This window comes from Eschscholzia californica, unplaced genomic scaffold, assembly GCF_041429995.1.
Source record: "Eschscholzia californica isolate CP2 unplaced genomic scaffold, dmEscCali1.0.p SCAF_2, whole genome shotgun sequence".
NCBI classification, from domain to species: domain Eukaryota; kingdom Viridiplantae; phylum Streptophyta; class Magnoliopsida; order Ranunculales; family Papaveraceae; genus Eschscholzia; species Eschscholzia californica.
The window spans coordinates 28,455,547-28,516,494 of record NW_028238309.1 but is presented as its reverse complement, the minus strand read 5'-3'; the positions used below and the strand labels follow the sequence as shown (position 1 = coordinate 28,516,494).

General features: G+C 36.3%; 3 protein-coding genes and 1 long non-coding RNA gene across 6 annotated transcripts; 2 read left to right on the top strand and 2 right to left on the bottom strand.

The window, feature by feature from the left end:
• Positions 1 to 24,050: 24,050 nt before the first annotated feature.
• Positions 24,051 to 28,754, bottom strand: LOC147557261 (uncharacterized). The gene is made up of 5 exons (XR_015235133.1): positions 28,618 to 28,754; positions 25,563 to 25,676; positions 25,196 to 25,482; positions 25,039 to 25,119; positions 24,051 to 24,308 (listed from the first exon to the last, which is right to left on the bottom strand). It is a non-coding gene; the product is annotated as an uncharacterized LOC147557261 (long non-coding RNA).
• A 3,498-nt stretch (positions 28,755 to 32,252) lies between these two features.
• LOC147557260 (heat stress transcription factor A-4c-like) lies at positions 32,253 to 34,987 on the top strand. Of its 3 annotated transcripts, XM_086658212.1 has the most exons (4): positions 32,255 to 32,365; positions 32,529 to 32,736; positions 32,869 to 33,412; positions 33,509 to 34,987. In XM_086658212.1, the coding sequence occupies exons 3-4, from the start codon at positions 33,194 to 33,196 to the stop codon at positions 34,652 to 34,654; spliced, it is 1,365 nt and encodes a 454-aa protein (XP_086514338.1). In that variant the 5' UTR covers positions 32,255 to 32,365; positions 32,529 to 32,736; positions 32,869 to 33,193; the 3' UTR covers positions 34,655 to 34,987. The 3 variants fall into 3 exon arrangements, with proteins under 3 accessions (XP_086514337.1, XP_086514338.1, XP_086514339.1); XM_086658211.1 differs by having other exon boundaries at positions 32,253 to 32,736; XM_086658213.1 differs by having other exon boundaries at positions 32,294 to 32,365; positions 32,529 to 33,412.
• Positions 34,988 to 50,507: 15,520 nt separating this feature from the next.
• LOC147557259 (demethylepipodophyllotoxin synthase-like) lies at positions 50,508 to 52,799 on the top strand. Its single transcript, XM_086658210.1, has 3 exons — positions 50,508 to 50,574; positions 50,609 to 51,845; positions 51,931 to 52,799. Exons 2-3 carry the CDS (start codon positions 50,793 to 50,795, stop codon positions 52,552 to 52,554), a joined length of 1,677 nt encoding a protein of 558 aa, XP_086514336.1. The 5' UTR covers positions 50,508 to 50,574; positions 50,609 to 50,792; the 3' UTR covers positions 52,555 to 52,799.
• A 142-nt stretch (positions 52,800 to 52,941) lies between these two features.
• On the bottom strand, positions 52,942 to 55,454 carry LOC147557258 (B3 domain-containing protein Os11g0197600-like). The gene is made up of 5 exons (XM_086663818.1): positions 55,257 to 55,454; positions 54,103 to 54,730; positions 53,788 to 53,942; positions 53,285 to 53,567; positions 52,942 to 53,185 (listed from the first exon to the last, which is right to left on the bottom strand). The coding sequence occupies exons 1-5, from the start codon at positions 55,359 to 55,361 to the stop codon at positions 53,157 to 53,159; spliced, it is 1,200 nt and encodes a 399-aa protein (XP_086519944.1). The 5' UTR covers positions 55,362 to 55,454; the 3' UTR covers positions 52,942 to 53,156.
• Between the last annotated feature and the right edge of the window lie 5,494 nt (positions 55,455 to 60,948).

Here is a 60,948-nt window from a genome sequence, read left to right as displayed (position 1 = left end):
CTGATCATTTGGCGAACATGAGGCCCAACTGGTTTTCCCTTTTTAAGGCGCATGTCCATAATTACTTTAGAGGTTCCAAACCTCTCCAATCTCGACTGTTTTTGGAACATTTCCCGAAGTTGTTGCATCATGTCCATGTCTATGAACTGCTCTTGCAAAGTCGGTTCCATGGTTGCTAGCATTAAGCAAGTTACAGGCTTTGCCTTTTTCCGCACACTCCTTTCTTCATCTATCTCTTCTTTAGTCGAAGTATCATCCAATACAGGAATTGGACTTTCTAGTACATGTTGCTTGCCTTCCATCCTGAGAACTATTCCCAGGTTCCTCTCCCAGTCGAGGAATTTGTGCTCATTCAGCTTCTCCTTGTCGAGAAGTTAGCGAAAGTTGAAAATATCTTTTGTCATCTTTAAACTACATAAAACAAATGGCAAAGTTTTAAAACTCGTTATCATTTTGAAAAACTTAGTTTTCCCATATTATTCAATAAAAATCGTCCCCGATTAAATAAGTGATTCCAAGATCCAGTTCTTCGGAGTAAAGCGGACGAAGCCCCTACCCTTTGACTCCGTCGTTCCGGGTGAGTGAACTACTTCACTGATCATACCTTATGACTCTTGGTTGATAGATTTCATTAATGAATGACTAATCTATCCTTTTGCCTCGAGTATCCAAGACTCTCTTGCTGATCTCGTTGAGTAGAACCATTTAGACGTGTAGGCCTCTTCTATAGACCTACCCGCATTGTCCCAAGGTAGAGGAGGTACTCTACGAAGGCCGACCCACCTTCCTCGAACAAGGGCGCAACGAGTGTCTTAATCTGGATAGGTGATTACTCAAGATTATGTTTTGGGGACTTTTACGCAAGTCTGGCTTTTGTTATAGTGAACTATTTAGCCTAACCAACATCCACGACATAAAGCGTAAATAAGTAAGTAAATGCGCGCGAGAAAATAAATCAAGCAGACATGGATCCTAGTATGGCCCCTAACCTAAAAGATCTAATCTCCTTTGGTTTGCTTCTTGTTTCGCCTTTTGGTTCGTCTAGATCTCCATCTTTGAACCTCCATTCATTTCTCTCACTCGCCTTTGGATTCCTTCCTTGAGTTTCTTCAACGGACTCATAGAGCCTAAACTCTAATTACAAGACTTTAATGATTCGCAGATCGTATAAACTTGAAATTAAAATTAATTACAAATATGCACCCATCCGTGCTTAAAAACAAGAATATAGAAACAAATATATGGCAATACTAGTTTCCTGCATTCACATCACATGCATTCATATAATATATTAAGGCTAAGAATTATATATGCATGATTATCTTGGGAGACACTTTTGTCGACATCAAATGTCACATTAGGGACCTCAAGTCTAAATTCGAAGAGTTCGACTAATGGTGCGTTCCGGTTTTATCTTTTATGATTTCTAAAATCAACTTCAAGAAAAACTCCGTTTCGGGTTTTGAAAGCCCGGGTCAGTTTCGGAAAAAATATTTGTTCGATTCTTATTGATTTCATAAATCAATTTAAAGAGAAATTCGTTTTGGCCTTTTGCATGGCCCGGATTAATTTTGGAATTATTTGGTTGGAATCGGAAGAAAATTTGGTAAAAACTCTCACTCGAATGATGGTCCCTTTTCGTAGTCCGAAAAACTTCGAAAAAGCCCGGGATAAGTCCTAGACAAGTCCCGGGCCAAGCCCACAAAAGGGCTCGGACAAAGTCCGGACATAGCACGGCCCATAGGGCCGGCATGTTCTGGTCGAGGCCTATCAAGGCCTGGTCTCGTCCTGGCCGAAGCCAGGATACTAGTCCATGTACTAGACGCGTCTTAGACGCGTCGGGTGCTGGACCGGACCAGCATTAGGTGTCTCGGACCTAGTCCGAGATACCCAGAACCTCCCAGACGCGTCTGGTCAAGAGCTCTGGACGCATCCTAGACGCGTCCAGGAAGCTACCAGTGCAGCTTCTGGTCGCGTCCCAGATGCGTCTTAAGACGCGTCCAGATGCTTCCATCGCAGCTGGTGGTCGCGTCCTAGACGCGACCTGGACGCGTCTCCAAGACGCCTTCCGGCTGCTCTGGACGTGTCCTAGACGCGTCCAGTAGCAATCTGGTTGCAGCAGCTGGACGCGTCTCAGCAGCTGCTCTGGACGCGTCCAGCAGCTTCTGTCCGGCCAGGAAGCTTCCGGTCCGGACACTAGGGTTTCCAAAACCCTAGTTTCCAAATATTTTTTTTTTTTTTTTTGCAAATCTCTATATGCTAATTTCTAAATTTTAAACTATTTCTAAATTTTGAAAACCCTTTTAGAACACTTCTAAAATTTCTCAAAACTTTTAGAAACTTTTAAAATTTCCAAACTTTGTTTTTTGGGAGTTTCTTAAAACTCAAAAACAATTCTTTTTAGAATACTTCTAAAATTCCAAATTTTTTGTTTTTTGGGAGTTTCCTAAAACTCAAAAACAATTCTTTTAATCAATCAATTTTGGATCAAAATTCTAGGTTTTTGAAACTTTTTCAAGAAAAATTTTGAAAACCAATTCAAAATCAATGAAATTCAATGTTTGAAACACTTTCAATCATCAATTTTGATTTTTAATTTGAAAAACTAGTTGAATCATATTCATTGTAATCAAATTATGAGTTTGAAGTACTTTTAAAACACTTTTTAAATACTTTTATAAACTCAATCTATCAAACTATCAAGCATATCAAATATCAATTAGTTCGATTCTTAGCAAAAACTAGTTAATTGCAAGAGGCTCTAACGCCACTGAAGGGAATTATACCCTTATACTAGTGTTTATAACGGATAACGACATCTAATGTCTAACACTAGTATCCTCAAGATCATCATGCAAAACTAGTAATTAACTAATAGGAAGATAGTAGATTACCTTAATCGTTATTTCCCTCCAGCTAGTTGAATAGATTAAAGAAGACCAAGAGCTTCAAACGTAGCTCCTCTACTTGGGACACCGAACGGTGTATTTAATCTCCCTCCTTGAAAGTTCGCTAGCACTCCAATGGTGGTTTGATAATAAGAAGACCTTCTTCTTGCTCGACTAGAAGATAGCTTGGGAATCAACTCACATTCTCCTCTCTACTTGATGTGGTAGAGTAAGAAAGCTTAGAGAGAAATTCCACACCTTATTCTCTGCCCTAAGAGTGTTTATATAGAACCCTAATGAGAATACACCTCCTCAAAGGTTTCCTAAAACACCCTTTTGAATAAGATTTAGGGAAATAGTCGAAAATAGCAATTAATGATATTTTCTAAATTCCCTAAGGAGGATGTATCCAAACACCACAAAATTCTGCGTGCATACTACAGGATATGTCAGAAACTCACCCTCAAAACTTCAGCCCAATCCAATACCCGGAAGTACCCGAACCGGCTAGGCCCAAAACCCTTATTTCGGGCCTTTTTGCTATCTTTTGCCCAAATTCTATTTAGGCCTGTGAGATATGTTTATGGGACATTCCCGATGTTATATCATTCTCCCACTAGTCATATCATCCGATTCGATACCCATTCTTATGTGTAACCCGATGTAGGATCCGAATGAAGTTAGCCGCGAATTACTTCGTAATTCGACGATCGTAGTTGGTTTCTAGCTAAACACTACGACCCCTAAATCAATCGGACTTGATGATCTTCTTCATCAATAGTCCTAGCCAACGTATTATTCGCATTGTCATCTTGGTCGAAGGACATCTCCTTCAACTCCTTCACACACAACTATCATGCATGTTTCTGTCATAGCCGTTTTTAACCATAAACGTGTCAAAACGCTTATACCACTGCGTAGGAGACTGTTTCAGTCCATACAAAGACTTCTTCAGCAAACAGACCTAGTCTTCTTTCCCCGAGAATTTCAAACCCCTCTGGCTGACACATATAGATTTGTTCCTCCAGCTCTCCATGTAAGAACGCAGTCTTAACATCAAGCTGCTCCAATTCCATAACATACAAAGCAACCATAGCAAGTATCACTCTAATAGAGCTATGTTTAACAACAAGGGAAAATACCTCATTAAAGTCTATCCCTTCTCGCTGTGTAAACCCCTTGGCTACTAACCGTGTTTTGTAACGTGCATCTTCCACCCCAGGGATTCCTTCCTTCTTCTTCAAAACCCATTCGCTACCAACAATCTTCTAACCCTTAGGCAGCTCGGCTAATTCCCTGACCTGATTCTTCCGAAGAGACTCAATCTCTTCATTCATGGCAAGAGACCACTACCGTGAATCATCGCTCCTCATAGCTTCTTCGTAGGTGCATGGTTCACCTCCATCTATGATTTCTCCCACACTAAGTGCAAATGCAACCATATCGGCCATCCCATACCTTTCCGGTGCCCGGATGTCTCTCCTTCCCTGTTCCTCGCAACACTGTACTGAACCAGCTCTGGTTCAGCTTCCTCAACTTGCTCATCTACCTGAGGCCGAACCTCTTCCGGAATGTCTATCTCAAACTCCACCTGCTCTCCATGATCTTCTTGTTCCACCTGTTTACCAACACCCTCCCGAGTTTTGATCGGTCATGAAAATGTCTCATCTGAGTCATTTAATTTAGCCGAGTTAGTCCATTTTGAGTCTTTATTATAATAAAATGGTTGGTTTTCCTGATTAGGTGTCTTTTGCAGAGTTAGGTGTGAAAAACGGTTAAAAACGAGGAAAAGATGCATGAAGGGTATTTTGGTCATTTGGAGTCAAGGACATTCTGGTAATTTGGCCAAGATCAGTGCGTGGTTGAAAATTAAAGGTCGAGACGAGTCCGTAGGAGAAAACGAAAGTCAAATCGGAGTCCGGACGAAGGAATTAGCCAAAGTCAAAGTTAGGTCAAATGTTGTTGACCAAGTGGGACACTTTCGGTAGACGTTCTGGCATGCGGTATTGCGCTGGACACGTGGCGCACTCTAGAGGCTGGTATATCCAATTCCTGTTATGGCGTTGTGCAGCGAAATGGATGTTATACGCATGATCCAGTGTAGCGCGTCGCAACTTGCCTCCGTGGTCCCGCTCCTACGTTCTAATCTTGACCGTATCCTTCCGCGCTCACGAGATCGTGCGGCTGCTGACCGTTCCGTCATTTATCTGTTTCCGTGTTGCCCGAAGTTTCGTATTAAGGTAGTCCCGGACGCGTGTTCACTTCCCGGTCGTCCAGATCCCGCGTTCTCCCGATCCGACGGATGTTGTTTGCTGCAGCACTAGTTTTCATTAGCCGCGGAGCGTGCTATCATCCGAATCCTTACCAGCAAACCCTAGCCGCCGGGTCACTTGATCTATTTTAGGGTTTTGCACAACTTAACCCCTATAATTCCAAAAGTGACCATCTCTTTTTCACCTACTACCATTTAACCCAACTAAAACCCTAACCCAACTCTATAAATAAATCTCTTGCTCCTCCATTAAAACCTAGACTTCAACAACCCTCTCAAAAGGCTTCCTTCTCTAATTTCTAAGCCACTTCTCCTTCTATCTTCTAACCCTAAACCCATCTTCTTCTACTTTCTCTACCACCTTCATCTCTTCTTTCTAATTTATTTCTACTTCTAATTTCTTCATCTAAACTTCTAATTTCTCCATAACTTCTTCTCTAAAATCACTTGTTCTTCTTCTATTTCTCTTCTAAATTTCTCTTCTTTCATCTTCTAAAAAAGCTATTATTTGGAGTTTTGGGTATTATTCTTGGAAATATTTGGAGCTAATATTGGACATCAACATGGAGGCACAAGGAGCTATGTATCTAAATCTCATTTGGTGATTTCTTTTCATTATCTTTTGTAATTCCATTTACTTTAGAACTTCAATGAATATTACTTTAGATTTCATGAGTAGCTAATCTTGTACCTAGGGTGTAGAGGAAACCCATACTTGGGCTTATTTTGAAATATGTTATTGATTAATGAATCCTTGTATTGAGCTTCAATGTCTATTAATTGTTATTTCATATAGATCTTATAATCTTGTCTTTATTCATGCTTCATAGTGAGATATTTCATGCTTTTGTTAAGTTATTAGATGGGATATGCTTATTAGATGATGAATGATTATTAAGGAATATAACTTTTATGTGATAATCAATTAAAATATAAATGATTTTAAAATGTGTTATTAAAATATCTTCCGGAATCTAAATAGTTTATTATGTTAGATTTTGAGTTATATATGAAAAAAGGAATTTGTTAATTGAATGCATGTTTTAGATAGTCCATTTATGTGGTGGAATCAAGAACCCTAGATTTCTTTCCCATCTTGATTTCATTATTCTTTAGTCTTTTCTTGTTTTCTTTTAAAAATAGTTTTCACAAAATCAAACCAAAATTAGTGAATGGAGGGTTAATTTAAGATTTAGATAAAGTTACTTGTCCCTTGGAACGATTTCCCGATTTACAAACTTTACTATAACTTGATCCCGTGCACTTGCGGGAATAGACCCATTTTAGGCCTATCAAGTTTTTGGCGCCGCTGCCGGGGATAAGTTTAATTTTATTTTCAATCTTGAATTGGTTTTTATTTTTATTTTTGTCTCTTTTGAGTACTTTGACTTGCTTTTCTTTTCTTTGTGTAGATTCACAAAGGAGCCAAAGGGAGGGAGCATCAAGGAAGAGGACATCAAAGAAGACCTTTTTAGATTTTAGTTATTTTAGTACTTTATTTTAATTTGGTGAGAGAGTGTTATAACTTTTTTTTTTGTATTTCTTTATTTTTTTTGTTTTGTATTAAGGATTTTATTGTTTTGACCCTAAATTGGAGGGCTTTTAATTTTGTAACTGAAACTAAGAAGCCTCGGGTCCGCACACTTGCGGGAAGAGTGGCCCGGGTCGTCTACAAAGGTCGTCGCCCGTCTTGAACGGAAGGTAACTTCTAGATCACCCACAAATCTCCTGTAAGAGGGTACTTGTGATGTTTTTGCTTGCCTAATTGATTGTCGAACTGTTAGTTTAATTATCATATTAGTAAGGGCATTAACCCATTACAAGATAGGAGTCGGATTTCATCAACGGTCTCTTGCCCATCTAGGCAACAACATTGCGCGATCCCAAGCCTCACTTAAAATTAAAAATTGATTTAGACATTGGCCAAAGGGTAACGAGCTTATAGGACCTTCTTGACAAATCTCGAATTTGATTAGTATTTGGAGTTTTCCCAGGAAGAGGAAACGATCCAAGCGCACAATTTTTGATCGTTGTACTGTGACGGAGTAACTCCTTATAAGAATCATAGTCAAGCTTTGGTAAGAAATAGAAGCTGTCTAGATCTACTTTTAGGTGAAAAAGACCACCCAGTCGTCTAGATTGTGTCTAGGTTGCTTGGGTGAGTCGGCTTGCTTGTGTGTGTGTTTTTCTTAGGATCTTCGTAGTTTCGTTAGTCTTAAAAAAAATGGAAAGATTCTTCTATGAGGACGAATTGGAAGAGAGACGGAAGGAACAATCATTGTTAAGAACACAAGAGATACTTTTACGGAGCATGTCTAGACTTGAGGCGACTAACTCTACTCTAGATAATTTTGACCAGTCTCGTAATGATAGTCATAACATTGATAACTATTAGGATTATCATCAACCTCAACAAGGTTGCGATCCTCAGTTACAAAATACCGATAATTATCAATGTTTAACAATCAAAATTATTTTGAAAATCCGAGGGATAATGTCTATGGTGATAATTATAGGGAGTATTGTCAACCTCAAGGAGGTTATGAGTCACACTATGCACATGTCAATAGTTCATCCTACAGTCAATATAATGAAGAGTTTTATGATCCAAACATGTCCCAACCACCTCAATGGGATAACATTCAAACTAATGACTCTTCACCATCTTCATTAGACGAACTCTATAGTCTTCTTGTGAGGACTAATATAGAGCTTGAGCAGAAAGGTCAGGAGCTACGAGCTGAAAGATTAGCTCTAAGTGAAAGAATTGGTGAAAATCTAGAATTGTCCCTCAATAAAAAACCCAACATCATAGATGATGAGTCCTTTGATAATATGGAGTACAATACACAATATCATGAGTCTTATGATGATGAGGATGGTAGTATAAATGAGGTGAATACTTTGTTTGATCCTACTCCATTTTTAGTTTCTGAGCATAGTATTTTGCCAACCGTAGAGTCGCTGCTATCATCATATGAGTCCTTTGTTGAGGAAATTCTTGAACCACGTACCTTCAGAGAAACCAAAAGCTGAGTCTGTTTTGTCACCCGAGTCTAAACCTTTTACTCATCTTATCCATGATAATCTTTTAGATCAAACTAGATGTCTTATTAATGATGAAGCAGATGAACTTTGGCTAGTTGAAATGTCCAAAGAGAGTGATGACTCACTCGACTTAGGTGAATTTCTAAACACAAATGAGATCATAATGAAAGATAGTTTAGATAGTTTGTCTGAGTCTTTACCGGAGGAGATTAGACCCAACTTGGAGGTAATTTCAATACAACAAGGCAATGAGGCTATTTTAGAACCTCCGAGTTTGAGTGTTGATCTAGGTGAGTCAAACCTCTTAAATAGTTATGCACCATGTCCCTCGGAAGTCCAAGTAACCTCGTGTCAATCACTTGTGCATTCTACCATAGTCTCTCAATCCATTTGTCATGTCTATGAGGATCCATTTTATCCAATGTCTGTTAACTCTAGTTTATCCTTGAACTTAATGATTGTTGCTTCATCTAAGTTTGGGGATAACTCATTCACATTGGAAGTCTCACTTAAACTGCCATATCATTCCATGGACGTGAGACTGAACCTTCCTGGATACTTCATCTTTTGGGTTGACCCTCAAATCTTCCGATTACTATTGTATGGGGAGTCATCAACCCTTAATCCAGTAGGTTTACAGTAATTTTTCTTTGTTTTTTTCATCGTCTAGCTGAAGACGATAAATTTAGCGCTTCTTGGGAGGCAACCCATGCTTCTGATATAGGACAGTAGAGTCTGGTAATATCTTTCCTCTCATCTTTTTATTTTGGGCATAGTCTTCAGAACATTGGGGACAATGTTCGGTTTAAGTTTGGGGTTAGGGAAGAACTTTTGCTAAGTCCTTCATTTCGAAAATTCAAGAGGATTCAAAATTTTTAAATTTTGGACCGAAATTGTGAGTCTAATGGTTGTTTTTGGCTTGTTAATAGTTATAGGGTCGAGTTGATCGTACTATCCGGTTGTTAAAAGTTTCTTCATGAATTTCGAGTCTTGAGGTCGTCTGTGTGCTAGCCATATGTGAGTATTATGAAAGTGAAGGGTAGACGGTTCTGAGAGAACTAGATTAATCATTAGTGAAGACTTAACCCATGTGAGATTTCTGAGCCTTTCTATTACCTTTGAGTGTACTCTTCTGCACTGACTCTGAGTAGAGTGAAGAGCTACTCAACCTCGTAATTTTATAAAAAGAGCTCATTTGATCTTGTGTGCTCAACTTCCATAGCCACTAGGAGTGACATCAGGATAGCGAATAAACCTTACTCTTGTAGTCCATGAAACCCGATAATAGTGTCAACTTTAGGAAGACGGATACTCCACCATCCATTCATCATATGACTCCCGAGAATGAAGGCATGAAAAGTAAAGAAAGAAGAATGTGAAAGCAAAGTGCGAAAGAAGGAAAAGTTGATTGTTGAGAATACTAGTGTTGGTATTGCATTGTCTGTATTCAAAAAAAAAATGACCGAAAAAGAAAAGTGAAGAGAAAAATCTCTGAAAAAGAAAGTTTGTGTAAGAAAGTTCATGTGAACTTTAGTTTGTTGTGTAAAATAAGTGTTCGAAGCAAAAAGCTAAGTATGGAAGTTGCTTGAAGTTCTCTAACATTGAAGGCGTCGACATTCTCGAGATCTCATCACCATCCATCCCATCACTTGTATCCGTTGACCTTTAGGAAGCATTATTAGTGGGTAGAGTGGGTGAGAAGGGTAAGTGAGCTTTCTCATTCCATTTAGTGGTTATATTCCTATTCGTAGATCATTCGTTCTAAATTGTTGTCCTTACCCTTTTTATGTGTCGAGTTCAAGTTTAGTGATCATACTCGCACATACGAGCGAACCTTTTCCGAGTGATTTCATCTTTTAGAGTGTATGTCTGTGAGGCCAAAGTCAAGGTGAAATGTATTAAGATAGGGATCAAGGCTTTGTTTGTTCGGAACTGAAGTGATTCTCATTGTGGCTAGTCACGTACACTTTGAGTCTAGATTATTAGTGAAGAGATTTTTAATGTCTGTATAGTGTTGTTAACTTTGACTGATTCCTATAAGCTTGCCAAAATTTTCTAGGAGATAAACATTTTTGGTCCATCTTAGTTGACTTTGAGTGCTTTTGGACTCTTTTGTATTTTTGAAATGTTTTTGAATTTTTTGGGTATATTCTCTGGAAACCCTCACGAGACCACACTCGTCCACTAGGGCAACCCCGGGTTTAAAGGCTTGTTGCATCTGCTAAATAAAACCGGGATTCCTCCGAAAGTGAGTTAGGTTTTTCTTTTATTTTGTTTTGCTCGAAGACTAGCAAAATCTAAGTTTGGGGATGTTTGATCGGTCATGAAAATGTCCCATCTGAGTCGTTTAATTTAGCCGAGTTAGTCCGTTTCGAGTCTTTATTATAATAAAATGGTTGGTTTTCTTGCCTCCGTGGTCCCGCTCCTACGTTCTAATCTTGACCGTATCCTTCCGCGCTCACGAGATCGTGCGGCTGCTGACCGTTCCGTCATTTATCTATTTCCGTGTTGCCCGAAGCTTCGTATTAAGGTAGTCCCAGACGCGTGTCCACTTCCCGGCCGTCCAGATCTCGCGTTCTCCCGATCCGACGGATGCTGTATGCTGCCGCACTCGTTTTCATTAGCCGCGGAGCGTGCTATCATCCGAATCCTTATCAGCAAACCCTAGCCGCCGGGTCACTTGATCTATTTTAGGGTTTTGCACAACTTAACCCCTATAATTCCAAAAGTGACCCTCTCTTTTTCACCTACTACCATTTAACCCAACAAAAACCCTAACCCAACTCTATAAATAAATCTCTTGCTCCTCCATTAAAACCTAGACTTCAACAACCCTCTCAAAAGGCTTCCTTCTCTAATTTCTAAGCCACTTCTCCTTCTATCTTCTAACCCTAAACCCATCTTCTTCTACTTTCTCTACCACCTTCATCTCTTCTTTCTAATTTCTTTCTACTTCTAATTTCTTCATCTAAACTTCTAATTTCTCCATAACTTCTTCTCTAAAATCACTTCTTCTATTTCTCTTCTAAATTTCTCTTCTTTCATCTTCTAAAAAGGCTATTATTTAGAGTTTTGAGTAATATTCTTGGAAATATTTGGAGCTAATATTGGACATCAACATGGAGGCACAAGGAGCTATGGATCTAAATCTCATTTGGTGATTTCTTTTCATTATCTTTTGTAATACCATTTACTTTAGAATTTCAATGAATATTACTTTAGATTTCATGAGTAGCTAATCTTGTACCTAGGGTGTAGAGGAAACCCATACTTGGGCTTATTTTGAAATATGTTATTGATTAATGAATCCTTGTATTGAGCTTCAATGTCTATTAATTGTTATTTCATATAGATCTTTTAATCTTGTCTTTATTCATGCTTCATAGTGAGATACTTCATGCTTTTGTTAAGTTATTAGATGGGATATGCTTATTAGATGATGAATGATTATTAAGGAATATAACTTTTATGTGATAATCAATTAAAATATAAATGATTTTGAAATGTGTTATTAAAATATCTTCCGGAATCTAAATAGTTTATTATGTTAGATTTTGAGTTATATATGAAAAAAGGAATTTGTTAATTGAATGCATGTTTTAGATAGTCCATTTATGTGGTGGAATCAAGAACCCTAGATTTCTTTCCCATCTTGATTTCATTATTCTTTAGTCTTTTCTTGTTTTCTTTTAAAAATAGTTTTCACAAAATCAAACCAAAATTAATGAATGGAGGGTTAATTTAAGATTTAGATAAAGTTACTTGTCCCTTGGAACGATTTCCCGATTTACAAACTTTACTATAACTTGATCCCGTGCACTTGCGGGAATAGACCCATTTTAGGCCTATCAAGTATCTACATGCGTTACCTTCTGACTTACCATGGCTAACTCATCAAAAGTAACATCTCTACTTATGAGAAACTTCTTCGACTTCCCATCCGGATTCCACAATCGATAACCCTTAACTCCAGACCCATACCCAAGAAATACACATTTCTTAGCCCCCGGATCAAGTTTACCTTCCTTAAATGTGCATAAGACGAACAACCAAATATCCTCAAGTTCTCATAATTTCCAGGATAACCAGACCACACCTCATTAAGAGTTTTACACTCAATAGATGTACAGGGTGAAATATTTACCAGATACGCTGCCGTGCTCACTGCTTCAGCCCAGAACACCTCCGGCAGCCCTGCATTTGAAAGCATACAACGAGCTCGTTCCAATAAAGTTATGTTCATACGTTCCGCCACCTCATTCTGCTGTGGGGTCTTTCTGACCGTATGGTGTCTCACTATCCCTTCGTCTACACAGAACCTATTAAACTCGTTTCCGCAAAATTCCATGCCATTGTCAGTCCTCAAGCGTTTGTTCGATTTTCCTGTCTGCTTCTCGATCAAGGTCTTCCACTGCTTGAACTTGACGAATGAGGCATCTTTGCGTTTCAGTATGTAGACCCATACATTTTCCTGGAAAAATCATCTATCAAGGTTAACATGTATCTACCCCCACTATGTGAGCTGACCCGAGAGGGGCCCCAAAGATCTGAATGGATGTAATCCAGAGTTCCTTTGGTATTATGAACCGTTATACTGAACTTTACCCGACATTGGTTCCCGAAGACGCAATGTTCACAGAATTCCAGTTTTCCAACCTTCTGCCCACAGAGTAAACCCTGCTTGCTCAGTATAGCCATCCCCCTTTCACTCATATGCCCTAACCGCATATGCCATAGCTTGGTAGTCTCAACTTCCTTGTCTGATGATGACACCGCTACAGATCTAGTAACTGTGTTACCCTGTAGCACATATAGACCATTCCTTTTCAACCCCTTCATAACTGTAAGACTCCCCTTAGAAATCCGAAGAACACCACCTTCACCAACATATTTGCAACCATTATCATCAAGAGTTCCCAAAGAGATTAGATTCCTCTTCAAATCTTGAACATGTCTGATGTCTGTTATAGTCCTCACAACACCATCGTGCATCTTGATCTGAATTGCACCAATTCCAACCACCTTACAAGAAGCGTCGTTTCCCATTAACACCTTACCGCCATTAATGACTGTGTAAGTGGAAAACCATTCCTTATGAGGACATACATCGAATGTACAACCAGTATCCAAAATCCTCCTATCTTCAGCGAAGCAGGCATTGATCGCCAGAACCATAGCTTCATCACATTCTTCAATGATTGCCAAGACACTACCATCATCTTCTTCGATGACTGTTGCCTCTGCTGGCTTCTTCCTAAGCTCAGGACAATTCCTTTTGAAGGGCCCCTCCTTCTTACAATTAAAGCATTTGTACTTCTTTGGTTTCGATTTAGACCGAGAACGGCCCTTCCCATCGGCCACATGCTGCAACCTTCCCCTTACCACCAAACCATCACCTGAGCTGCTTTCTTCCATTGACCTCCGTCTCAACTCCTTCGAGTTCAATGCTGCTTTAACATCCTCAAAGGTTGTAGTTGTTTTTCCGGACATAAAAGAATCAACAAAGCTTTCATATGATGGAGGCAGGGATGCAAGCAATAGTACTGCCTTATCTTCTTCTTCGAATTTGACATCTATGTTTGCCAAATCTAAGAATACTCGGTTGATTTCATCCATATGGTCTTTCAACGATTCCTCTTCTAACATCTGTAAACTAAATAATTTCTTCTTTAGATTCAAACGATTAGTTAGAGATTTCGTCATATACCTTGTCTCCATCTTACTCCATAACCCATCGGCTGTAGTTTCCGTCGCTACTTCCCGCAAGACCTCATTGCTCAAACAGAGTAGAATCTGACCATGAGCTCTCTCCATGAGACTCCTTCTCTTCTTATAAAAGTGATTCAGCGAGTGCAGCCTTCCCATTCAACATCTTCAGCAGACCATGTTGAACTAATACTGCTCGCATCTTAATCTTCCAAAGATTAAAATCGTTACTTCCATCGAGCTTCTCTATCTCGTATTTCGCCATCACGGAAACCTCAAAACCAGAGCTCTGATACTAGTTTATTATGCCCAATCCGGGTTAATGTGAACAATTCGAGTAATCCAAGACAAGCAATAGGAATAGTAAAGAACAATCAAGAACAGAACACAGAGATTTACGTGGTTCGGTTGGTGAGACCTACTCTACGGCGACAACAACGCGATGATTTCTTTCCACTATGATAAGCAAACAAGTTTACACAAGAGATTCGTGAGATTGTGTCTTACTGATATCTCCTTAGGGTTTAGTTTATATAGCCACTAAACCCTAATCCCACCACCTCACCGATTCTCTCTTTACAACAGACATTATACACGAATAAACACTAATCACCAACATAAGCCTAGCTTCGCATTCCAGCTCTGTCTCGGAGTCCATCTTTGCCTCAGAGCACTGCTTTGCATACCAGCTCTGTCTCAGCAATCAGCTCCGTTAATGGGTCCAAGCTTCGGTAGGTTGTTCCGGGTTCGATATCAATCCATATTCGAGTCACTTCTAACAGACGTGGAGAGAGAGTGAAGAATAGTTTTGGGAAATTTTATTAGTGAACTGATTTGGGAAACTTTAGGAAATTGCGGACACGAAAAGTTTTCGCGAGTTTGGATTTTTTTTTTTTTTTTGCGAGAATTGTTTTCCATCCAATGACGAAATTTCATTTTCCAACGCCGTTAGTAGTAGTAATAGACGACGGTTTTTCAACCCGTCGTTAATACCTTGACGCCAACTTCTCTCCTTCTTTCTTTTTTTCCTGCAATTCCTTCGTAAAATAAGGTTCGAGCCGACGACTTTGTGCCAAACCGTTAGTACAAAAGGACAGTATAGACGGTTTCCTACAAACCGTCGGGAAGTAGACACATTGCCTACAGTTGGTACTATTCCGTCGCTAATACCATATTTTTTTGTAGTGACATAAAAAAATATAGAGTTTCTTTCCGATGGTAAATTGAATTTAGAGTTTTTACTTGAATATGTAAAATGCTAAACCAAATACATGGTTTTACTATAATATAAAAAAACCCTACATTAGAGAAATAGATAGAAAAGTTTTTATCCAAAAATAAATTAGAGACTAGATTAAATAGAGCTAAAGCTTTATGGGTTTGCTGGCGTTGGTGAAGTGGGGATTTAGAGAATGAGATAGATGGAATTTCTTTCAGGCAAGAGGGTTTTATCGGATAATTTGTTAGAATTTCTCTCGGTCAAGATGCTATAAAAACTTCAGTTTACCACAATGTGAGAAACTTCTAATTAGTGAATAAATTTCAAGAAACTGAAGATGTAATTTTTTTCTTCCAATTTGGGTGTTTTTTTAACTTGATGATAAGTTAGGAAGTAATAGATAAAATAGAGGTTAGATCTGTAAATTACTCCTAGTGGACTAATTTTCTATTTCAAATCATGTTTGGGCTCTAACGAGGAGGGATAGTCAGTAATGACTTTGGTTGACATACAAAAGTCTCTGAATGTCCACAACATTTTTAATCACAGACATTTCAAAATGTGTGAATGTCGAGGGCATTCAATCATGGACACTTTAAAGTCCGTGAATGCCCGAGGCATTCAATCACGGACATTTCAAAGTCCTTGAAAGTCAGAGGCATTCGTAAATCCATGGAATTTGATGGATTTAGACTTTCATTGACGTTTTGGTGGATTCTAATGTAAAATTAGAGTCAAAATAGTCAACCAAAAATTGAGTGAAATTCATTGACATTTTGATGGATTTTTTTAAGAACAAAAATAATGAAAATGATATTTAACATCAATAATGATAATAATGAAAACGAAGATGAATTTATGGGCTTTCATTCCCCATATGATGGCCTTAAGGGTTGTTATATGGTCTTTAGGGTCCACGATGTCTTTGAGATGGTAGTTATTTAGCTTATTCAAACTCATGATGTATCAATATCATGTAATGATGTAATGACTCTTTGATATGGTAGTTGTTCGCTGATCGATGACTTGGAATGACCTTTGATATAAGTCGGTGATTTGGGGAAATAAGAAATTTTCTAGGGTAGAAATATTTTAAGGAAAAATTTGAATTGTGACTAATTTTCTAGGGTACAAAATTTTAAATGGAAACAACACATTTCTTGTTCTTTCCCATCTCATACCACCACCACTACCAAATTCGGCCACCACACATAAAACCGACCACTTACCACCACTATTTTTCCTCACTTTTTTCTTCTTCTCTCCGTCCACCACCATGTACCCTTCTCTCTTTGTTCCTCATCCTCCCCTTGGCAGGAAAACCATTCATGAACCGTTGTTTCATCACAATCTATTTAAATATCACTCACCCATCTCCCACCTTATCTTCTCATTCTCCTCTCTTCAGTCAGTCCTCATCTTTCTCTCTCATGTTCAAAATTAAGAAGTTTATGTCACAATAAGACAAGTAATAAGACCAATATCCAAATCAACTCAATATATTTCATTTAATTAGCTCCAATCAACAAACATTCAAATAAATCAACAAAAAACTTAGTTCTTCAATAACAAACTAACTTTGATATTGGTACTTACCTTGAATACAAGGCCACAAGCATCTTCAACCCAATCTCTTCTCTAAACCACAACTCTTCAAACACTAACTTGTTTCTCTCACTAGAAACTCTTTTTGCATAAGAACCAAATGCCCTAAAATCTAATAATACTACATTTCCGCTGCGTCCTACGGACGCGACAGATCTCTCTTGGCTTCGTCGGTAAATCATTTTATGTATGTGAAGGAAGAGCATTTAAAAAATCACTAACAGTAAAGATTTGATAAAAAAAATGGGAGATCGATATGTTTAGGGAGATCTCTTTTGTTTTTTTTTTTTGAATAAAATTTTTTTGTTGTTGAGAGAGAGAAATCATGGTGTAGAGAAATAATTTGAAGAGAAAATGAGAGAATTTCAATTTTAAGTTAAATAGTTAGGCGGTTGAGAGAGAAATTAGGAAGATATGGGAGAGTGGGTTCTCCCACGATGTTCTACTATAACATTGAGAAAATTGGTAGTTTATGTAATCCGTGGAAGAAAAAAAATAGGGAGAGAAATATGTGGGTAATAGTTATTCTAACCTATTTTGGTTGATTTACATAGATACCCTTCTTTTTTTAATCTATTTACATAAAAAGATTTTATATCATTCGCCAGATGTGTTCCCAACCATATCTCTGAAATAAAATGGACGGTCAGACTTATCCTCTAGATAACCGAGTGAGCTGTTTTAACATAATAGATTTCTTGAACCCTCTCTTTGTTTTCTACCATTTACTTAGTTTAATAATGTGCCCAAGCCCAATTTGGTTTAAAGGCCAATTTTCAACATCCCCCCTTAAACCAAATTTTCGCAACTCTTCATATCTAACATCCACTTCAATCCTTCAAAGATATTATACTTCAAAAGTTGTTCATCAAAATTTTCTTGTTCAAGCACACCATTCAAGATTTTCGACTTGACATCAAATTGACAACTTTTCCATGAATATTTACCTGTTATATATATCCATATTTTCATATGAACAAAAAGAATAATTACCTTACTAAAATCAATGTCGACTCTTTGCTGGTAAGTTTTATCTACAAGTTTTGATTTGTACTTTAGGACTTCACAACTTGCATTCTTCTTTACTTTGTATGCACAATTTACACCAATAGGCTTGTACCTCTTTGTTAACTTCGTCAACCCATATGCATCATTCTTTCCAATTGTATTAATTTCTTCATCCATTGAGTTTTTTCATTTTTTTCTCCTTGAATGACTTCTTCATGACTAATAGGATCACACTCCATAAAAAAACAACATAAGTTACTTCTTCTTCATTATCAATAACTTCATAAATCTCTCTCAAGCTTCTTGTTTTCATTGGTCTTTCACTAGAACTTCCTTCCGACGATGAGGATGATGGAGATGAAGATGATGGTGATGATGATGCTCTACACATTGGTGTGTGTGGCTCTCTTTGAATTTCTTTTGGCGTTTCTTCTTGTTTTTCACCTTCAAGCTCAAGTTCAACTTGAATAGTTTCTTCTCCTTTCCACTCTCATGTCATTTCTTCTTCAAATACAACATCTCTACTAAGGAGAACTTTATTGGTAGTTGGACTAAATAATTTGTAACACTTTGTTTGCTCACTATAACCAAGGAAGATGATCCTTAACAAAAAAAAAATAATAATAACCAAGGAAGATGCATTTTTCACCTTTGGCATCAAGTTTTGTTCTTCTTGCTTCCGGTACCTTTGCAGAAGCAGTACAATCAAATACTTTTAGATGAGCTACACTTGGCTGGTAATAGCCCCATGTTTCTTTCGGTGTCTTCTTATAAACACTTTTAGTCGGACATCTATTTAACAAATATATAGCACACGCAACGGCTTCTCCTCAAAATTTTCTAGGTAACATTTTTTCTTTCAATATGTTTCGTGCCATATTTAATATGGTGCGTTTTTTTCTCTCGGCTACTCCATTTAGTTGTGGTGTGTATGATGGCTAAGTTCGTGATAAATTCCATGTTCTTTATAAAACATATCAAAGTATCTTGAAGTAAATTCCAACCTCTATCCGATCTTAGTTTTTTTATCACATACCCACTTTGTTTCTCAACCAGATTCTTGAATTCCTTAAACACTTCAAATACTTCGGATTTGTTTTTCAAGAAGAATACCCATGTTTTTCTACTATAATCATCAATAAAAGTGAGAAAGTAATTGTTACCTCCATTTGTCATTGGCTTCAATGGACCACAAACATCGGTATGCACAAGCTCCAAAGGATTGTGAGCTCTCCACCTTCCTTCATTAGAAAAAGTTGTTCTATGATGCTTCCTAAAGATACATCATTCACACACTTTATTTAGGTGATTAATATATGGTAAACCCCTTACCATTTCTTGGTTGCCAAAGCTTTCATTCCATCAAAGTTTAAATGCCCAAGTCTTAAATGCCACAACCAAGATTTATCTTTCACAATAGATTTTAAGCATTTTGCATCACCATGTTGAATGTTTAAAGGAAATAATCTTTTGCCATCTTCACTTTAGCAATTAGAGTTCCACTTCTATCTCTTAATGTAAGATCAAGATCTTTCAATCTTATATCATAGCCTTTTTCTAAAAGTTGCCCCAAACTCAAACTGTCATTTTTCGTTGCGCGAGCATAATAAACATCGGTGATATAGTTATGTTTTCTATTTTTAGTTGAATGAGGATATTACTTTTCCCTAGCAGCGGTATCTTTGAGGAGTCACCAAACTTTACACACCTTTCACACTTTCATTCACTTCAACAAATAATTCTCTTTTTGCACAAATATGATTACTTGCACCGGTGTCGATATACCAAGTGTTTGTTTGTGATTCATCAAGTCCATCACAAGAAAAAAGCAATGTGGGATCTACATTGATTTCTACATCATTATAAACAAGATTTGCATCTTCACGTACCTCATTTTTTTTGTTATACCAACATTCATTACTATGATGTCCAAGTTTGTGACAATTATAACATTCAATATCCCTTTTATCTCTACCTTGCCTTTTCTAAGGTCTAGTAAAGTTTCTTCTTCCTCTTGGTTCATTTGTTCTTCCTCTATTAAAAGGATTTCTTCCTCTTGGTTTCCAAAGCCACTTCTACTTATATCATAACCTCTACCATAATCCTCATAGTCTTTTTCTCTTTGGGGTGAATATTGTTTTTCTTCTAACATGACTTTTGCTTAAAGTAATTGATCCATCGAATGATTTGAAGAGCTTGAAACATTTCTATCCACTCGTTGTTGGATTTGTAATGTTCCTATCAATTCATCCACCGTCATAGATTCCAAGTCTTTTGACTCTTCAATAACAATAACCACATTCAAACTTACGTGTCAAATAGCGTAAAATCTTCTCCATCACCCTAACATCATCACTTTTTTCACCACAACTTTTCATTTCGTTAACATTAGACAGTATTCTTGAAATATAATCGGAGACAACACTACAAAAAAAGGGATATTAGGGACAGCCAAAAATCGTCCCAAATATGTCAAAACCGTCCCCAATAGATTATTACGGACATATTTTGTCTGTCCTTGTAAGTGGCGTCCCAAATACTATTTGGGACGGTTGTACCGACGGATGCCTTTTGTCCCCAATATTATTTTCGGGACAGTTTATTTTTGTCCCTATATCAACGATTATTAGAGACAACTATTAACTGTCCCTAAAACTTTGGTAGGTATTTCCTCCCATTCGCATTCGGGGCAATTAATATGTGTCCCAAAAAATTTGGCGGGAAATAATGTCTGTCCCTACAAATTTTGCAGGAATTTCACTTTTTTGGTTTTGGGACTATTAATAGGCGTCCCTGTAAGACCAGTGTTGATATTCTATTTCATGTATCTAATACAGTTAGTACCCGTCACTACAAATTTGGCAGCCTATCAATAATTAGTGGCACATAAGAGAAAATTTTCCTTAAGACAATTTAAAAAACACAAATTTACATAAACAATTTTAGAGAAGTCCCCCGACAGAATTCACAACCCACGGAAAAAAGTTCAACAAAATAAGATAATAGACTAATAACTCTTCCACAGGAAGATAAATTTCTATTAAACATAAGCTACTCTAACTTCATCAACCCATATTTTTTTTTATATTGTAGGTGAAAACATAGAAACACCATTAGCATATCATCATCTCAGCAAAGCTCCATCCTATTTCCTGCGTCATAGACACAAAAAACAGAAGACAACGAAAGATATTAGTTTATTACCTTTTTCAAAATTCAGGGTATGACAAATATAAAAACATGTCAAAATCTCTATAAATCTTAGTGCAAAATATTCACACAAAATCCTCTGGAAAGCTATAGCTTCATAATTAACTCGTGGTTCCTGCTCTAGTAGTCTAACGAATGTATCATTACAGATCTTTGTGTTGCATTTGGAAGAGAGTATCACCAATCCATTCTTGATCAACAGGAAGCTGGTCTCTACACAACACAATAGCTCTTATTATATCAACTACTTAGACCCGGATAACAAGTAATTTAGCTGATGGATCGTGCGTTTGTTTAAAACTGGACCCTTTAAATCACTCGTTTAGAAACAGGGATAGCAAGTAGCTATTGCGACGCAGCAGCAGCTGCGCTGCAACCCCATGACCTGCTGCAACAGAGCAACATCTACTTTTAGAGTCTCAAAGTGTCTTAGTATGGAAATATATATTAGAGAAGAATAAATAATAATTCTCACTTCAATGGCGTGTTTTGCGAAGTTCTTTGATCAACCAGTTATGGTCCCTACCCAATCGAATTTTGTTGCGCCTCTTCCTTTCCTGTAAGTAGTTTGGCCATCTACAGTGAAAAGGATTAAGGATTCAAATAAAAAATTAAGAAAAGATGAAGTTAGATATCCAATAAGCATCAAGACAACAGTATAAAATAAAAGTATAACAATCACCAAGGAATACGTAACTTCAATGAAATTGGGTGAAAAATACTGATCTCTATTTACTATGATTACTTAGGTTCATTAATTGCACTATTGCAGTAGAAACAGTGAGAAAGTAGAAATGGATTCAATGATGGGATAAGGTGGTGTATAAATGTTACTCCAGAATATCGTCTCTAGTGTCAGAAATTATATGTACTGATTAACATAAAAGTTACAACCTGCTTCTAGCTAACATGCTTAAATTCAAGCTCTAGATGTTTTTTTTTTCATATATGTAATAAGAATGGAGATTTGAATTGGCTTGACTGTGAGTAATTCTGAACAAAAGAGATTTAGTAATCTTTACAACAACGGACCTCAATGTATTAATGTCATATACTCTTAATTAATTAATATAACGAAGAAGAAGAAGAACAACAAACCGGTCGTGGTTTTGCCGCAATTATCCTACTCCGAGAACAATCAGAGTTATATAAACTCTCAAACTTATATTTGCAGCCAAATCGAGTTATATAAACTCTTAATTTGAAGAAGAAGAAGAAGAAGAAGACTGTGAAGAAAACAACAAACCTGGTAACAACCGAGTTATATAATCTCAGAAACTGAATAGGTTTGCTGCAAAATCAAATTAAGTTTTCAGGTTATAAACTCTTAATTGCTAATTCGATGGTGATTTTTTTTTGCATATATCAGCAGGCTAAAGGAGTCAAAACCCAATAAGAGCACAAAGACTTTTACAAAAAAAAATCAGACTAACCTATCTAAACAAACACTAAGTTTCCAGAAAACTAAAGCATAAGCTCTAAACCAACCCAGTTTACATAGGCCAAACAACATTACTACCCACGGCAAGAGTATAAAAAATAACATGAAAAACACATAGCTCATGTATTACTCTAATTCTAGAGACCCCAACTTTATCATCATCTATTAATTTCCGCAATTCCATAATGAATTTATGTGGCACCAATTCTTCAACTCCACTAGTTGGTTATGTTCTAACCAAGTTGTCAGCTCTTCAACTCCACTAGCTGGTCATTTTCAAACCAAATAGTCAGTAGCCTTATTGATCTCTTTATATACATGAATGATGATAACATAAGAACCATAAGCTGCTTTATGAACTTGAATAAAAACAAAAAATTCCATAGTGGTGCAGCCTCAAGGTTAATCAATAAGTCACTAACCTACTTTGAAGCAATGGCAATTATAACTTGTGTGATGATAATCTTATGAGCAAGTAAAGTCCTAATTCCACACCTTGCACTTAAAGATACAAAACAACAAATATCCATCTATAAACATAAACCCTAATTTTATCAACAGCCAACCATGTCCAACAATCACCACGGTTCTTGGAAAGTCCCAAAGATCGAAATACAACATATATATATATATATATATATATATATATATATATATATATATATATATGATATCAACTTAATCTGATCAAGAAAATGATTTTGTCAAAGAAAACAAACAAATAGTTTTAACTTGGTAGTGAAATAGAAATTTATGTCATAAACACTTAGTTGCTTAACTTGAAGAAGAAGATGAATATGAAGAAGAACAGCAACCTGGCTGTGGTTTTGAAGAAAAGTTGGAATCATTGAAGAATCTGAGTTTGTTAAATAATGAAGTTGCGACGATTTTCTGCAGAACCTAACTAGGGTTTCGTGTTACTCCAAAAATTCTTGATTGATTTATTTGAAGAAGAAGAAGCGGACGAAGAAGAAAAACATACCTTGCAAACCGCACCATGATGCCGCCAGAAAAACCTAGAAGTAGAAGATAAAGAAAGAACCCCAAGGGAAAAATCGAACAAGAGGAAGACATCAAACCCTAACCTTAACGAGTAGAAGAAGAAGCCACTAGTTCTCTGTCGTGCTAGAGGGGAGAGGGGAAAAGAGGAGAGAAAAAAGGAGAAAGAGAAGGAAAATTAAAGGGGCAATTACTGAAACCCCCACCTTTTCATAATCACTACAAAAAAACAGCCTATTTGGGACGGTCAAAAGTCGTCCCTAAAGGATTAAAATCCGTCCCTAATATTCATGAGGGACGGTTCTGTGTATGTAGTTACTACTGGCGTACAGATAATATTAGGGACGAATCAAGGACGGTTTTTGTCCGTCCCAATTAATTTTTAGGGTCGGTTTTAAGGCGTCCTAATTGTTTATTAAGGACATCTCTTAGGGATAGATTTGGCTTGTCACTAAATTTATTGGGACAGACGTGGCTCGTCGCTATAGGACAAAGAATATTTGGGACGGTTGGAAAACCGTCACTAATATTTTTTGAAAAATTGAAACCAGCTACGCATTTTTTATTGGTCCAGCCAGTTCTGCCTATTACTATTCCCTCTACGTGGAAACAAATCACTTCATAGTTCATCCATTCGACATAAATTCTAAAATAGAATAAAAAAAACCTGCATTTTATTGAAATAAAATCAATCAAACATCGAACAGTGTTCGAACTAACATTTAACTTCCTAATACACTAAAGAGAATAGTTCTTTCAATACTCAAGTTTTCATTTGTCTAATGATAATACTACTTAGCAAACTATATAGCTATATACCAAAACTAGATCCATAGTCGTCTCCCCCTTAAAATCTTCGTATCCAAATGACATTCTCTGACATTCTCTTTACAAAGCAGCTTCATTCACGCACTGAAACAAAACACATAGTAACTAAAAATCAATGAAAGATTATCATGAACATTTGTGTAACATACTACTAATACATTCAACATCAAAGTCAAACAAGTAATTAGAGTCTTAAAGAATATAATAGAACCTAACATGTAAGCACCTGACCAACACAAGTATATATTACAAGAATTCAAACAACAATAATGGAAATCGATGAAGTACTAGTTATCAGGTCTAAGTCAACAAAACCAATACATTATAGAGAAGAATGTGCAATAACTCTCTAATGAGCATTCGATGTATAAGATAACAAACATTTGGTAACTCAACTTTACTACACCTGCTGACTTATGCAAAACAAAAAAAAAAAAACTTTACTACAATGATAAACTATACAAAATAGTAAGAGGTTTTGGTGAATAAGGTAAAAAAGTACAACATAAGAAAGAAAAGAGAAATATGTCGTCTTTATCATTCTAGCTCTAAGTTCAACTTCTTATTCAGTGACACTTGTGGACAATCATACACAATGATGTAGAAACCAGCTATAAATACATTCATGAAACTTGTTCAAGATCATACGCAATAACACTAAAGAGATACACACTAATATGTCTCTTACAACTCTAATTTGCTAGATGGGGCTTACTATTTTCTTCTCGTTACATACTTCATCGAACACAATGAAGTACTAGTTCATCAAGTCTAACTCAACAAGAAATCAATATGTTATGGGAACGAAGATCACCTCATATCAATCACATTGGGTGGTGGAATTTGGACTAGTAGGAGAACTTCCAAATGAAATGTTAGGTGAAGAAGTGTGCACCTGCGAAAGACATGAAATTTTACTATGGCATCTTGTAACACTAAATTCAATGAAATTAATTTTTTTAAGATAATACCTCTTGGTTGGCAAATCGCTTGAAATAAGCTTTCATCTCTGCAACTTCATTATCCATTTGCTCGACTTTCCTCTTCAAATTCAAAACCTCTTCGTTGTTCTCATGGGATTTAGTTTTTGGAGATTCTCCCCAAATTGTTTTAGGAGTTCCTTTTCTATAACAACGAACAAAGCCTCTTCTTTCAGGTCCCATGACCTTAGCAAATATGGAATCTGGTCCATCATTGTGTATTTGTGTATAGGTAATCCGTCTTGCTCAGCTTTATTGACCAAGTCCTTTATTTCGTCCTTAAAATATTTGAAGTTTAAATTAGTGTGAAAAGATGTTTGCATGCAAAAGAAATAACATTACTTAACATCATGATTACCATCTTCTGAGCTGCTTCAGGTGTCTTGTCTTTCTTTGGGCGAGTCTTGAAGAACATTTCCACCTGTGATGCAGGTGCACCTACGGGTGCATCTCTTTCGAGATCTTGTTCAATCTAAAACAAAAAAACATGAGAATCACTAGATTTATTGGTGAAGAAACAAAAGAACTACAAAATTAACAGAACTAAAATAAATATTACAACACGAATCAATAATCAGAAACTATTAACAGCTAATAAAGTTGTTAATGTTGAACCTTAACGAAGTAACAAATCCCAACAGAATTTTTACGATGATAAAACCTTTCCGATCCATATACCAACTAAAAACCAAGACTCCTTTATTAGGCGTGGATATTATGGAGGTCATGCTAATATCTATAAGTCTTATGGTGAGAATCTTTACTATTATGATGTGAACTCATTATATCCTTATATTATGAAATCCTATCCTATGCCATGTAGAATCCCAGTCTGGTAGAATAATTAGGAGAGCGTTGAATTGGATAGTTTGTTTGGCTTTATTGAGGCTTATGTAGTATGTCCTACCAATATATCACATCCATTCTTGCTTATAAGCAAAAAATGGTACTTTAGTCTTTCCTACTGGTAATTTCATAGGTGTCTTTTATAGCGAAGAGTTGAAGTTTGCACGTTCTTTAGGTTACCAGATAATTCCTCTTAGGGGTTATTTGTTTGAGAAAAAATCCAGTTCTTTCGAAAGCTTTATCTCAAACCTCTATGAAAGCAAACTAGAAGCTAGGAAAGAAGGTGATGATGCTATGATATTTATATATAAAATTCTCATGAATTTACTCTACGGTCGATTTGGAATGAATCCTGAAAGTATATTAACAGAAATCTGCAATCAAGAGAGATATAATGAATTGGTTATGATGGTCAATATAAAAGAAACGAGTCGGGTTTTCCAAGATTACTTTATGATCAGTTACATTACCAATACTGGCCATGTTGACACCACTGACTGGAAAGCTCCTAGAATGTCGGCAGTTCAATTGGCTGCAACTATAACAGCTTGTGCACGTATTCATATCTATCCATACATTTTCAGCCCAGACTGTTACTACATTGATACTGGCTGGGTAGTTCTGGGAAGTCCTCTACATGACAATCTAATCTCTTCCATTGAATTAGGTAAGTTTAAACTCGAATGCCATGTACAAAAAGGAATCTTCTTAGCACCTAAGAGTTATATCTTGGAAACACAAAATGAAGGAAATATTATTAAATACAAAGGTCCAGCTAAAGATTAAATCACAAAAGAATGATTTCCAAAGATATTGGCAGATCTATCTATCACTAATACGAAACCCACTAATGCTAACTTCAGAATCAATTGGAAAAAACTCAATATTGTGAATAAGGAATATATCCTCAAACTTAGAATGTCTATGACTCAAATAATACCTGGATAGAAACACGACCAATAGATGTAATAGATTTAAGAACTCAAGATGCAACTAGGGGTGTACTCGAGTCGAGCCGAGCCGAGTAGTAAGATGTTCAAGCTCGGTTCGTGTATTTGACTGTCAAGCTCAAGCTCGAGCTCGGGCTCGTTCGAGTAATTGTCCACTTGTTCAAGCTCGGTTCGTATAAGTTTGAAAGAGCTCGAGCTCGCATTGTTTTAAGCTCGTTTATCAAAATACTTCAAATTAAAACTTTCTAAATCATCAAAATACTTCAATGATCATTTGTCACATACAATAATAATGATTAATTATTCATATTCCGATAATTTTTTAATAGTTGATATTTCATGTACAAGTTTCAATACTAATATGTAATTATGTACTATACTATTATAAGAGTATGTTAAACGAGTTGTTCACGAGTAGCTCGTGATACACTAAAGAATGTTCAAGCTCGGCTCGTTTATGTAAACGAGCTTGATTTTGAGCTCGTGTTAAGCTCGGGCTCGTTAATATTCGAGTCGAGCACGAGCAATAGTCGAGCCGAGCTCGAACAGCTCGTTAAGAGCTCGGCTCGTGTACACCCCTAGATGCAACCACTATTTTTAAATATGAACTAATGAAAGATAAAAATAATATTATTTCTTCAAAAATTGGAAGAAGAAGGAAGTCCGTCAACTACAGAAGGTCAGCCAACTAATGATGGTAAAAAAACTACTACTCAGCAACCAACTCTTTACAATAACAAACCTAAGAAGAAGAAGAGGAAGAAGAAGAAGAAGAAAAAGAAAAAGGCTAAGGATAAAAAGAAGAAGCCAAACGATAATTACACTAGACCTAAACCTGATGAATAAGAACAAGATAAGGTGGAGAGGTCCCTGCCTAATAGACAAAGGTTGAAGAACAAATATCTAATGTATCTTTGGAAAACCCTAAAGAAATAAGGTTTTCAATTTTTTATACACGGCCAAGTTAGTTAGCGCCTATTCGACTCGGGTCCAGCCAGCAAATAGAAGGTCTGACCTTTAATCGATCGGCTTGATTCGGCCTAGTGAGTAATCGGCACCTAGAAGCTGTCCAACCATTGATATTTAAAGCTAAGGTTCAAATTGTAGATTAACCTTTCTAGTAAATCCCAAACATTCAAATATTTGCACCATTCTACCGCTTAGGATGGTCGAAAGAATATTCAAACCACGTTAAGTTTTACGGATAATAATCCTAGTAAATTCTACTCTATTTTCTTCCAGAAATTCAAAAACTTGTAGACTTAAAACTGCTTTTAGTTCACAAAGTGGCAAATCAGAAAATCTCAGATCCTCATTCTAATGAGGGAAGTTAACAGGGAGCAAAAAGAATTAAATGTAGGAAATTAAGATCATATAAAGACCTAAAATCACTATATAACTATTAAATTCATCAATGCAAAACCATAATCCCCAAATCAAAGATAACAAGAACACCAATAAGTGAAACAATAAATCAAATGATTATTTGTGTGAAATTATCTAAACCACATCACAAAATTCATCAATTTCAATCCCAAATCTAAATTTCATCACTGTTCTTTGAAACCCACATGAAAATCGAAAAAAAAAGAATAGTAGAGAGAGAAACCCACTAACCTTTCACCAATCTGAGCAGAAGAAGGATATGCTGCTATCCTTCACTCTCATTCTCTCTCTTACACTCCCGTTCTCTATCTTTCACTCTATTTCTATCTCTTTCGCTCTATTTCTATCTCTTTCTTTCACCCTCTTTCACTCTCGTTCTCTGTCTTCCACCCTCGTTCTCTGTCTTCCACCCTCGTTCTCTCTCCCTGTCTTGCTTTCCCTCTCTAACTGGTGTTAGGGTTTTGGACGTGGGAAAGAGTGTGGGTCACAATCTTACTTTTGGCGAAAAATTTGGCGCAAAATTAAGTTCCCGCATTGTCTAGCGTGATTAATCCATTTTTTCCTTAATATACAATACATATTAGGGACTAACAATCCTAAAAAGTCCCTATTGCAGGCTTACTAGGGACATACGTAAGAAAACGCGTGTCCCTGATAGACCTTTTTTTTGTAGTGAATGCGGATTACTGAAACCCCCACCTTTCATTTATAATTACAAAAACCCCCACCTTTTTTAAAATTCTGTTAGATTTAACTTTATACTTTTAAGTATTACTTTGTTACCCCTCTTACTAAAACCCCCACCTTTTCATAATAAACTTACTAATTTGTGAATGTTCCTTTCTTCATGGATCATCCATCTTTTTGCCTTCTCAACTGTTCTTTCCCTCCATCTATAAAAAAATATCACTAGACAGAGAGACACAATCCTCTAAATACATGGAGAACAGAAATTACTTGAAGAAGGATGGGTCTTGTAAGAAAAGTGAATTGTGAACTTTATCCAATTACATAATCCTCTAAATATATAAATCAACACAATCAAACCCAACAATGGTTTCCTTTCTCTAATGGGCAATATACAAAAATTTGACAGGCAACAGTAAAAACAAACAAACTCACTGATGTAAATTATCCTCATCACCCAAATAATTCAAACTAACTAGTAGTAGTATGCATCTTGTAGAGAAAGAGAGGGAATCCTGCTCATCAACTAGTCATAGACAAATAAATACTTGAGGTTGATAGCATTACCTAGGCGATCTCCTCTCAACGTCACTGAGCAACGGATATTCTTATAAAACTTGGGCTTAACCAACCGAAAAGTTTTACGACTAACACCAACGCTTGATTCGAAGGTCTTCAAACGACGATTTAAAGGTAGGGTTTGGGGAACGAATCAATCAAACCCTAACAATCAGAAACCCTAACAATTAACATAACCCAAACTAAAAATTAAACCATAAAACTAAACTCTAGAGAGAGAGAGAACCTTCGGTTTCAGTAATGGAGCTGCTCGCTTTTCGTTTGCTAGGTGGGAGGTGCTCTGTACCGGGAGAGAGAGAGAGGGAACCTTCAATGGATTATAAGAGAGAAATAGAGAGAGAGAACCTTCGGTGAGAGCTGCTCGATATGGTGTAATGGTGGTTTTCCCGTGCTTGTGGGAGAAGATAGAGTTGGTTATTTGCCCCCACGTGTTTTCTCGAAGGCGCCCAGATTTTTGCATTCATAAAGGGTGGGCTTGTTTAACTAATGGGCATTTCAGTAATTTGCATTATGAAAAGGTGAGGGTTTCGTAATTGCCCCAAAATTAAGAGGGAAGTTTTTTTAGATCTCAAAAGAAAAGAGGGAAGTTTTTTACTTTTGATAATAATAAGAGAGAAGTTGTGCGCCATTTTATTTGGCCGAAATTTTGCGCCATTTTCCAATTGTCCCTACTGCATATTTATCAGGGACGAATAGTAAAAAATTGTCCCTATAGTAAACATACTAGGGACAGACGTAAAATTGTGTGTCCCTATTGGCCGCTTTTTCTGTAGTGCAAGTTATCCTTCAATCATACTCAACCTTTCAAATTCACCACGCAAAATTTGAGGACGAGCCTTCACAACTTTCTCAACTCCTCTACAAGAATTCTTGAGAACATTCCAAGCCTCTTTCGATGATTTTACTTCGGACACTTTTTCAAATGTAAAACTATCAATCCCTTGATATATACGAAACAAAGCTTTTTAATCATTCTTTCTTGAATCTTTAAGAACACCTTTTTGCATGTCATTCATAATATCCTCTTCTTCTAAAGTTGGCTCTACATAACCATTTTGAACAATATCCCATAAATCTTGAGATCCCAACAATATACTCATTTGGATAGATCAATGTCCATAATTTTCTTTTGTTAACCTAGGTATTTGGGATTGCACCATATTTGTCATTTTTTTTTCAAGATCCCCAATTTTTTTACACGCCCTAGATTCTCAAAGTCTACTCTTGAATAATCCTTTACTTTTACTTCATCTTTCATGTTTTCCTAATTCATCGTTTTAAACAAGTAACATTTCAGTGGCTCATTCGTAGAATTTACCAGGTCTTCATTTATGGCATCCATCATCATTAACTGATTCGTTCTTCTCGGATGTTTTCACTCTTCAGGAAACGGAAACTCTTATGAAACAACTTCAAAAATCTTTCTTCTCTAGAAACAATTGTTCTGAAACCCTAGCTGATACAAAAAATAATTCTTCCACTTCCAATGACTTACTTATTCAGGAAGATCAAATCACTAAATAACTTCAAACGAAGAAATTCAACAAAAAATATAGGAGTATAAAATAAATAAATCAAAAGACTACTATTCACTTATCCAGATAAGTAGATTACAACAACTAAATCAAAAGAGAGGAGTAACATAAAAGAAAATTCTCTAAAGACATAGATGACAATTAATGTAAACCAAAACAAAAAATATAAATACCAAAGAAAACAAAAATACAAATAATGAAGATTGAAGAAAAATTTCTACATTTTTTTTTCTCTACTTCACAGATCCTTTTGTGTTTCTTGTAACCATTTGTTCACTAAATTGAAGTTGACCGAGAGATATAAAGCAGATGAAGGATATAACCGAAAATGGTGAAATTTTTTAAAAAAGATAGTAAAACTTTGTTAGGATAAAAAATATATATAGCAGTAAGTCATATTCACTTCAAAGCGGTTAGAAAAGATTTTCTCCCACTAATCTCTTAATCCATGATCTTCTTCAGAGCGGTTACAAAAGATTTTCGATCTTCTTTAGAGCCGTTACAAAAGATTTTCTCCCCACTAATCTCTTAATCCCACGATCTCACGATCTTCTAAAAGAAGAAATATCAACCAACTTATAAATAGGGAGAGAAATACGTGGGTAAAGAGAAATAAGTGGGTAGTAGTTATTGTAGGGATATTTTAACCAACTTTAGTTTTTATATCATCCGTCGTATGTGTTCCCAATCAAATCTCTAAAATAAAAGGGAGGGTCCGACTTATACCCTGGATAACTGACTGAGCTGTTTTAATATAATATACATCATATTGGATATTCTTTTGTTGCAAAATATTACGCTTTCATTCGTATAAAATCCTTGTACATGAAAGTACATACAATGTCAATCCATTGACCCAACCATTTTGGGCTCTAAATCCATCCAAGTGTGACAAGTTGAAGTATGTCTACACCCTTTTCCGAAAAATGAGTAGATAGATTCTTTGTCATCTTTAAGTGTCCCACTACAAAATAAGTAACCAATCAGAAAGTGAGTAATTATCACTGTTGGTGTGCCAAACATTTCTCACAGCTACAAATTCCGACCCTCACATATGATTCGTTCAAATGTTTTTACGTGGTAAAGAAGGTAGTTGGCTTACAAACATGAAAATACATGCCGATACAGCGTAATACGTCTTCGAATCGAAGGAATTCAAAGCCACGGACAAAAAGTTAGCTTTCTCTCTCTTAACTTTTTCTTCACGAAAAGATCATAATCTTCAAACTACAGTAATGTTTGGAGTTCACGTTTTTTGAAAGTTCACGACTGAATAATCACTTCCTTTGCTTCAATTACACACCCTAGAATTCTCATTCTAATTTGTTTTCCTTTTCGAAGACGATCGGAACTCAAACGCGAGGGATAAAATCACTGGGCAGAGAGAGAGAGAGAAGAAGAAGAAGATTCTGGATAGTTTGACTCAATTCGAAATTTTCATCTTAATTGTTGATTTTTCTTTTCGGGAATTCGTGTTTCCTGGTGGATTAGTTTTGATTTAAGCTTGGAAAGATAGCTAAGTGTATTGAAATTTGCTGTATTAAATTAGGTAAGTAAATAGGAAATCTACTATTTCTTTACTTTTTGATGGATAAATTCTTCTTTTGCTCAATTTTTGAGTTTATTGAATTTCTTATCTAAGAAAACATTGAATTTTGTTTCCCTTTATTTGTTTTTTTAGGTTTCTAGATCAGGAACTGTACAATAAGAGGACTAGTTATTTAGGGTTTTCAATTATTTGGTGATTAGGTTAGCTTAGATAGTAGATCCGAGATTTTGGCCAAATATATGGAGTCAAATAGGTGATTAGGTTGGCTTCAAACAAGAATTTGGGAGTAAAAATGATTACTGGTAATTAATTTTAGGGTTTTAGGCCCTATTCAATTGAATTTGAAGTGGAGGTAAGAAATCAAAATTGGGTCTAAACTTGGATTTGAGGAAATTGGTGGAGATTGAAGATGGTCGTTGTTGGGTTGGATTTTGGAGGTTGAATTTAGGTTTTGTTTATGATGGAAGGATCTCCGGGAGGGTCTAATTCTCCACCTCCCTTTCTTACTAAAACATATGAAATGGTTGATGATCCTGCAACTGATTCAATTGTCTCTTGGAGTACCACAAATTCTAGCTTCATTGTTCGGAATCCACCAGAGTTTTCAAAGGATTTGCTGCCTAAATACTTCAAGCATAACAATTTTTCGAGTTTCATTAGGCAGCTTAATACTTATGTAAGTTAATTGAACCTCGTGTTGTGTAATTAATACATCATACTTGTATATTTATCGATTCCGTGTTCTTTTAATTACCTTGTATTATTTAATCAGGGCTTCAGGAAAGTTGATCCTGATCAGTGGGAATTTGCGAATGAGGAATTTATAAGAGGCCAGAAGCACCTTTTAAAGAACATCCATAGACGGAAGCCAATTCATAGTCATTCGCTACATAATCAACACATACAAGGAAGTTCTAGTGGAGGATTAACTGAATTAGAGAAACAGGAGTTTGAGGATGAAGTTGAGAAATTGAAACATGACAAAAATTTGCTTATGCTTGAGCTTCAAAAGCATACACTTGAGAAGCAAGAAATCAAAACGCAAATGCAATTTTTAGAGACACGGTTTTATAAAATGGAAGAGCGACAACGGGAAGTTACGGGTTTCTTGTCTCGTGTTATGGGAAAACCCGAGTTTGTCTCCAATCTAGTTCAACTATCCGAAAAGAATAACAAAAAGCGAAGGTTGTTCAAACAAGATTACTTCCTAGATGAAACTTGCCATGAAGAGAATCCAGTTGTTTTATTCAAGCCAATTACTAGAGAGGAGTCTGATGGTATCTCATTACCAACACCAAACATGGTGCCATTTGAGAAGTTGGAATCATCCCTAAAGTCTTGGGAGAATTTTCTATTTAGGGTGTGCCATGCTTCTGGTGAAGAAATGTCTAATTTTGGAGTTCCTTTGCAATCAACTTCTCTTTTGTCTTCTGAAATGAACACATCATCTGGAGAGCCAGATATGAATATACTACCACAATCCCCAGTGTTGCATCTTGGTTCATCTTGTTCGAGAGATATCCATTCCTCTCCTGAATTGACTGAATCTACATGTCTCGCGGAAAGCCCAGTTATTTCTTCAATCCAACTTTCCGTAGATGTCCAACTGAAATCTTCTGGTATTGATGTGAATTCTAAACCTGCTGGTTCTCTTGAGATCGAGACCTCTAATGAACCAGTAGTTGAAGCAAAGTCTGGACAACCAGCTCGTGTCAATGATGTTTTCTGGGAGCAGTTCTTAACTGAGACTCCTGGTTCATCTGATACAGCAGAAGTTCAGTCAGAAAGAAGAGATACTGTTGAACGAAAAGATGTTAAGTCTGTTGATCGAGGTAAATATTGGTGGAATGTGAACAGGGACAATGTAGATAACCTTACTGAACAGATGGGCCAACTTACTCAAGCTGAAAGAACTTAATGCCGGTATATTCTTTTGTTTCAACGGTTTAGAGGTAAAGTTGGTCTTACTTTATAGTATATCTGCTTTTTTAAACTTATTATTTTGTGGTGCTCTTGCATAAACTTCTTTCGGTATGTGATATTCACTCTTGTTGTATATTCATGCTAATCAGGTGTTGTTTAGAGAGATTTTTTTTTCGTTAATTCAAATTTTGGGTTTTGAATTATTATAGTGTTGATGATGACCCAATATTGAGGTTTGATTGGGTTCTGATGTTTCGACAGATTTTCTTTGTTAATACGAATATTGAGTTTTGAATTAGTATAGTCAATAGTGTTATTGATTACCCAATTATTGCTATGTATAATGGATTCTTGCTTGTAGGAATCTTGCTTAGAATGGACTGTTGTTGTGTCTCCATATACACCATGTTTAAAAATGCGGTATCCTGTAAGGTTTATTTTAACTTCGAAGCTTACACATCTACAGGCAAACAAATTTACAAGCATTGATTAAGTTTATGCGACTAAACAAGTAACATGGATACTTTATGTTTGTTAAACACTTGCGACTGTATATTATTGTAGCGAAGTGAAAAGACTGTTATGTTATCTTTCTGTATGATTGTGGTAGATTTTATTCTTCTAAAAAGAATTAGTTTACGCTTATAAGAATCGAGGTACGCCTCAAGGTTACAGTTTGCGTTTTTGAAGTAAAACGCGTTTTGAGGCGGAAAATCATTTTCTAAACATTGCATATACATTATAACTCCTTCTTTTAGTTTTCTAGTATTCTTTTCTCTAAATAGGTTGTCGTGCTTTTCAGTAAAAAATACGTAAAATTGTCAACCACAAAGTTGCAGGCCTAGTTGAACGAAGAGCGTATACAACACACTCATCCACTCCCCGATTTTCTAGAATATTTCCATGAGAATTAAATTTATATGTTTCCAAATACTGTGTATATAAATGATATGTTCAAATTGTCCTCCAAATCATGTTTTTTGTCCTATTTCGAATTTAATGATTTAGGAATCTTGTAATTCTGATTCATTTGGGAAGATTTCAATTATATGACTCATGGTCGGTGTTTGGGGACGTATTAGACTGTATAGGAAGACGCCTTAAGCATTTTCACAATTCTATCCATGACTTTACGATGTTCTGTTTTTTTTGTTTATACACATTTATCAGCTGCACCAGTAATTTACTAGTTGAGACTTGCTTAAGGGTTGGTCTAGAGTTTCTTATGGTTCTTTTGGTTCTGTGCTAAAACCAGTATCAAGTAGTCTATGGTAGCACTATATGAAGTCTTTTTCTTTTTTCCCTGATTAGATACGTCAATTTTATATTGTTGAGGTTTATTGGTTGAACGAGTTAGGATTAAAGTTGAGCATCTTGACTTGTCATGTCAGTATGTCACTTGGGGTTAAGAGCAATTATGATCAAAACCGTCGATGGAATAAATCTCGATGTTATTAGGGTTGGCCACAGGCTGTGTAATCTTAAACAATCCATCTGTTAGCTAACCAAATTTAGGACAGGGTAAAACATTCAACTCCAACGCGATCCTGTCACCTAACCTAACCTACAGCTTGTGTACGTTGTGCCCTAAATAATGGTCGATTTCTTTATTTAGTGACTGCATCTTTAGGATCCTGGTGAGTGGTGTCGTGGTATTTCTGTTTAACATAGGGAAGTATTTTGGATGCTTTATATGGTATGTACTTGGAAAATCTTCTTTACAGTTTCACCCAATGCTACAGTTTCTGATGCTGCTAAAGGAGAGGACGGCTGTATTAGCTTGGGCCTGAATGTATATAAGCACCCGGCTTTTCTAACAAATACCTTTTGACCCTTGTACATGACCCATTCAAACGTCAAATAATAGATTAGGGCTGTTCATATACCACATCAGAGATTTTTCCTTGCATGAAAATCGTGTCAGAAAGAAATAGATAGAAGAAAACACTTAAAATCTGGATGCTTATAGTCAAACTAATAAGTTGCCTGCATATAGCATAAAGGTCGGTGCTCTTAGTAGCACCATGCTGTTTTTTTACGATAGTACAGAAAACTGAAGAAGTCACAAGTCAAAGTCCACTCTTGATTTACAAGAAATAAACAATCTCCATCTTTGGGTCGAATTTCTTTCTCTTTAGGATTTTCACTCTCGATAGACGGTTGTGAAAGATTTAGTTTTGGCCGAGGAAAACCATATACCTCCTTGTTTATTTATAATAAAAGAATATTACAATGGATAGAAACGAGTAACTTAAACATAGAAACAATCCTAATTCTAATATATTGTATTTTGGAAATATATATGAGAATATTTTGGTTGATTTGCATTTTGGGTATGAATATTGATTGGAGTTCCACTTTTACCCTTATTATCCTCTCGCAAATTGAACGGAGGATCAAACCGAATGTTGAATTTGGGAAATAACTTCAGGATAAGAAGCTTAATGAGATAATTCTTCGACATATGCTTCATTAAGGCAATAATGGATTGGTTGTTAAGAAGTTTTCGTTTGGTGTAGATAACGCAAATAACAAAGTAATTTAGGATTGTTGTAACGAGCAAATATGACATAATCACAGCGGATTCAGATGTCATTAAAAGGTTGCACTTAGTTTGCATAACCACTCTAGGTTCGGATGCCCATGGCAACAGGATTGCGCTTAGTGAACATATTCACGATGAATTCAGAGGTTCATGGCAATAAAAAGATCAGCGTCAAAACTATGGTGAGAATCGATGGCAAAGAAGATTTCCCAACTCAGAAGAAAAAGAATAATTGCTACTCCTGCCAAAATCACCCCTTTTACGATTCTTTTGTGATACCGATTTTCCACCAACACATGATTAACTTAAATAATAAACCATTAACATGAATCGAGTAACACTATGAAGATCATCATGATTATCTTTCCTTAAAGAGAAATGATATAAGAGGCGAAAGTTGGAAACCTACGGTAGACCTACGCTTATATGGCATTGCCACGTAGCCTCTTATCCTCGTTAGCCTCTGATTTCAGATATTTTGTGTTTGGCCCAAGGAAACACCGTGTTTCTATTCCAGTCCCTACGTTTATTTCTGATCTAGACCGTTAAATTAAATTAACGATCCAGATCAAAACACACATCCAAACCTCTAAAACCAGATTGAAGCCTCTCTTCTCTCTCTCTATCACTCCCAAACCGAGAGCTTCTTCCCCAAAATATCAATCCCTCTTCCTCCATTTTTGTATAAACTAGATCTCAAATCGAATTAGGGTTTGTGACTCTAGGTTTTTGGGTGAAGAATCTACAACTTTGGAAACAAAATTTATGGTGTGTTTGGTTGCAGGATTCCTAAGTAGGATTCCTATCAAAAGTGGAATTTGGTAGGAATCATGAATCCTTGGTCTGTTTGGCTACCAAGAATCCTAGGACTCTTGAATTCTAAGGATTCCTAATTCCAAAATTTGTATTGGACCAAAATCCCACCCCACCCCCTAGGATTTGCTAGGATTTTGGATTAATGAACCTAAATTTCAAACTTAATATCAACAAAAAAATATTTCCTTCTACAAAATCATTATTTTTTTCAAAACCATTATTCTTTTCAAAAATCATATTTTTTCTTAAGGCGTTTAAAAATACTCAAATAATAATAAATCATAGGATTCTTAGTTGCCAAACAAGCCACAAGATATTACTTGGATTCATGAATCCGTTGAATCATGAATCCCAAGGAATCATGAATACGCGGATTTATGATTCCGCCATCCAAACACACCATTAAGCTCTTTCTATGAGAAAAATCTACAACTTTGAGAATTATGATTCATCTCTCTATTCCAAAACCACGACTTTACCAAAACTAAGAAATTCATATGTAAGCCATTGATTCTCACACTTGATCCCTATAAAATGCTAAACCCCAAAACAAATTTTCTTGGTTCAGGGTTTTCTGGTCCAAGAGTGGTTCAGGTATTCTTGTCCAAGAGTTGAAAATTTTATTACTTGTAATTCCTCAAAAGCTTCATGGGTGAAATCAACCACCAAGGATCTTACAATTTGATTTCAACAGGATATTAATTTATAATACTCCATGTAAGTCTTTCCTGATCATGGAGTTCATGATTCAATCATCTAAAATTCTTTATTAAAGTTTTGAGGGATGAACAAAGATCGTAGGAGACGGCCAATACATTAAACAGTGGAAGAACTAGGGTTTGATCATTCGGGAATGCACGTTTTGGTCTGGGCCGTTGATGTGGTTCAACGGTCCAGATCAGAAACAAAGAGAAGGACTGAAGTAAAAACAAGGTATTCCCGTGAACCAGAAAGCAAACGTTTAAATCTGGCACCCACCATGTGCCACCTCGGATTGTTAATGCACGTGTCACACCACATCAGCGTAGGTCTATGATAGGTTCCCAAATTTCGCCTCTTATATCATTTCTCTTCCTTAATTAAGTTAGGCCAGCGCTTTGGGGAAAGCTAAATAGTTTTCGGAGTGTGAAGACTTGGTCAAAAATTGGTCAATTTTGTTTGACAATTTTCCGGCCGGCGACCATGAAAAAAAAAAAAAAATTTTTTTTTTCACTCTCTCAATCTCTTTAGAAACTCCGGCGAAGGGGTTTCCCTTCACCGGAGTTTCTGGAGAGAGAGAGAGAGTGAAATTTTTTTTTTTTTCATGGTCGCCGGCCGAAAAATTTTGCGGTCGGCGACCTAATCGGAGAAGACAAAGAGGTGAGGTGGAGAGAGAGTGAGGTGAGGTGGAGTGTTTTCTTTTTATTTCCCCTTAAAATTTATTTCCCCAGAAAATTCTACATATTCCCTTTAAAATTTCACACCCCGGAAACTATTTAGCTTTCCCCAAAGCGCTGGCCATAAGTTAGGATGTTTTACTAGCAATAATCCTCTTATAATGATCATCCAAAATGCGATTTGTTGAACCAAATATAATGAGAACACTAAAAAGAATTGAGAATATTGACCTAAATTACTTGAAACTGATATAGAAACAGAAAAAGAAAAAGAAAAAAACTATTTCGACAAATAATAGTCATTGAAGCGGCTATTGACGCCGGTTAAGCGGAAGCGAAATAGGATCAAACCATACTCGTTTGAGTTTCTAGACTCTGATACAATGAAAGATTTAAGTTCTGGTTGAGGAAAACCATGTTTATTTATAATAGAAGAATATTATAATGGATGGAAACAAAGAACATAAATATATAATTCTAATTCCAATGTATTGTATCTTGAAGATATATATGAGAATATTTCGCTTGATTTGAATTTTTCGTATGAATATTTGACTGGAATCCACGTTTACCCTTATTAGGTTGATTCCTACTTAGGTTTGGGTAGGTCTACTTCTGTTGTAGCCTTTTTTATAACTTTAATAATATATATGCATATATATATAATCTATATATATGTGTGCGATCTCAATATTCTCATATGCTCAGGTGTGTTAATACTCATCGAGTATGTCAAGGCAAGTTGCAGGTGAGATTTTTTTTTTTTTTAGCTATTGATAAATTGATCATGATTTCATTCAAAACTCTTTATTTTTTGTCACCGGTTCATGATCAATTTATCAATAACTAAAAAAAACAATGTTTGCGCTTTGTAATATAGATATGTATAGAATTGTCCCTACCAGTTAGCAACTCCTTTGTCACATTGATGAGAAGTATGATGTTTAGGTCTGAACTGACAAATAACTTTCAGAATGAAAGATCAAAAACTAATAAATATTTATAGGTAACAATCATCAAATTCACATAATTTTTTTTTCATGCTTCTAGACAACGAACAATAAAACTATTACAATATAAACTCAAAGTAACGAGTGAATCATTACTGAAATTTTTTACCCGTCATAATAGCTTAACCCTAAAAGTTATCTCGTTTTATCTAAAGAAGACTCAAATCATACAAATCAGAGAACTCTTATGTTTCTTGTAATTGTTTATTTTTTTTTCTCACTCAGCACCAACAATGCATCTGTGATTCTTAGCAATGAACATATATTTTGAGAGGGATCCACGATGAAGAATACGAGTTTATGCTTTGAAGAAATCAAATGTAAAGAAAGATAAACTTTAATAATATATATAGTTAACATTTAGAGTCACCTCACCCTTCGTCGTCATCTTTTTCGCACTCAAACCAATGAAGAACGAAAGGAGTTTTACTGAATAATTTGCCTACTAAAACTACTAACATAGAGATTGTAATCCTCTACATTGAAGAAAAACCTAACATAAATTGAAGGTAATAAAGGAATATGTATTGCATTAAAACTATTATTAAACATCAAAAATTATTTTGCATCATAACAAAAAGCAAAATTATGCAAGTACGAGGAAATACAAAATCTAGATAAATTGAGGTTTTTCATCGAACAAATGGAACTCACAATACATGATGTTTTTAATGTTTCACAATAGTGTGTGAAAGTTATAATTCTTTATTTGAAATGTCTTTTATTTGGCAAAGTATGCCTTCAGTACATATTTGGATGTGCCAACGTAAGTTTAAAAAGATTAACTGGTTTTAGGCAAAAATTACAGAAAGGTACTTCATTCTCGAGTTCAAACTCTTAATCCACTAAATTACTGTTCAATTTTCCTTTAGCTGTTCATTTGACTCCATCTCAGGGTTATTGTTTTTGCTTTTTAAGCCATGTGTAACTAGTCTTCAGTTAATAGTTTTGTCAATCTTTCATCTCACGCTTTATTCTTTATTCAGCTGGTACGCAAAGTAAGATGGTTTATGGTTTATCTATCGATCGGGTGTCATGTTAGAAGCACTATCCATAAATTTCAAGTTTGGTTTCCGTGTCGGTGTACTAAATAACTCATTCAGCAAGTAATGTGGCACGGGCTATAACTAGTTATTACATAATGCAAATGTTGTTGTTTGGGGAGTTTCCTTTTTACCTTACCTATTAAAGACAAAGCACTTATTTAATTATTATGAACATTTCCCTAGACAATGGTCATTAACCAAAACGTAGTTGCTAATATAATTTAGAGTTAATTCCTATATGGCCCCCTACTTTGTGACCAACTTCCTTTATGGCCCCCTTTTTTTCGTAAATTCAAATATGGCCCCCTATTTTCATGGAAATGTCCTAACTACCCTTCCTTTAAATCTTTTTTCAAAATAAAATAAAAAAAACAAACATAATTCCACCTCACTTCCCTCTCCACCACTTATCTCTCTCCACCTCACCTCTCTTCCCAAATCATCTTTCTCTCTCTCCAACTCACCTTTTTTCTCTCTCCACCTCACCTCTCTCTCTCTCCACCTCACTCTATCTTCTCCGATGAAGGTCGCCGGCCGGAAAATTTTCCGGCCGGCGACCTTCATCGGAGAAGATAGAGTGAGGTGGAGAGAGAGAGAGGTGAGTTGTAGAGAGAGAAAGATGATTTGGGAAGAGAGGTGAGGTGGAGAGAGATAAGTGGTGGAGAGGGAAGTGAGGTGGAATTATGTTTGTTTTTTTTATTTTATTTTGAAAAAAGATTTAAAGGAAGGGTAGTTAGGACATTTCCATGAAAATAGGGGGCCATATTTGAATTTACGAAAAAAAAAAGGGGCCATAAAGGAAGCTGGTCACAAAGTAGGGGGCTATATAGGAATTAACTCTATAATTTAATTAGTAGATGTTCCTTGTGTTGGAATGACTTCCAATCAGCTAATCATCTATTCATTCTTCTTGCATTATCTGTGGATAGTTGTCTCGATCCCTTCAATCTTTTTACTACTTCTAGCTCGAACCATGACATCTTTACTAGTCTCATCACTAACAAGTAGAAATTTAAGATTTTTTTCAAGTTACTGTAACAAGGGACAATACCAATATCCACAACGTCGGACGGAATTCAGTCAACAGTGGTCTTCTATTAAACATATGTGAACCATTTTAAAAAAAATAAAAAAAAAGAATAACAGAATAAAAAGTAAGTTTGTTTTCTATTTTGTTTTAATCTTTTCTAGCATAAGAAATGACCTTTTTTTTTATATTTCTTCTTATAACTTTCTCCAATTTTTAAAATTTATTGTTCTCCGTAGTTGGTGGGCTACTAAACCCTAGAGGAAGTTCCGGCAGACAAAACACTTCCCTCCGCCAGAAGAGATAGAGAGAAAGAAAAGTAACGGGAAAGGAAGAGTTGGAGAAAGAAGAAATATGAGAAGGTGAAAGGAGGGGCGAAAACAAACTCGACCAAATTAAATTGTCATAAATCAAATCTATTTGAACAATGAACATATCTTTATTTTCTCAAAGGTTTTTTTTTTTTTTGGAGGAGTAAGAATGGGGTTTGGGAAATATATAAGATTATCTTTTTTTTTTTTTTTGTTGAAATAATCTATTAGATTATCAAATCAATCAGAGTGGGATCAACAAATAAATATCACAACCATAGCCATTGTTAAACACATGGGGATCATTTTCTTCTTTTTCTTCATTTAAGTCCCACCGTATTTAAATAATCCTTGTAACTGCGCCACTCCAAAAAGGCCTCTTTAAAGTGTCTTCATAACAAAATGCCCCTAAAACTAACATATCTTACACCGATTGGTTTCTCTTGGGTGTTAAATCTCACATTGATTCTCCAAAACTATTGGTTTTTTCACAACTTTAAGTTATTCTTACAAAATTAAATTAGGGTTATTTCCCAAATGGCCCCCAACTTTGTGACCAGCTTCCTGCCTGACCCCCTACTTTAGCAATAATTCCCGTATGGCCCCCTTTTTCCCGTTATCTTTAACATTTCGTTACTCTCTCTCCTCCATCTCATTTTCTCTCTCTGCCACATCATCTTAGCAAGACACATCATCATCTTCTCCGTCAGGGTCGCAGGCCGGCCAAATTTCCGGCCGGTGACCTTCAAATTTTTTTCTCTCTCTTCTCTCTCTCTAAAAAAAAAATTATTTTTTTTTAAATTCTCTCCTCTCTCTCTCTCTCTAAACTCCGGCGAAGGGGTTTCCCTTCGCCGGAGTTTAGAGAGAGAGATGAGAGAATTTTTAAAAAATTTTTTTTTGAGAGAGAGAGAGAGAAAAAAAATTTTGAAGGTCGCCGGCCGGAAATTTGGCCGGCCGGCGAACCTGACGGAGAAGATGATGATGTGTCGTGCTAAGATGATGTGGCAGAGAGAGAAAATGAGATGGAGGAGAGAGAGTAACGGAATGTTAAATTTAACGGAAAAAGGGGGCCATACGGGAATTATTGGTAAAGTAGGGGGCCAGGCAGGAAGCTGGTCACAAAGTTGGGGGCCATTTGGGAAATAACCCATTAAATTAACTCATGGTGTGTTTGGTTGCAGGATTCCTATCAAAAGTGAGATTTGGTAGGAATCATGAATCCTTGGTCTGTTGGCTACCAAGAATCCTAAGACTCTTTGATCCTAAGGATTAGGTATTCCAAAATTTGTTGACCAAAATCCCACCCTACCCTAAGATTTGCTAAGATTTTGGCTTAATAAATCTAAATTTCAAACTTAAAATCAATAAAAAAAATATTTCCTTCTACAAAATAATTATTTTAAATTTCAAAAATATTTTTTCCCCCAAAAATCATTTTTTCTTCAAAAAATTGCTTTTTTCCAAAAATGTGATTTTTCCGACAACTATTTTTTCCCCCAAAAATCGGTTCTCCCCAAATAAGTATTTTTTCGAATATCCAATTTTTTTTTCCAGAAAACAGATTTTCCTCCAAATCCGTTTTTCTTATTGAAAAATTATATTTTTTTATCGAAAATATTTTTCCGAAAACTGAAATTTTATAAAAACTTTTATGCTTGATAGAGACCGTGTTTTTCGCAAAAGAAAAACCGGTGCTCGAAAAAAAAGGTTTCCGGGAAAAAAAAAATTCGTGAATAAATACTTTAATATATAATAACTCATAGAAGCTGCCAAACATACCAAAAAATATTACTTAGATTCATGATTCCGTCATCCAAACACACCATCAATTAGTTTTATCAAACATAATATCTAACAAACATAAATTGACGACAAGTGATTAGGTTTTCTGATGTGGTACCATTCCTGGGGTGGTTAAATAATATGACAACCGCATACTTGAAAAGGATATGAAGGACAATGGAAAATTCCTAAACAATTTGTTGGAGGAAATGTTGGAAGAACACAAAAGGAAGAGAAGATCATAAGTGAACAAGAGAAAAAATATGGTGGTTATGTGGGAGCAAGATTTCATGGATGTAATGATATCCAAACTTAAAGATCCAAAGCTTCTATCCTATTATGACGCTGATACTATCAACAAGTCTACTTGCCTGGTACCTACAATATTCATCCCTCAATTTCAGTGATATTATTAGTACTCCATAGTAATATATTATATATATGTATATCTATAATTTATTTGTATATATGCGGACTCTAATTTTGAGTGGGAGCGAGACAACGATGACTAGTATAGTTTGGGCTTTATCATTACTACTCAATCATCCACACGTGTTAAAAAAAGCGCAAGATGATTTTGATACCCATGTCGGTCGAGAAAGACATGTAAACGAATCTGATATAAAAAATCTGGTATGCCTCCAAGCTATAGTTAAGGAAGAATTGAGACTATACCCACCGGCTCCATTATCAATCCACGCACATCAATAGAAGATTGTGTCGTATCAGGATATCATGTACCTACATGGACCTGTCTTTTCATAAATATGTGGAAGATTCAACGTAACCCGGAAGTATGTCATGAACCATTAGAGTTTAGACCCGAGAGATTTTTCACAACCCACAAGGACTTGGATATTGGAGGTCTACATTATGACCTCCATGCACCCTTCTGGGTCGGGTAGAAGAGCATGTCATGGTGCTAACTTTGCCCTTCAACTGGTGCACTTAACTTAAGCCTAGCTTCTCTGTGACTCTGTCACATGGGTTCGAAATTAAAAATCCGTCGGATGAACCCATCAGTATGACTGGGAGTCCGAAGAGTAAATAACTTGAACAATATGATACTGTGCCAACTATCCCAAGGTGTTCTTCTGACTGTGTGCTTTAATCCAAAATAATTGGATTCCAGACCTTGTCCACTAATGTCCAGTGCTCCTAGTTTAGCTTCTTGGATGTTGTCGCTTACATTTTTGTGAATGATATTCACTAATTTTTCTGTTTTCCAAACAATATGAACGGATTCATTTCGTATTAATTAAAATTAATTTGGACACGCTTCTTACGGATTAAGCTTATACCCTTGTGGAGCTATCTTCGACGAGGTTTGGGTTGGCAATCTCCCAAAGTTGTAGCCTTTGAACTGTCTACTTCGTTGGTTATGGCCTTCATTAGTTGGCAGCTCTTCTCCGCGTGTCAGAGACGTTCTGTGTGAGAAAGTTAAGATCGTTGACGATAGTAACTCATCTGAATTCATTCATTGCTTGTGCCTGCCTCAATCCTATATTATGCCTAAAGGCAAACCCATTTGGGATCTGCCTAACTAGAATATTGCTAGAGTCTCTTAACATGGTACATGCCATATTCATTTAGTGGGCTTGGGCTGGTAACTGACATGGACCCAGTCGGGTGTGAGAGATAGATTGCACTTTGCAGGCACCCAGTCTGGCCCCATTAATTCTCACACCTAAACCCCATATGATCATTAAAAAAAAGAGTTACGTACATTATTGCCGTGATATATTTGAAAAAAGAAAGTATCACTTAAGACAAAGAAGTTACTACTAGTCATGACAACTTAGAGGATGGCCCGAAACTACAACACGCCGACAATCTAACACGAAGAGTCATAATACATTACGATCGAGATATGGTATCTTACTACTAAATCACCAGAGTCAATGGGTTTCCTGTTAATCAAATCTTGGTTGCAAGTTTATCTTCTCTTTCGTATATTTTTATTCTTGTTCTTTTAGTTTCTCATTTTAGTTTAGTTGATAATTTCATTATGTGTTGAAGTGTTTGAATTGAAATATTGAAATATTGAATCATCTGTGAGAAATTTAACAAAGTCAAATAAGAAGGCTACATCAATAGAGGTAGTGAGTTTTTAACTTTTGATGAAAATGAAGTCAGGGATGTTACATGTCCTGAAAATCTTGTCGCCAGATGGATGGCGTGACATGCTCATTTTCCACTCCGGAAAGCCAAGACATCTTTCCTAGGGGTGTATTCGAGTCGAGCTTGACTCGATTATTGTTCGTGCTCGACTTGAAGATTAACGAGTACGAGCTTAACACGAGCCCAAATCATGCTCGTTTATGTAAACGAGTCGAGCTTGATCATTTTTTTAGTGTATCCCGCTCGTGAACAACTCGTTTAACATAATATTTGTAATAGTGTAGTACATAATTACGTATTAGACTCTTAGTATTAAAACTTGTACATGGAATATCAACTATTAATCATTATTATTGTATGTGACAAATGATCATTGAAATATTTTGAAAATTTAGGAAATTGTTTTAATTTGAAGTATTTGATAAACGAGCTTAAAACATGCGAGTTCGAGTTCTTTCACACATATACGAGTCGAGTTCGAGAAAGTAGACAATTACTCGACCGAATTCGAACTCGAGCAAACATACAAAGACACTAACCGAGCTTGAACATCTTACTATTCGCATCAGCTCGACTCGAGTACACCCTTAATCTTTCGAGCCATTGTTGGACAAAATTCCTTTAAGTTTTCACAATGAGCTTCAAATTTTTAACCCGTTCGGAATGTATGTCAATAAGTCAGTCCAACAAGAAAGCTAACATTGAGCTAAAAAGTAAAGTGCTTACCATGGTTGGTTGACATAACTGTTGTAGAAGTTTGATTTGTAACGAATTTTTCACTAAAATAAAAAGTACGTGCTCCCGTGAAATGGGGAAACAAATTAGCCTTATTTTATTTTGGCCCCTTAGAAATTATCAACTTTCAATATGGTCTTTTCTATTATTGTTTTTACAGTCAATTTTAACAATTAACTTTTCGTTTCTAATTTTACTCTTCTTTTTTAAATTATTGGTGTCGTCCCATCTCCCATCTTTGTCGGGAATAATAGGTTGTCGGTGCTAGCTGCCAATAAATATCTGGCTATCTTCAGAAAATTAAAAGAGTCTGCATCTGTTTTTTTTTCTCTCTTTATCGACAAAGACCACCACTGTCAGCTTCCACCATCATTGTTTTTTCTTTGTTCTCTTTCTCATTCTCTCTTTTATCTTCTCTCTATCAACCGCCTACTTCCTTCGAAAGGGAGTTTTACTTCGCTTGAGTCCTCCTAAATCTGAGATCCAGAACCGGTATCCCATAACACACTTCCAAATCCAAAGAAACGAAAGAGAGAGAGAAAAAAAAACTGAAGGTTGTGGTCTATGTCAGGGATATTCTTTGATGGTTGTTGGTATATTGGTGGTCGATCGTTGACGCTCGGGACATTTTCCGGCAAAGAAGGGAGAAAAGATAGGGACGCCATTACTTTCGAAATGAACGTAAAAATACAAATAAAAATCAAACTGTTAAAGTTGACTTACAATTTAAAGAGATACCATAATGAAAGATGGTCATTTTTAAAGAGGTATTTTGGTGAATTAATCATTTTAGAGGACCAAAATAGAAATAACTCAAAATAGTTACAAAAATTTCAACAGGAGGTAACGTAAAACAATATATGTAATTTGTTTTATTATAAGTATGATATTTTATTATATAATTGACGAAAACGATTATAGTAGAAGAAAAAGAAATTATTGTACCCCATGATTATGACAACCATATAGCAAGGAAGATTGTTTGAGAAAGAAAAAAAAAGATTGGCACAACAATTGGTGATGGTAGCAAAAGCCTAAAGTTCAACCCATTGGCTTGGTTTCTTTGGATGAACCTCCACTTTGTTTGATTTCCAACACTGGCAACTCCTTTTCTTGAAAGTGGTTGTATGCACATTCAAATAAGAGTGATTCGATTGAAATTAAATACGTTTCATTATTTGACATAAACATCAAATGATGAAATACATATGTTTAAATATGTCTATTATTACATATAGCAAGGAAGATTGTTTGAGAAAGAAAAAAAAAGATTGGCACAACAATTGGTGATGGTAGCAAAAGCCTAAAGTTCAACCCATTGGCTTGGTTTCTTTGGATGAACCTCCACTTTGTTTGATTTCCAACATTGGCAACTCCTTCTCTTACCTTGATTATTTTAATTCCAAAAATAAGACACGGGTTTAAGCCGAATGTATGTTCATACTTAAAAAACTGGCGTTTAATCTTTTTTTTAACCTGAAACTGGATCTATTAATCTTAATATGTGTCGTTTCACGTGTTTTATGTAATAATAGACATATTTAAACATATGTGTTTCATCATTTGATGTTTATGTCAAATAATGAAACGTATTTAATTTCAATCGAATCACTCTTATTTGAATGTGCATACAACCACTTTCAAGAAAAAAATGTCAAAATTGCCCAATTTTATCACAGATTAGGATGTTGTTACGTGTACTTAGTGTTGCTTATCAGGTCGGGCGGGCCCAATATCGGAATACATGGGATACCAGAGCCCTTAGTTTAACCCGCTTCCCTTGGACAGGAACTTATGGAGAAAGAAAGAGAAGGAGAGAGATAGAAAAAAGAGAGAGAAAGAGATAGAGGTCGCCAAACCAGAGTCGTCCGGCTGCATAAGAAAGGATGCGTTCGAAAGATTTTTTTGTTTTTCGACACTCTGAAATTTTGTGCTTTGGAATCTTTTTTTGTTTTTTCAAAACATCGACTTCGATAAAATCATACTATGACAAGAAAGTTAATTTACATTTTATAATTCTAAATTAAAGGTAAACTGCACAAAAAATATTGATATCCATTTTGACATGTACCAAAATTAAAAGTTGAAGAATGTTTTTGAAGATCATGTGTTGCTAATCTAGCCCAACGGGCCAACCGACCCAAGTCTATTTGGACTTGGTTGGCTGGACCAGGCCTGAAGCCTGATCGAGCCCAACCACATAAGCAACACTATGGGTACTTAATAGGTTGTTATATTGTCAACGGTTGGTAGCCCAAGTGGTTCCAAGGTGTTGACATATTCTCCAGAAATCTCTGGAGGTCCCAGGTTCGAATCCCAGAGAAGGTGGAATCTTTGGTTATTTGAATTGGGATTATTAGGGTGTAAATAATGTTGTTGGGCTTTAGGCCTTGTCTAGTTGGACTATAGGCCCGGTCTTGTTAGTGTTTGAGTGGGCGGTTATCGAGCTTATCACGTCTGTAATGTATCAAGTGCCAAATGTAACGACATACGTAGATCGTAGTCGACTTCCAAAAAAAAAATAGGTTGTTATATTTTAAGTTTCATGAATTTGTTGTAATTTTATATTCATGAATCTGTACAGGTGTGTCTTTAGACATCAATTATTATATATGTTGTTTCTAGAAAAGAAAAATGAAGTCGTGTGTGTTATTTCCTTCTCCTTACCTACCAAACACAAATCATTCATTTAATTATTCTGAAAATTTCACTACTTTACTTTCAAAGAAGTTTTTAGGAAGTATAGATTAGGTGTTTAACAAGAACTATTTCACTAATTATTTCTTCTACTCAATGGGGGAGAAAATTAGTAGAGTAGACAAATTGGTGTGACATTTTAATCCTCTAATAAAACCATGTAACCAGTTTCATAACAATAACAAAATAAATAAATAAAAAACGAACAATGCTAGAAGAAGTTACAAGTCAAAGCCTACTCCAGACCTAAACGAAATCGACGGTTCCTATTTTCGGATCTTGGCTCTTGATGAACTTTTCTATTATAAATAGACAATAGTTTCCTATTTAGGTACACTCAAGCTCAAGACTACTTTTGTAGCCTCTTTCATGTTTTTTACTTGGTCAGAAAGAAAAAAATAACGATGACAGAATAGAAAATGAGTTTGTTTTCCTTGATTGACCAAATAGTAATATAAGGACTTTCAACAAAAAAAAAAATAGTAATATAAGGGACTTGACCAAATAAGTTGACCCGACTCTTCCTTCTTCAACAGAAGACAGCTGAGCCTATTCATGTGGTTACTGTCTTTGAAAGAACACTATAAATAGAGCTAATGAGGCAAATATATTAACTCACTTCCTACTTCTCATTTTTGTTTTGATCTTTTGCTAGCATTATAGAGTAATGGGTCTTTTATTTGATCTTTCTTCTTGTAATAACTTTCTTCAATTCTCAAAACCCACTATTCTCATTGGCCTTTTTGGTTTACTAGTTTACCTTTTACTAGCAAATCTTCGAAAACGAATATCACGAAAAAATGAGGCACCCGAAGTGGAAGGTGGGTGGCCTATCATAGGTCATCTTCATCATTTCATGGGTGGGAAAAACAAGCTACTCCATGTAGCATTTGGAGCTTGGGCTGATAAGTATGGACCAGTCTATACTCTAAGGATGGGTCTGAATAAAGTACTAGTTGTGAATAGTGCAGAAGTAGCAAAAGAGTGTTCAACTACTAATGACATGCTTTTTATGGCTCGTCCATACCGAGTAGCCTCTGAGATCATGGGTTATGGATACGCGATGTTTCCTATCGCTCCTTATGGACCATTCTATCTCAAAATGCGAAAAATGGTCACTCAAGAGCTTCTCTCAAATAGTAGGGTTGATTCTCTAAAACATGTGTGGGGTTCTGAGATAAAAAATGCTATTCAAGAACTTCACAATAAAGTATCGTCAACTAAAGGTGGTGGTCCAATTTCAATGGACATGAAGGGATGGGTTTCCAATTTAACGTTCCGAACGGCTATGAAGGTGATTTGTGGTGGTGTTGGTGTTGATGGTGGTGGTGGTGGTGGTGGTGGTGGTGGTGCTACTTCTCCTGCAACTAGTATTGGAGAACATAATTATGATGAAGTTGGAAGTTTTCAAAAAGCATTGAAAGAATTCTTTGTGTTACTAGGAGAAATTAGGATTTCTGATGTGATACCGTTCCTAGGGTGGTTAGATATGCGAACCGGGTACGTGGAAAAGATGAAGGACAATGGAAATTTTCTAGACAATTTAATGGAGGAAATGCTGGAAGAACACAAAAGGAAGAGAAGATCACTAAGTGAAGAAGAGGAAAAAGATGGTTGTTATGTGGAGCAAGATTTCATGGATGTAATGATATCGAAACTTAATGATCCAAAGCTTCTGTCGTATTATGACTCTGATACTATCAACAAGTCTACTTGCCTGGTACACATACAATATTCATCTCTCAATTTCACTATTTATAACAATAGTTATAACACATATATCTAATTTATTTTTATATGTGCAGACTCTAATATTGAGTGGGAGTGAGACAACTATGGTTAGTATTGTTTGGGCTTTAGCGCTACTAGTAAGTCATCCAGACGTGTTAAAGAAAGCGCAAGATGAGTTGGATACGCATGTTGGTCGGGAAAGACAGGTAGACGAATCTGATATCAAAGATTTGGTATACCTCCAAGCTGTAGTTAAGGAAGCATTGAGACTATTTCCACCGGCTCCACTTTCAACTCCACGCGTTGCAACAGAAGATTGTGTCGTATCAGGATATCATGTCCCTGCAGGGACCCAACTTTTTGTAAATACTTGGAAGATTCAACGTAACCCGGAAGTATGGCCTGAACCATCAGAGTTTAGACCTGAGAGATTTTTCACAACCCACAAGGATTTCGACGTTAGAGGTCTACATTATGACCTCCACCCTTTCGGGTCTGGTAGAAGAGCATGTCCAGGTGCTGGCTTCGCCCTTCAAGTGGTGCATCTAACCCTAGCTTCTCTATTACATGGGTTCGAGATTAAAAACCCATCGGATGAACCCATTGATATGACTGAGAGTCCAGGAGTGACTAACTTGAAAGCAACCCCACTGAAAGTCCTCCTGACCCCTCGCCTCTTCTCTAAAGAAGGTTATTAAGAAAAAAGAAATAAATGTGTAAGTTCTTTATGAACAATTTCTATTCGATATGAATTTGATTATCGATGGTAATTTATGTTATAGAACAATAAGACCAGTTTAAGGTTCCAATTATCGTCATCGATAATGTTATCTTAGAAGTGGTTTGTTGGTGTACCATGTGTAATAAATATGTAAGTTCTTGCGAACAATTTGTGATTGATATGAATTTGAGTATCATTAGTAATTTATTTGTGTTTTGAGCACTCTATTTGCAAAGATTTCGATTTGAAAATTAACATAAATTAATGAATGTTTAGTCCTTTATCCTTCGATTTCATTCGCCACAATCAGAACAAATGTGAATCAAAACACACGTTTGAATTGAAATTAAGATATTGATGCAAGTTTTTCCCTTCTGAATCAAATATATTCATATCTGAAAGATGTTGACAATAAGTTAGAAAATCTCAAGTCTACTTTAAGAGGCGAAAAGAGTTTCCTAGATCTACATAAAAAACTTCATTACAGAAGCAGTACTAAGAAACTAAATTAAATCAGTATATAAGTAGAAGAACCGAAAGTGATTGTTTGGGAAAAAGATCTTCGAAAGCCAAGGGTCATCACTCAACTTCCTTTTTCATCCTCCTCCCTGTTCAAAACAAAGAAACCTTGTTACGAGCTTATCTCGTGGAACTCATAAAATAGAGTTCACAACTTCACATATGGTGTTTTGATATTACTAACTTACCGCGTTGCGTATGTGGTCTTGTGTTCCTAATTAAGGGTTGGGTGTCTTCCAAAACCCTAAAAATATGTACTTTCATCTGATTTGGTTTTATAAGTTCGAAGACACAAACATCGCCCGACTCAATATTGTTATGCGTAGAAAGTGCAGACCAACCCGCGCTTATTGCTCCTCTAGTCTTGCTTATGACATATCTCACAGGCCATGCTTTCCCATTTGGATCCCACATAGTCATCTCTATGCTTGTAGCCGGAAGATGTTTGTGCCTGAATGAACTTGGCAGAGTCTGAAATGTGAACAATGAAAAAACATTATCAGATATACTTTCTAAATCTTATCTAATGTATATCAAAGCCAGTAGTTTATGAACTGAAAGAACTACGAATCTAGTTCTTTTTTCGTTTTATGTTTCAACAAGACCGTAAAAATTTCATGACCTTCAAGAAAAACTTGTGCCTTTACGGAGTAGAACTACGAAGAAGTACAATGGGGAAATAAAATCTCACCATACAGAACCCTAAATAAACGTAAGAAAGCTGCATAACAATCATCACATGAGGATTCCTTGATTTAAATTTCAAGGCTGCTTCTCTTGCCCTTGCTAGTTCTTCCTCTGTCACTTTGCGTCTTTGTGATATAAAACATCCCGGACGAGATTGAGCTATGACCAAAAGCAAGAAAATTACAACATTATTAGATTAATTTCCAAGTGTATACATAATCAATCCAAATAAAAAGAAGCTATAAGACTTCGATAATTATAATAACTTGCCTTGGTTCCTAGCCACTGTGATGTTTAAACAATTTCCATTAGTAATTACCTTCGGAGTTTTTTTTTTCGGATTTCTTAACATCATTTAACAACTTCTTTCTTCTAGTTTGCTGGTTCTGCTTCTCACTCAAATACTTGAGTGCACATTGGCGAGTATGGCGAATTCGAGGAGTTTGATATGAAGAATCTTCTACTTTCACTATCTTATTCGAGTATAGGGTTCTATTCGAAATGGTTTCTTGGTTCTTCACCCACTTGTTCATTGAAGTTAAGTCATCGTCATCGTACAAAGAAAGATCAATGATTTCGATTCTTTTCCTCTTTGTAGTATCACTCAAAACCTCTACTACATCATTGCTCTCTCTTTTTCTCCCTTTCCCATCGATTGGAGTAGTAGTTTCTTGACTATTAATGGCGGAAAATGTCGATTCCTTTTCACATCCACTTGTATCAAATATCTTAACTGTAAAATGCAAATCTTCGTCGTATCGGAAAACAAAGAAATCTCCATCTTTTATGAAGTGATCTTTAAGAAACAATGGCCAACCTTGTTCAAAGAAAAGACCATCGGTTCGTTTAGTTAATGTTACTTCCCATATATTCCGACTTGGACCCATTAATGAAACTCTTCCTGATGTTTCACCTTTCATATGTTTCATGAAAGCTACCGGAATTTTCTGCAAAGCCAATTTTAATCTTGTTAATAAGCATTCCAACTAAGAAAAATGGTAATATCCCTAAAAAAATGGGCCGATCACAGGCCGAATGCCTACGCCGCTAGCTCCAATTGGATGGCCCTTGGTGAGAGAGAAACGGCCTGTCGGATAGGAGCCGGCCACGTCTGCTTTCGGCCTATGATCGGGTTTCAGACGAGTTAGACATTAGGAATCGAACAAAACAAGCATTCGGTAATCTGACTCAAATCAATTTCAGATATCGAGTCAGATTTCAGATCTAACTAATCGTTGAATTGAAACGGTCACCCGAGTATCTTGAACTTGAAGTTTAGTTCATCCACTCTGTTTTTCTTCCTAGTCTGTTTTACAAATTAATTCAAAACCCTAATTTGTGTTTTCCTGTTTTTATTCTTGAAAAATATAAATACCCAAGAACCAATTTATGATGTAAATAAGAAGTAGTACTAGTTAAAAGTGGAAGAAGATTATAAAAATAAAAGTAAGAGAAAGAGAAAAGAGTACATACGAGTGTGTTGGAACTGATAGTGGATAAATAAACCTTGAAGAAATTTGGATTCCTATCATCAGATGATGAATCCATAGTTATTGGATCTTCTTCTTTTTTCACCATACCCAGATTTTTATTATGTCAATCGTTTCTCTCAGTTTCAAAAAAGAAAAAAGAGAAAGAAGATGGAAAATCCGTCGTTTCTCTATCTTCCTCGTGGGTTTAAGGAGGTTGGGTTTTAGAAAGAGATTGGGGGTCTTGGGAAGAGGAGGAGGGGATATTATTGGTATACGGAGATTTCGGCGGGTGTATAGGGAATCGTGTAATTGAAAATTTTGGAAACTAACGGTCTAACTTCTCTATTTTGTTTCTCTCTTCCTAGTCTCTGTTTGGCAGTAGAATTTCAACATAAAAAAAAATACTGTTTTTAGAAAAAAAAATAAAAAATATTGAGACATATCGGACCGATTGCCTTTGTCCTAACTCGGACTCGTTGCCCGATAGAGCTAGACTTGCTCGTTGGGCTCAAAATAAAACTCAATCGAGTAACGAGATATCACCAAACTAGCTTGGCCCGTCTACGTATGGGTCGGGCCTGGTTGGGTTGGGTTGCATCTAAAACAGATCAGGTCAGGGCCGACCAGACTGGGTCAGATAACCCTAAAACAAATCAGTCCCCATCGGATTGGGTCGGACCACACTAAAACAGATCGAGCCGGCCCCACCCGACCAGATAAGCAATATTACATGTAGAGTTTTATTTATGGGGAAGACTCCCACAAGTCCACCACAGAGAATTCGACCACTTGCTAAACTTGAGCTCGAACAAAAGCTCTCGCTGATAATGTGGGACTATTACATTATTTACCAAATTTTGTATCCCACTATTCCTACAAAGAAACCTTTTTTTTTTTTTTGGTTAAGAGAGGCTATTGCCGATTTTATTAGCTACTCGAGCTTCCTGAAATATTGGCTTTATCTGCCGCCAATTGGCTTACAATGCAAGCGGGAGTCTCAATGATCTCCTTTCTTAACAATAAATTTAATTGAGACGAATTCTTTGCTAAAAGATGTGCTACTTGGTTTGCATTACGGTAGCAAAATGTAAAGGTGCAACCATGTAGCCGTATACTTTCTCTTCGAATTCTCATTAATGTGGATCTTATTTTCCATGGAATGTCCTTTTCTTCTTCTGTGCATGCTTTAATAATAGTTAAGGCATCTCCTTCAATAACACATTCATACTCTGGTAGTTGTAGTGCCATTTCAATTGCCAAGTAGGCAGCTCTAGCTTCGGCTTCCATCGCCGAGGAAGTACTAACAATGTCTGTAGCAGCCCATACAAATTCCCCATACTCGTTTCTACACACAGCCGCCAAATCAGCTCTTCCTTTCGAGAACGCTGCATCGAAGTTGATTTTTAATTTCCCTCTCTCCGGTGGAGCCCAAACTGTGACCTTATGTTCTTCCTCTCTTCTTACCGAGGTCGAGGGATTCATAACTGTACCATGAAAATCCAGCTGCATAGTCAAAGCTTCATGAATAATCTTATAACAATTTGGTTTCTCTCTCTCAAAGACACACTTGTTCCTAGCTTTCCACATGAACCACGCCACATAAAGCCGGAGAGTGATGTTGTTTTCATCTTCTTCTTCTTGTATCCAACGACAAATTAACTTATTAAATGGCTCATCTCCATCTACCCGTAATCCCAAAGGGGAACATAACCAAAGTTCTCTCGCCACTTTACAAGTCCTAAACAAATGATCAAGATCCTCATCTTCTTCATTACACATGGAACACATACGTGAAGCTGGTTCAATATACTTGAGAGCCTTGATTTTTGTTGGAAGCGCATCATGAAGAAGTCTCCATATGAAGTAAGTTACCCGAGGAGCTAAATTAAATTTAGTCCACACCTTTTTCCAAGACAAACCGAAAGGGAGCTCCACTGTAAATGATGTGGAAGGTCTTCCCCTTGTTATCGAAGTATACAAGGATTTAGTGGAAAACTCCCCCTTAGTCGTATGCACCCAAATTAATTTATCTTCTTCACTTGAATGCCCAATCGGTAATTGCAATATTGCCTGAGCCGAAATCTCATCGAAAATTCTCTTTATCAAGTCCGAACGCCAATTACCATCTATAATAAGGTCACTCACCAAGAATAGGTTTGGGACGTCTTGTAACTCATATTTCTTCCCCGGTCTAAATTCATATAAGGTAGGTATCCACGGGTCCTCCCAAATTCTAATAGATTTACCATTACCCACCGCAAAGCATACCCCTTCTTTTATAAATTTTCTCATCTCTAACATACTCTTCCATGTATTGGTTGCAGTCATTTTACCCTTATAGCACCAAAAATCTGCATTCTTTAAGTATTTGGCCTTCAACAATCTAACCCACAAAGCATTAGGTTCTGTGAGAAATCTCCATACCAACTTGCCCACCAAAGATTTGTTGACAATTCCCATATCTCTTATGCCTAGCCCACCATTTTTTTGATTCTCTTGTAATCTCCTCCAATTAATATAATGCCTCTTTGATTTCTCCATGCTATGCCCCCACCAAAAATTTCTCTGACTTCTTTCTATCTTCTCTATAACACCTTTGGGAACTATATTAGTTGATAGGAAATAAATAGGTATAGAAGATAATTCACTCTTAAGTAATATAGTTCTTCCGGCATGTGATAGTGAACTCCTCTTCCATCCCATTAATTTCTTCTCCACCTTGTTAACTATAAAATCATATGATGCTAATTTGTGTTTAGGCTTCAGTAAGTAGTTACCCAAGTACACATCATCTTCTTTCATCTCCTTGACCCTTAAAATATTTAAGATAATCTCTCTTTTTGTTGAAACACAATTCGAGCTAAGTTTGATAGATGACTTCATATAATTAATCAATTGCCCAGAACAATTAGCATAAACCTCGAGAATATCTTTTAATTTTCTCACATTATCTTCTGAAGCTTTTCCGAAGAAAAATAAATCGTCTGCAAACATCAGATGACTAACACTCGGAGCGTATCTATTTAATTTAAGCCCATTATAGATTCCATGAGTTTCTGCTTGAAGTACCAATTTTGAGAGAACCTCTGAACACAGAATAAAAAGATACGGACTAAGTGGACAACCTTGTCTGAGCCCCCTTTTACTGAAGAAATTTCCTTTCGGTCTGCCATTCAATAATATAGAAAATGAGGCCGTAGTCACACAGTTCATTATCAATAAGTGTGAATTTGCAATAATTCCAAATCTTCGGAGAACCTCACTCAAAAAATTCCAATCAACTCTATCATAGGCTTTTGTCATGTCTACTTTGAGAGCGAAAGCACCATCCTTTGCTTTAGTATAGGCCATTGAATGAAATACTTCTTGAGCAACAATAATATTATCTGCAATTTGTCTACCCGGAACAAACGCATTTTGCACTTGAGAAATCAAATTCCCAATCAATGGTCTCAATCGATTCGTTATAATTTTTGTAATAATTCGATAAAGAACATTACAGAGGGAAATCGGTCTATAATCTCCTGGTTTTTCTGGGCTCTGCAATTTAGGGATTAAAGCAATATGAGTATGGTTGAGCTTTGTCGGAATCTGACCTGTTTCAAAAATTTTCCGAATTTGAGTTGTGACTTCATCTCCAATCAACGACCAACAATGTTTATAAAAAATCGCAGGAAATCCATCAGGTCCCGGAGCTTTACAAGATTTCATCCCCTTGATAGTTTGCCAAATCTCCTCTTTCAGTGGAGGTTTACTAAGCATCATGTTTTCCGTCGCCGATAATGGATGATCAGTCAAAGATATTGCCTCTGGGAAGCCGGTGGTTTGTTCTGCCCGTGAAGTCCTGTAAAAATGACTAATAAAAGCGTTAGTAATTTTTGTTTGGTCCGAAGACCAACTTTGATCCTCCAGCTTTATTGCCATTATACTATTCTTTTTCCTCCTATTTAAGACAGATAGATGAAAAAATCTAGTGTTTTTATCAATTTCCTCAACCCAATGCTTTTTAGCCCGTTGCTTCCAAAATTCTTCTTCAAACTTCTTCAATTTTCTAAGTTTCTCTTCCAATTGCCTTTCCGCCTCTATATTTATTATCGAGGGTGATCGATTTTGAGCTTCCAAGAGGTCATCTTCGGTCCTCTTAATCTGTGTAAAGAGTTGCCCTACTATTTCCTTGCTCCACGCCACTAACTTAGTTGCCATTTGATTTAATTTACGATTAAACTCTCCTCCCATTTGCTGCCAATTTTCTTTCATCACATCATCGAATTCTTCGTGCATTGTCCAATGAGACTCAAATCTAAATGGAAGTTTACCTTTAATTTTTGCCTTGGAAGTATTGAGTAAAATAGGAGCATGATCACTTTGGACCCTTGGTAAATGTTTTACCAAAGCATCAGGAAATCTTACCCTCCACTCCGGACTTACAAGGACTCGGTCCAATCTTTCTCTGACATGTTGTGTATATTCTCGACCATTTACCCATGTATACGCTGGACCGGAGTACCCAATATCAATTAGGTTACAATCTGTAATCATATTCCGAAATTGTTCTGCAGCTTTCCTGTTAAATCCTCTGCCTCCCCATTTTTCAGATTCAAACATAATGGCATTGAAATCTCCCATTGCACACCATGGTTCTTGTATTGTGATGCTAAAGTTTCTTAAGAACTCCCAAAATCTTTCTCTATCATTTGTACAAGGAGGCCCATAAATCGAAACTAGGCTCCATTTCTGTCTCTTGCCCTCTTCCTTTACTCTAGCATGAATGTAGTTCACAGATGAGGATATAATCTCTATATCAATGCCATCATCCCATAACAGCCATAACCCTCCACTCAAGCCAATAGACGGAACTATATAATAGTTTTTATATATCAATTTCTTTACCCATAACTCAGACGAACTTTGTGATAATTTTGTCTCGGACAAAAAAATAATTGAGGGTTTTATTGCCCGGAGGAATGAATTCAAGCACAGAATTGTCGGAGCATTCCCCACTCCCCGACAATTCCAACTTTGTAAAATCATTGATCTAGCGGCCTTATTGGGCTGGCCGCCTTTACCCCATCACTCATTAATTTATCATCTTCGAATCTGCCTCTTTTGTCTATTTTTTCTGACTCCTCTTCATCAACAAGAACTAGTTCTCTGCATCTTTTGCTAACCTTTGTATATGGTGAATCACTTTGTTGTTTACTTGTCCCATTACCTCTTGCTATCTTCTTTAAAGACCCTCTTCCTCTTGCATGAGTTCGAGTCATATGAAGCAAAGTACTACTCCTCTGGCTCACTCCAACATTCACTCCTTCATCCTTACCAATTAATGACCCACAAGTCAATTGAGTCTTCATCAGTTGACCACTTTTCCTAGGTACCTCATCCATAAAGTTTCCATTTCTGGCTTGCATGGTAGTGTGGTTCTGCATGTTTTCCTTAATAATTTGACAAGAATGTCCTTCTAACTGTGTATTGGGCCCAAGACCCATTTCAACTTCCATAGGATAAGTTGTCTTCTCTTCAAGAGCCGTTGACTGTAGTGTACCATCCAAAGAAGGTAGGTTATTCAATTTAGTAACTGATGCAATTTCTAACCTTTCTTCATTATTTTCATTTACACAAGAATGGAAGTTTATAATATTCTTTCCCTTCATCAGTTCCTCTTGAATATGAGTAACTACAATATTTGATTT

Coding starts and splice junctions, on each gene's coding strand:
- LOC147557258 (XM_086663818.1), bottom strand. CDS start 55,361: ATGGTGAAAAAAGAAGAAGATCCAATAACTATGGATTCATCATCTGAT. Junction 54,731..55,256: donor CTATCAGTTCCAACACACTC/GTATGTACTCTT, acceptor TTGGCTTTGCAG/AAAATTCCGGTAGCTTTCAT. Junction 53,568..53,787: donor TTTATTTAGGGTTCTGTATG/GTGAGATTTTAT, acceptor TTCACATTTCAG/ACTCTGCCAAGTTCATTCAG.
- LOC147557259 (XM_086658210.1), top strand. CDS start 50,793: ATGGGTCTTTTATTTGATCTTTCTTCTTGTAATAACTTTCTTCAATTC. Junction 51,846..51,930: donor TCAACAAGTCTACTTGCCTG/GTACACATACAA, acceptor TTATATGTGCAG/ACTCTAATATTGAGTGGGAG.
- LOC147557260 (XM_086658211.1), top strand. CDS start 33,194: ATGATGGAAGGATCTCCGGGAGGGTCTAATTCTCCACCTCCCTTTCTT. Junction 33,413..33,508: donor TTAGGCAGCTTAATACTTAT/GTAAGTTAATTG, acceptor TTATTTAATCAG/GGCTTCAGGAAAGTTGATCC.